Consider the following 72,089-nt stretch of genomic DNA (forward strand, 5'->3'; position numbering starts at 1 on the left):
CCATGGTGGAGGGTATATAAGATTCGGCCCGGCCCGCTTTTACCTGTTTTTTCTATAGTTATTTGTGGCAGAAGAGAGTATGTCACTTTACTGCTTTGCACCTGTGCCACCCGGCCCATGACTGAGAATATCCTCTCAAAACTGCGGTGAATCCATATTTGTGCGTTGTTTTCTACTATGCGCAACCTCTGGACGCCCCCGGTAGCTCTCGGCTGAGCATTCTATGATTAAAACAAGTAAAAGCGTGCTAAGTTCGGCCGGGCCGAATCTTATATACCCTCCACCATGGATCGCATTTGTCGAGTTGTTTTCCCGTCATCTCTTCTTAGGCAAAAAAGGATATAAGAAAAGAGTTGCTCTGCTATTAAAACCATATCAAGATTTGGTCCGGTTCGGACCACAATTAAATTATATGTTGGAGACCTGTGTAAAATTTCAGCCAATTCGTATAAGAATTGCGCCCATTGGGGCTCACGAAGTAAAATAGAGAGAACGATTTATATGGGATCTGTATCGGGCTATAGACCGATTCAGACCATAATAAACACGTTTGTTGATGGTCATGAGAGGATCCGTCGTACAAAATTTCAGGCATATCGGATAATAAATGCTACCTCTAGTGGTCAAGAAGTCAAGATCCAAGATCGGTTTATATGGCAGCTATATCAGGTTATGGACCGATTGGAACCATACTTGGCACAATGGTTGGATATAATAACGAAATACTTCGTTCATTCAAATCGGATAAGAATTGTGCCCTCTAGAGGCTCAAGAAGTCAAGACCCAAGATCGGTTTATATGGCAGCTATATCAGGTTATGGACCGATTTAAACCATACTTGGCACAGTTGTTGGGTATCGTAACAAAACACGTCGTGCAATATTTCATTTCAATCGGATAAGAATTGCGCACTCTAGAGGCTCAAGAAGTCAAGACCCAAGATCGGTTTATATGGCAGCTATATCAGGTTATGGACCGATTTAAACCATACTTGGCACAGTTGTTGGGTATCATAACAAAACACGTCGTGCAATATTTCATTTCAATCGGATAAGAATTGCGCACTCTAGAGGCTCAAGAAGTCAAGACCCAAGATCGGTTTATATGGCAGCTATATCATGTTATGGACAGATTGGAACCATACTTGGCACAATTGTTGGATATAATAACAAAACACGTCGTGCAAAATTTCATTCTGATCGGATAAGAATTGCGCACGCTAGAGGCTCAAGAAGTCAAGACCCAAGATCGGTTTATATGGCAGCTATATCAGGTTATGGACCGATTTGAACCATACTTGGCACAGTTGTTGTATGTCATAAAAAACACGTCGTGCAAATTTTCATTCTGATCGGTTAAGAATTGCGCACGCTAGAGGCTCAAGAAGTCAAGACCCTAGATCGGTTTATATGGCAGCTATATCAAAACATGGACCGATATGGCCCATTTACAATACCAACCGACCTACACTAATAAGAAGTATTTGTGCAAAATTTCAAGCGGTTAGCTTAACTCCTTCGGAAGTTAGCGTGCTTTCGACAGACAGACGGACGGACGGACGGACGGACAGACGGACGGACATGGCTAGATCGACATAAAATGTCACGACGATCAAGAATATATATACTTTATGGGGTCTCAGACGAATATTTCGAGTAGTTACAAACAGAATGACGAAATTAGTATACCCCCCATCTTATGGTGGAGGGTATAAAAAGCAAACGAACACCATATAGTCGGAACTCAATGTTTTAACTCACAGTTATCTCGTACGAGTATTGGCTGGGAAAATGATTTCATCAAAATCGGATGAAAAATTCGTCCTCATATCCACGAGTAGTAAAATCCAAAAATAGATCCATATTTGGGCTATACCGGAAATCCGATAAATGTGGCTAAAACCGCAGACGGATTTTATTACATTCAGGAATAAATGTACCTTAGGCCTGAAGCTTAACAATAACCTGTACAAATCAATTTCAATAAATTCTACAAAAACCATTAAGGAAAGGCAAAAGTGGGGGCGGTGCTGACTTTATAATATTCTACACCTACCCCATAAATACAAAATGGGAGCTATATCTAGCTCGATATTTCGACCGAACTTTTTAGATGTTGTGGTAGTCGTCGAAGAAAGCGTTGTACAAAATGTTGGCAAGTTTGATCAATAAATGCGCATGCAGTGGTTCTATGAAGAAAATCGGGCGATATACATATATGACAGCTATATCTAAATCAAAACCGATTTCTATGAAATCCACCACTAATGTCGAGAGTCAAGAGAAAATCCTTCCTACCAAATTGCAAGAGAATCGGTTTACAAAGGACCATTTTATTGGATTATTACTGCAAATCGGACGAACATATACATGGGAGCTATACTAAGTATTAAAAGTCATAGGAAAATCTTTCCTGCCAAATTTCGAGAGAATCGGTAAACAAATGACCATTTTATTGCAGTATAATTGCAAATCGCAAGAACATATATTTGGGAGCTATATCCAAATCTGTACCGATTTTCGTCTCAAGGACGAAAAACATGCCCGTATCAAATTTGAAGACGATCGGATGATAATTGTGACCTGTAGTTTGTGCACAAATTAACACGGACAGACAGACAGACGGACATAGCTAAATCGAATCAGAAAGTGATTCTGAGTCGATCGGTATTAATGGGTCTATCTCTCTTCCTGTTAAGTGTTACAAACACATGCACTAAGTTATAATATTCTGTACAACAGTAGTGGTGTAGGGTATACATATTCTTAAGCTTCAATGCTAAACTTTGTTAGCATTTGAGCATTTTAGAACAACGACATACAATGACAAAAATAAAAATAAAAAAACACAAATTGAAAACAGTACCAACTCTCACAAGTCTGAGAAATTTTGTTTCGTTTTCATTTCCGTTTTGGAGTATTAACAAGTTTGCCGAGATTAAATTTTCATTGGCATTTAGAATTTCTCCATCATAGCAATTTTTTTCTTCACCCATTCCGAACACCTCCATACTTTGCATAAACTTGTTGCACGTCAAGTAGGCAGTGCCCAAGAAATTCTTCGCACAGAAACATCCTTCAATAGCGGAATAGCGAGAGAGCCAGAGGTTGCAGTCTGGTGATGGTGTAACAAGTACGCAATGCCAGGAACTTCAATTTAATTCAAGTGTACTAAGTAATGCCCAAGTGGTAAAAGAGAAGCTCGACAAGGACTAGGGAAAAGAAAATACTGAATTGAAACGAATTACATTTGAGTTTTTTTTTTCTTCTGACTCAAAAGAAACGAAATAAAAATCGGAAAGTGGCGGCAACGGAAACAAGAAATTTGAATTTTGATAAATTTTTCAAATCAAATAAGTAGAAGACGTAGACAACGAAGAAAATGACTGCGAGGAACATATACAGTGTAGGTCAAAAGTGAATAACACAATATTTTTAATTATAAAATGAAATTTAACGAAGAAGTAAAGTCGGGCGAAGCTGAACTTTTGATACCCTACACTATTTGCCTAAATTTCAAATGTCGAATTTCGACAAAAATTCAGACATGTTGTGGGAGTCATAAATGAAAACATTGTTCAAAATTTTGACAAGATCGGTTGACAAATGGGTTAACAAAGGGCTTAATGACCAAATGGGAGAAATTACCAAATTATAGCTATATTAGTCAAAATCGGACGAAAATATAAATGGGAGCTATATCTGAATTTTAAAAAAATTTTGCCAAAGTAGGCACACGTTATTAAAATTTTTTTGGAAAAAGACATTGTGCAAAATTTAGAGAAAATCTGTAAAAAAACGTTGACAAAGGCTCTAAAAGTGAAAAATCGGTTGATACATATGTATATATGGGAGCTACATCTGAATATGAACCGATGCCTATGAAATCCATCAGCAATGTGGGGAGTAAAAAGGTAATGCCTTGTGCCAAATTTCGTGAGAATCGATTAACAAATCACGATATCATTGCAGTATTGGAAGCTTTATCCAAATTTGAACTGAATTCGACCAAAATACGCACGGTTTTTGGCAGTCGTAGAAGAAAGCGTAGTGCAAAGTTTTGTAAAGATCGGTTGATAAATGTGATAGCAAGGCTCTAGATGTGAAAGTCGGGCGGCAGATATATATAGGAGCTATATCTAAATCTCAACCAATTTCTTCTAAATTCACCAACTAGGTCGAGACCCATAAGAGACCCCATTGTGCCAAATTTCGTGAGAACCGCTTAACAAATGACGATATCATTGCAGTATTAGTCCACATCGGAAGAACATATATATGGGAGCTATATCCAAATTAGAACCGATTGCTTCCAAATTCAATAGGCTTCGTCTCTAGGCCAAAAATAATGCCCGTGCCAAATCTGAAGACTATCCGTTGAAAATTGCGGCCTGTACTTTGTACACAAATTAACATGGACAGGCGGACGGACAGACAGATGGGCATAGCTAAATCGAACCAATGGGTCAATAGATCTAGATCTCGTCGTTCATGGTGTTATAAATAAATGCACTAAGTTATAATACCCTGTACCCCAGTAGTAGTGTAGGGTACAAAAACTTAAACAATAACTGGAGCACTTTTTTATACCCACCACCGAAGGATGGTGTTATATTAATTTTGTCATTCCGTATCGCACTGCGGGACGCCCTTCGGACTCGGCTATAAAAAAAGGTCCGGCCACCGGCACTTTTCACGGAAGAAAGATATCAAATTCGTTCTTTATTCCCAAAAAAAAATTAAGTTCAGTTTAGGGGTTGCTTTAGGGCTTACCCCAAAACACTTGGCTCCGAAATTGAATATAAAATTCGTTTTCTACTCTCAAATACCTTTTATTTGAGACCCATATTGTCATATTGGGTCAAATAACCTATTTGACGTATCTTTAGGAGGAAAAGCGCCACCAAGACTTGAAAGCAAATTTTAATGTCGTATTCGTAATCTACTCCCTAATACCTTTCATTTGAGTCCCATATAGTCATGGTCGGCTGATATGCCCATTTGGGGGTGGGCGGTATTGGCGTATGGGGGAGGGTCCGCCTTCATCCGATTATATAGCCTATGTTGCCTTCCATAATGGTTTTTTTGAGGGGTGGGTTGAATCCCTATACTTCGATCTGATTTTGTGTGCCAGATTCGAATTCTACTCCCGGATACCTTTCATATGAGCCCCATATTGAAACGAACGTTCAATATGTCTGTTTGGGAGAGTTTTCGGGTTGGGGTGGCCCTATTCGTATTCTACTCTCCAATACCTTGCAGTTTATACCTATATTGTCCCGATCGGTCCACTTTTGATTTTTGGGTGCGTTTTTGCCATAAGGGGGAGGGTCCGTTCCCCTTCCGATACCGAAAAATTATATAGCCTATGTTTCCTTCCAGACCAACCTACACAATATGCGAAAATTTCAAGAAAATCGGTTCTGCCGTTTTTCAGTCTATACGGAACAAACAAACCGAGTGCCTTATATCCGTGATTGGCTAATGTGCCAATTTTGGGCATTTTTGTGGGGGTGGGGTGACCCCCTATACTTTAACATGAATTTGTATGCCATATTATCTACTCCCGCATACTTTTCATTTGATATCAAATAAACCTATTTTAAGGGATTTGGGGTTGGGTCGGCCCCCCAGGTACTTGGAATTAACTTTTATTACGAAATTCGTACTCTACTCTTGAATACCTTTCATTTGAATCCCATATTGTCCGATCGGTCCACTTTTATTTCTGGGTAGTACTTTTGTGGTAAGGGGGAGGGTCCGCCCCCCTCCCGATATCAAAAAACTATATAGCCTACGTTTCTTTCCAGACCAACCTACACAATCTGGGAAATTTCAAGGTAATCGGTTCAGCCGTTTTGAGTCTATACGGAACAAACAAACAAACACAAATCAAATTTATTATATAAGTTACGATTCAAATACAGTAAATTTTCCACTGCCAGCCCATTCATTTAGTTTTGTCCACCACTGTTCTTACTCTACAAACTCACAAACATACAATGACAAACAAAAACGCATCGCATCCAGAGAAACGTGCTAACAATTGTATTTGACATTATTAGACGGAATTGAACTGAATTAAATCTGATGGATTTCAGTGGTCTATACTTTACATCTGCGCCACCCACAGAATACGAGTTTGTCTGTGCTCTGCATATTTGGGGGAAAATAACGAGTTTAGGGAAGTTCAACATTAAGTCTTCAAAGCAATTCAATGACATGCACCAATTTTTTTCCATCCAGACGTTTTTTTTTTTCGTATTCATGGCTACAGACATTAATATTGACATTTGTATCATTTTTGTGTGGCAAATTATGAGTATGTTTCATCATTTTATTTTAACATTTTATGATGCCATTTAATTTATAAATTTTCTGGGAATTTCAAACATTTAAAAGTTGTTTATCGAGGAGTCTCCTTCACATCCCAACTTTAAAAAACTTTACATCTCAGACATATTTAAGAAAATTTTGATCCCAACACAAGAGTCCAATATAAGAGTTTAGGGAAGGTCCTAAAACCCCCAAGACGACTGCAAACTTAGACTAACAATAAGGAACTCAAACTAAATGCATTTTGGAGTACGGCACGAATCTGACATCAAAATTTGGGACTAAGAGTTTAAGACACAAGCATAACACAATGGATCAATACATGTAGCAAAGCTAACTATATCCAAATCTAGACCGATCTATACCAAATTGAAAAAGGATGTCGAAGGGCCTAATGCAACTCACTGTTCCAAATTTCGGCGACATCGGACAATAAATGTGTCTTTTATGGGCCCAAAACCTTAAATCGAGAGATCGGTCTATATGACAGCTATATCCAAATCTGGACCGATCTATGCCATATTGCAGTGGTGTGTCGAGGGGCTTAGCTTAACTAACTGTCCCAAACTTAGGCGACATCGGACAATAAATGCTCCTTTTATGGGCCCAAAACCTTAAATTGAGAGATCGGTCCATATGGCAGCTTTATCCAAATCTGGACAGATCTGGGCCGAATTGAAGAAGTATGTTGAAGGGCCTAACACAACTCTCTGTGCCAAATTTCAGCAAAATCGGATAATAAATGTGGCTTTTAAAGGCCTAAGACCCTAAATCGGCGGATCGGTCTATATGGCAGCTATATCCAAATCTGGACCGATCTGGGCCAAATTTAAGAGGAATGTTGATGAGCCTAACGCAACTCCCTGTCCTAAATTTCAGCAAAATCGGTTAATAAATGTGGCTTTTATGGGCCTAAGACCCTAAATCGACGGATCGGTCTATATGACAGCTATATCAAAATCTGGACCGATCTGAGCCAAATTGACGAAGGATGTCGAAGGGCCCAACACAACTCACTGTCCCAAATTTCAGCAAAATCTAAGACCCTAAATCGGCGGATCGGTCCATCTTCGAACTTAACTTACTTATGGACAAAAAAGGAGTCTGTGCAAAGTTCAGCTATGTTCACTCCTTATGATCTTCTTAGCATGTGGTATAGATTTTTTAAGGCCGAAAATGAAGTACAACTCACATGTTGGGTTGGAGCTTCAAAATCATCCCTGGAGCTACTGGATCGTGTACAGATGAAAGCGATGGCGTTGATTGGGGACAATAGGGTATCCAATTCGATTGCCTCCCTTAAACATCGTCGCAATGTGGGTTGTTTGGCCCTGTTCTATCGGTACTTTCGTGACAAGTGTTCATCTAACATAGACAATCCAAGAACTCACACCCGTTTATAACTGATTGGCCAGTGGACCGGACAATGCATTATACAATAGAAAGAATTCTTATTTCGCCCGTTCGTATGTGGAATAGACTTTCGGCTTATGTTTTTCACAACCATTATGACATCCAGAGATTTAAGACAAATGTTAATAACCACTACATACTTCACAAATAGGGCCGAGACCGCCACGGCCAGAGTGGTCCGAAAGAAGACACAGGATAACTATGAGCACCACACAGGCTGGAACTTTGAGATCCGACTAGGGTGGTGTCTGTCCATCGATACCACTGGAAGCTAAGCTGAAGGCTACCGCCTACAGGTTGCGGATAGTGGAAAACTTCGTTTCTATGCGGAGTACCTGCCAATGCGGCCACGGGCAGTCAGCGATTTCGAGAGGAGAGTCTCAGTGGGGGCTCAAGTGGGCCTGGCTCTTAATTAAATACTGAGTGCAAATGATGCTCGAGATGACAAGACGAGTTATTGGTGCCTTCCAATAACCAATGGCCAACATGAGCGTCTGTTCCCAGTTTAGGGGCGGCTGCTGGAGGCGAGCGTCGGATCTTGGAGCAAGCGGCAACAAGGGATACATGTGCGATCCCACAAAACCCATGCGGTTTGGCCTCTGGGCCCTTACCCCAACCACGGAAAACTATAAAAATCACTCTGAGAAACAAGGAAATAGAAAGAACGAACCCCTCTAATGTTAAAGACCCACGCAAACGACAAAAGGATCATATCTTGCTGATCTCCATCTGGAATTCCGCACTCCAAGAAGGTGCAGTATACGAGTTGGCGGATGTATTAGAGAAGTACAAGACAATAAGTGCGATGGACCGCAAATGGCGCCACACGACACCAAACGGTGACGAACTATACCATAGCTGCCATAACACCAGGCATGAATTTGACAGTGGATTTGTGTGTAGTCGGAGACAGAAACACCTTGTCTCCAGCTGAACTCCGGTGGAGAGGCTAGCCACAATCCGCATAAAAGCAAAATTTTTCAACACAAGCCTTATATTGCTCCGACGCACGAAACGAAAAGGACGAGCAGACCAAGGACATTTTCGACGAGCGCCTAGAGAGAGAATATGACGGCTGCCCCGTCCATGATAATAAAATCGTTCTGGGAGATTTTAATGCGAAGATAGGGAAAGAAGACATCTTAGGTCCAACAGTCGGAAAGTTTAGCCTCTATGAGATAACGTCCGATAATGGATAGTTAGAAGCACCCGATTTCAACATAAAAATATTCACAAACCCACATGGCTGTCACCTGCCCCATGGCAGCCGGTTGTACGTACCGGATTGACGCGATGGAGTTCTTCATCGGCAAGGGCTGCCGCCTCAGTGTATAACACATTGCTACAACAACAACAACAATAACGACAAACCAAATTGATCATGTATTGATAGATGAAAGGCATTCATCCAGCGTGTAAGATGTGCGATCCATCCGTGGAACGAATATAGATTCGGATCATTGTCTGATTGCAACAAAGCTCAGACACGGAATGTGGACATTGCAAAACTGCAAACACAATAGATGGCAACGGCATACTGCACTCGACTGACCCAACTGTTACATGAAAGCACTCCTAGTTCCGATGATATAATGGCGCAGTGGCAAACCATTCCCGATTCCATGGAAAATGCCGCGAAATCCTTACTTGGATACCGGAAGTATTCCCAAGGAACCTACGGTACGACCAAAAGAGGCGGGTGCTACTGAAGCCAAGAATGCGGCATACAGAGCAACCCTGCCGTAAGTAGCAACGCGCCAGATGAAGGAGAGATATCTGGAGAAAAGGAGAGCGAAGAAACGCCTATTCCGCAGAAAGAACAAGTAAAAATGCGTAAAGTTCGGCAGGGCCGAACTTTGGATACCCACCGCTTCGGGTATATATACAATATAAACCACCTTTCGTCATAATCTGGTGAAAAATGCCTAATTCATGCCCCTATAGCAGCTTTATCGAAATATGGTCCGATTTGGACCAAATTCGACATGGATATTGAGAGGTCTATTAAGTACAAGTCATTGTTCAATTTTGTAGAACAAAATATTGGCCTCTTTGGTACAAATGCAAAATGCAAATTTGCCCATGAACATTCCATTAAGGAAAAGGGGCAAACATCTCACGTATTAATGAGTGCCGTCCGATCCAAGTATTTTGGCAGCCATATCTAAATATAGTCCGATCTGAACCAGATACGACATGGATGTCGAGAAGCTTAACATAAGTCACTGTGTAAAATTTCAGCGAAATAGAATTATGAATGAGCCTTTAATGGGGCCAAGACTTTAAATCGAAAGATCGGTTTAAATGAAAGCTATATCAAATCTGGACCGATCTGGCCCAAATTGAAGAGGGCGGACGAAGGACCTAACACAACACACTGTCCCAAATTTCGTCGAAATTTGACAATAAATGCGACTGTTATGGGCCCAAGACCTTAAATCAAGAGATCGATCTATACATATTTGAGCCGATCTGGGCCAAATTAAAGAAGGAAGGGCTTAACATAACTCACTGTCGCAAATTTCAACGAAATCGGATAATAAATGTGGCTATTAAGGGCCCTGATCGGCGGATCGGTCTATATGGCAGCTATATCCAAATCGGGACCGATCTGGGCCAAATTGAACAAGAATGTCGAAGGGCCTAACACAACTCAATGTCCCAAATTTCAGCAAAATCGGATAATAAATGTGGCTTTTATGGGCCTAAGACCCTAAAACGGCGGATCGGTCAATATGGGGGCTATATCAAGATATAGTTCGACATAGCCCATCTTCGAACTTAACCTTATAATGGACAAAAAAATAATCTGTGCAAAGTTTCAGCTCAGTATCTCAATTTTTGAAGATTTTAGCGCGAATTCAACAGTCAGGCGGACGGAAATGGCTAGATCGTACTTTATAGGGTCGGAAAAGAATATTTTGATGTGCCTTCGGTGGTGGGTTTGAAAAAGGAAATGGAAAGACGTGAGTGTGAGCGCATTCAGGTGTACAGGACTCAGAATGAATTACGGAAATTCTATCAATTGGTACAGGCACATCCTCCTGCAGAGACAAAGAAGGAAATCTGGAAATTGACACAGATTGTGTGCTGAGGATATGGAAAGAACATTTTACCCAACCGCTAGTGTCCGATGTTGGCGGCGAAGAGGATAACGCAGAACCAATCCCTGATGATGGTATAGAATGTTTACCTCCTAGTCAGAATGAGGTCCAAATAGCAGTGACCCGACTAAAGAACAACAAAGCCGCAGGAGCCGACGGGTTACCCGCTGAACTATTTAAGACCGGAGGCGACACGCTAAAAAGGCGTATGCATCAGCTTATCTACGCAATCTGGCTAGAAGAATGCATACCCGATGATTGGAACCTCAGCATGCTATGTCCCGTACACAAGAAAGGAGACAAGACGGTTTGTGGCAACTACAGAGGAATAAGCCTTCTCCCCATCACATACAAGATACTCTTGAACGTATTGTGTGAAAGATTAAAACCTAAAGTCAATGAGATAATTGGGTCCTTTAAATGCGGCTTTAGACCTGGTAAATCTAATCTAGACCAGATATTTACACTACGCCAAATCCTGGAAAATATCCGAGAAGGACAAATCAACACCTGCTAACTCTTTGTTAACTACAAAGCCGCTTTCGATAGCCCTATACGTTCAAAGGTATTTCAAGCCATGTCTGAATTTGTCATCCCTGCAAAATTAATAAGTTTCTGCAGGATGACACTTGCTGCTCGCTACTCGCCTATGCCGACGACATCGATATCGTAGTTTGGTCACCGAAAGTACTAACTGCTGCCTTTGAGAGAATCGAAAGAGAGTCAGATAAAATGGGTCTGGCAGTAAATAGAGGTAAGACGAAGTGGATGGTTTCAACCCCAAAAAAACCGAGCAGATAAAGAAAATGGAGAAAGTTGGGAACCACAACTTTGAGACAGTCAGTAACTTGATCTACCTCGGCACCGCCGTAACCGAAACAAATGACACCAGTTTTGAGATAAAGCGAAGAATAATACAGTCAAACAGATGCTACTTTGGACTAAGTAGGCAGTTTAGAAACAAGGCCACCTCTCGACAGACGAATATTTCACTATACAAAACACTGATACTACCTGTGTTGTTATATGGTTCTGAGGCATGTGAAAGCAGACGAGCAGTGCTTGGAGTGTTTGAGACAAAGATTCTTCGAAAAATATATGAAACAGTTTGTGTTACTGGAGAATATAGGCGTCGTATGAACCACGAACAGTGTGACGGCAATAGCGTAGTTAAACGTATCAAAATACAACGACAGCGTTGGCTAAGTCATGTTGTCAGAATGGATGAATAAGGTCCAGCAAATAAGTCTTTTGAAGGCAAACACGTTGGTACAGGCAAACCGGGACGATCAAAAATAAGATCAAATGGTAGGAGCCACCTTGAAACTTGGTATCGGAGATTTTAGAATGAGCGCAGAAGATCGAAGTGCTTGGAACGCAATTTGTTCGGATAGGAGACAAATGTTCTGTCATAGCCAATTAATTTACTACCCGGTAGTTCAACGTTAGTAACTGGAAGTCATAATCCATTTTCTGTTTGATTGGTATCACAATTGACTAAATGTAAGTCTAATTGCAGACCGCCTCTATAAACCAACCGTATCTTACCTAAAATAATGTATTTAGCTTTAAAGATCCTTTAACCCGCAGAGACTTAAAAAGGTGAGCTGCATGAGACCCCTAACCGAATCAAACCCTCTTTTAGTATAAAAGCCAAATTAATCGATCTACCGATTGCAATTCTTGAGCTTAGAAAATTCTTGTTTTTTGGTCAAATAATTGATGGATTTGAATACAGTTGAAGTAGAGCTACTTAGCTCGTTTTCATTTATTACCCATTTCTATATTTTTTTAAGATACCATTTATCTGCGTAGAAGAAATTTCCTAATAAACAATCAACAAAATTTCTGTCGCTAAGCCTTGAGGCTGCAAAACTAAATCCAAGTCCTATCTGCCATAGCAGAAAGAGCAACAGAAAAACCCCTTTTGCTAATTGTATTTGAAAGAGCCAATTTGATTGGAAATTTTCACACTTGATAGAATTTTAAGAGAAATTCTTTGTTGGCTTAAGGAGTGAAATTGTTTAAATGTTCGTTTGTGTGTGTAGTGTGTGCTTGTGAAAGGATAACAAGAAGAGTTGCGTTAAAAATTGGCATTACGCTTAAAGTATTTTAAAAATGCCTTAATTCTCGATGTCTGTGGTATGATGTCGCTTTTGCTGTTTTTTTTTTCTTTCTTCTTATTTTGTTTCGGGAAAGATCGTAAATTTTGCCACTGACAAGCATGGGTTATTTACGCTACAGGACTAAGGCAGCCGAGGAATGGGTGGAGGGGCACGCAATGGTTTTGGCATACAAAAAGGTTTGGCAATGCCATAGGGAAACATTTCTTTAAGTTCCTTGCAAGCCAGAGCTGTGTAAGCTCTAGAAAGTAGCAGAAAGAAAGCAGTTTTCTTGTTATGGTGGATAGAGCACTGCTTCCACCCCCCAAACCAAAAGTAATTAGTTGGCATTTTTGTTTTCTTGCCTTCTCTGGGTTGAGTTTTTTTCATTGCTTGTTTCCTTTTGGTTTATTTTGGCGCGGATAAATGAAGTTAGTTACACACCAACAATGCATAAAGTCAAACATTTAACTTAACGTTTACTTACCTTTGCTGTTGTTTTCCATCAGCATTCAGACACCAAGACGCCTCTGTTGCTACAGTAAGTAACGAATGCACTTTTAATAAAGACTGAAAGCCATGGCAGAAGACCACCTCAGCCATCACCATGTGGCAATGGCGCGCAAAGAGCAGTTGTTACCCTGAAATTTATGAAGCCGGTTTAGTTAAATGCATTTTAATTAACTTGAGAATAAAATTTGATGTATTTGAAAGGTGAATAGAGAATAGAGGATTGAAAGATGGAGTGGCTGTGCCACAACCGAAACATAAAAGGTCATCAAATTCTAGTGACAAAAGCAGGAGAGGTAGTTCTCTATAAAGGGCATTAATGTAAGCGAAAGGAGTGGGATATTGAAATTTTATATGACATAAACAACTTTAAAGCAATGGCTAAAACAAAAATTACACAAATAACGATTTTGGCAATCTTATATATAAAAATCTTTTTGTGTTTGTTTGTGTGTTCCTTATAGACTCAGAAACGGCTGAACCGATTTTCTTGCAATTTTCACAGATGGTGCATAATGATCCCGTGGTGAAAATAGGGTACTAAATTTTTTGATATCTGAAGGGGAGGCGGACCCTTCTCCTAACCCTAATTGTCAGAAACTTGAGAATAAAATTTGATGTATTTGAAAGGTGAATAGAGAATAGAGGATTGAAAGATGGAGTGGCTGTGCCACAACCGAAACATAAAAGGTCATCAAATTCTAGTGACAAAAGCAGGAGAGGTAGTTCTCTATAAAGGGCATTAATGTAAGCGAAAGGAGTGGGATATTGAAATTTTATATGACATAAACAACTTTAAAGCAATGGTTAAAACAAAAATTACACAAATAACGATTTTGGCAATCTTATATATAAAAATCTTTTTGTGTTTGTTTGTGTGTTCCTTATAGACTCAGAAACGGCTGAACCGATTTTCTTGCAATTTTCACAGATGGTGCATAATGATCCCGTGGTGAAAATAGGGTACTAAATTTTTTGATATCTGAAGGGGAGGCGGACCCTTCTCCTAACCCTAATTGTCAGAAACGCCAGATCTCGAAGATGGGTGGTTCGATTTAAGCGAAATTTTGTGTGCATTCATATAGCACCCTAAAATAAAAATTTGATATCCAAATTTCGGATGGGGTACCAAGGGGGGCCGCCCCACCCTAAAACATTCCAAACATATACTACGACCAATCACGACAATATGGGACTTAAATGAAAGTTGTTTAGGATAAAAAAAGTTTCTGATATCCAATTGTCGGACCAACCAAGTGTTAGGGTGAACACCCCAACCCCCAAAAAACCCCAACCCTCACCAAACACCCCTAAAATAATTATCGACCAACCCAACCCCCCAAACACCCCTAAAATAATATGGGACTCAAATGAAAGGTATTTGCGAGTAGAATATGAATCTGATATCCAAATGTGGGACCACGTTTCTCGGGGTCCATCCCTTCCCCAAAACACTCCCCAAACAAGACATATTTACTGCCCATGGGAATATGGGGCTTAAATTAAAGGTATTTAAATCTAGAATACGAATCTGATATCCAAATATGGGACCAAGTGTTTGGGGGCTGCCTCTCCCCAAAAACATCCCCACAGGGGACAAATTTACGACCATAGCAATATGGGGCTCAAATGCAAGGTCTTTGGGAGTAAAGCACGAATCTGATATCAATATTCGGGAAAAGTGTCCATGGGGCCATCCCACCCCCACAACACTACCCAAATAGGAAGTATTGCAATATGAGTCTCAAATAATAGGTTTTTGAGCAAAACATGAATCCGATATATTTTTTCAAGGCCAACTCACTGAGTGGCCGCCCATCCCCCAAAATACTCCCCAAGCCAGTCATGTTTGCCGACTATGGAAATATGGGGCTCAAATTAAAGGTATGTGGGAGTAGACCACGTATCTGATATCAACATAAGGAGCCAACTGTCTAGGGGACGTCCCATCCCCATAACATCCCCCAAAATAGGACGTATTTGCCTACCAAGACAATTTGGGTCGTAAAGAGAATGGAACTAAATACAGGGTGGCTGATGAAAGCCGCTACCAAAAAAAAATGTAATAACTTTTTTTCTATTTAATAATAATAATTTAATAATTAATTTAATTAATTAATTAATTAATTTAATTAATAATAATTTAATAATTAATTTAATAATTTAATTTAACATGAATAAAAGAAAAATGTATTCCATACACCGAAAAAAAAATGTAGCAATATTCATCATTGTAGCAATATTCATCAGCCACCCTGTATTTATAGTTTTTAGGGCCAATATCCCAAACCGGACATATTTCCTAATTTTTTCATTAAGGACTTTAAATGACATTTGAAAACGAATTTGATATCCAATTTTGAGGTCAATGGCAATATGGGGTGCAAATAAATGATATATAGATATAAGAGAATGGAGCACGTTGCTGATATATTTTCCGGGCTTAGTGTTTGAGCGACCACCCCAATCCCCAAAACACCTCTAAATCGGGCATATTTACCGACCATGTCAATGTGGAGCTTAAATGAAAGGTATTTAGGAGGCAGAGCTAAAATTGATACCCACTCTCGGGACCAATTTTCTGGGGATCAACCCCTTTCCCAAAATACCTCACAAACAGTAATTTTTTACTGACCATCGCAATATGAGGCTCCAATAAAGGTATTTGAGAGTAGAATACGAATTTGATATCCGAATGTAGGACCATGTATTTAGGACATCACCCCTTCCCCAAAAGGTAAACAGTTTTCGACCATGCCAATATGGGGCTCAAATGATAGGTATTTGAGATTAGAAAACGAATTTGATAACCTATTTTGTGGCCATGTGTTTGGAAACGCCTCATCCTGCAAACTCCTCTTAAGCCAATGGCAATATGGTGTTTAAATAAATGGTATTTGAGAGAAGAGCTCGATGCTGATATATTTTCAGGGCCAAGTATCTGGGGAACTACCTCTCCCCCGAAAACACCACTAAATCAGATATCATGAAAATATCGGGCTGATATAAAGTATTTTAAGAATGGAGTACACCTTACATCTAAACTTAGATTCGATAAAGGTAAAGTATATGTATTCTTGATCAGCGTAAAAAGCTAGGACAATCTATCCATGTCCATCTGCCTGTTAAAATCACGCTACAGTCTTTAAAAATTGAGATATTGAGCTGAAACTCAATATAGACCGATCCGCCGATTTAGGGTCTTATAGCTGTCATATAGACCGACCTATCGATTTAAGACTTTGGCCCATAAAAGGCGCATTTATTTTCCGATGTCGCACGAAATTTGGGACAGTGAGTTGTGTTAGACCTTTGGACATCCTTCCTCAATTTGGCACAGATCGTTTCAGATTTGGATATAGCTGCCATATAGACCGATTTTTCGATATAAGGTTTTTGGCCCATAAAATGCGCATTTATTGTCCGCTTTCGCCGAAATTTGGGACAGTGAGTTGCGTTAGGCTCTTCGACAACTTTCTGCAATTTGGCCCAGAGCGATTTAGATTTGGATATAGCTGCCATATCTCTCGATTTAAGGTCTTGAGGCACATTTATAGTCGGATATCGATGAAATTTGACAGTGACTTATGTTAGGCTTTTCAACATCCGTGTGGTATATGGTTCACATCGGTTTTTATTTGGATATGACTACCACAAGGACCAATATTTTGTACTACAAAATCGATCAATGACTTGTACTTATTAGAGCTCTCAATATCCGTGTCGAATTTGGTCCGAATCGGACCATATTTCGATAAAGCTGATACGGGGGCATAAATAAAGCATTTTTCACCAGATTATGATAAAAGGTGGTTTATATATATACCCGAGGGGGTGGGTAGCCAAAAGCCACCATAGGATGGGGTATACTAATTTCGTCATTCTGTTTGTAATTACTCGAGATATTTGTCTGAGACCCCATAAAGTATATATATTCTTGATCGTGGTGACATTTTATGTCGATCTAGCCATGTCCGTCCGTCTGACCGTTCATCCTTCCGTCCGTCTGTCTGTCGAAAGCACGCTAACTTTCGAAGGAGTAAAGCTAACAGCTTTAAATTTTGCACAAATACTTCTTGTTAGTGTAGGTCAGTTGGGATTGTAAATGGGCCATATCGGTCCATGTTTTGATATAGCTGTCATATAAACCGATCTTGGGTCTTGACTTCTTGAGCCTCTAGAGGGCGCAATTCTTACCCGATTAGAAAGAAATTTTGCACGACGTGTTTTAATATGACTTCCAACAAATGTCCTAAGTTAGGTTCAAATCGGTGTATAACCTGATATAGCTGTCATATAAACCGATCTTGGGTCTTGACTTCTTCAGCTTTTAGAGGGCGCAATTCTTATCCAATTTGAATGAAAATTTGCACAATGTATTTTGTTATGATATCCAACAACTGAGCCAAGTATGGTTTAAATCGGTCCATAACCTGATACAGCTGCCATATAAACCGATCTGGCGACTTGACTTCTTAAGCCTCCAGAGGGCACAATTCCCATCCGATTTGGCTGAAATTTTGCATGAATTATTTTATTATGACTTTCAGTAACTGTGCCAAATGAGGTTCAAATCGGTTTATAACCTTATATAGCTGCCATATAAACCGATCTGGGATCTTGACTTCTTGAGCCTCTATAGGTCGCAATTATTATCCGGCGGATCCTCGTATGACCATGCGTGTTTGTTATAGTCTGAATCGGGCTATAGCGTGATACAGCTCCCATATAAATCGATCTCTCTATTTTACCTATTGAGCCCCCAAAGGGCGCAATTCTTATTCGAATTGGCTGACATTTTACACAGGTCTCCAACATATAATTTAATTGTGGTCCGAACCGGACCATATCTTGATATCGCTCTAACAGCAGAGCAAATCTTTTCTTTTGTCCTTTTCGGCCTAAGAAGAGATGCCGGGAAAGGAACTCGACAAATGCGATCCATGGTTAGCACGCTTTTACTTGTTTATATTTACTTTACTCTCTTCGAGTAGGTTTGTTTGAAATAATTAGGTCACAATTTTATTTAAACATTTTGAGCTTTCTTTAATTTTCATCCCAAAAGTCAAGGTTCTTAAATTAAGTGAACCGTGAAAAATTAAAGAGACACACATACAATGAGAACCGTCATAACTCTAACTTTTGTGCTTATTTGTCAGAAAATATCTTTATAATTAGATTGTGGCATCTTCTTAAGTATATTTGGCTAATTTCAATGGTTGTCTGCATCATCGTCTTTTTTTTTCTTTTGCTCTTCCATCCGACAGTCCTTGTCTCTGTGTGGGTTTGTCTGTGATGCAAAACCCAAGGAAGGCGTTATTAGCCTGCTTAACATTCCACATAGTTGACCCTTTTATGGAATGCCGTTGAAATAAATGAATAGAGGCTTTTTCCCTAATTAATTACACGACTGCTGACAGTTTCTGGGAAGAACAATAGCAGCGAGTTGGGTAAAAAGATGCTGAAGGATGCTTTTTAAGCTGTGAGTGAAATTGATAATTTCTGTGGCCGTATCCATGCTGTTGCCAACGAAGTCAATCGTTTAACTGGAAAATGTTCTGAAAGCGTTTAATTTACACTCAAACATGACTGAATGACTTGTAGACTTCACTTGTTTTAATGAAGTCATCATTTTGATAAATTTCAAAATATCTTAAGTAATTGTCTTTGATGACAATGAATGATTTTGTGGGAAATTTGATTTTTGAGAAGAATGAAGAAAGATGTTCAATGACAGATGTATTTCTTAAATCGTCAGTTATGTCAATATTTGATCTGATAAATAATGAATAATGAACGACGAACCTTCCACTAAGGAACAGGGGCAAATTTCTCACATATCATCGGGTGGTGACCGATTCAAGTTTAGGCTCAATGAAAACGTCCTCCTTTTTATAGCCAAGCCCGAACGGCACAGTTGGAGGAAATCTATAAAAAAATAACAACAAAATAAGCCGTAGAAGAACGGGTGGAAATATCTTGAGCCTTTACAAGCACAAATTGCGACTTATAACGGCTCAAGAAGTCAAATCGGCAGATCGGTTAATATGGGAGCTCTATATAAATCTGAACCGATATGGCCCATTTGCAATTCCCAACCAACTACAATACATAAATATCAGAATCAAGCGCCTAGCTTTCATCGTAAAAAAAATCCAACGTTTTTCAGAAAAGAAGTTTATTTGGCGAAATTTTCTTTTATGTCAAACGAATTATTTTTTTGCGTGGGAATGTAGGTGATGGTTCCATCGTCAGGTCCCTATTCGTCGGACAGTACTGAGTCTCCCGTCCCAGTGCTACCTGAAGTTTTAATATTAGTATCTTTGCTTATCAAAACCTTCCCCAATATTGACAAAGTCGATGATGGTCTCGTCATCGACCCGCGGTTCATTAGGCGGAATTGAGTCTCCTGCCACTACATTGCCTGATATATGAATATGGGGATATTTGCCTATTTTTGTCTTCCCCATTTTGCATAAGAAGTCTTTCTCCCGTAGGACGCCACAGCTTGGTCGTAATCCAAAAATACAAGGCCGCAGCTTAAATTAACAAAAAAAAAAAAAAGTAAACAGGCGCTAAGTTCGGCCGGGCCGATTTTTGGATACCCACCACCTCGGGTATATATGTAAATCCCATTTCGTCACAATCCGGTGAAAATTGCATACCTTATGCCCCATAGCAGTTATATCGAAATATGTTCCGATGTGGAACAAATACTAAAAGTACAAGTCATACTTCAATTGTGTATAACAATATGTTGGACTTTTAAGTACATATGTCTAAAAATAAACCGATCTTAACCATATACAACACGGATGTCGAAGAGCCTAACATAAGTCACTGTGTCAAATTTCAGTGACTTCGGATTATAAATGCGCCTTTTGTGGGGCCAAGACTTTTAATCGAGATATCGGTCAATATGGCAGCTATATACAAAATCTGGACCGATCTGAGTCAAATAGAAGACGAACGTCGAAGGGCCTAACACAACTTACTGTCCTAAATTTTTGCGAAATCGGTCAATAAATGCGCCTTTCATGGGCCCAAGACCTTATATCAGGAGATCGGTCTATATGGCAGCTATATCCAAATCTGGACCAATCTGGGACATATTGCAAAAAATGTCGAAGGGCCTTACATAACTCACTGTCCCAAATTTCGTCAACATCGGACAATAAATGCGTCTTTTATAGGCCCAAAACCTTAAACCGGGAGATGACAGCTATTTCCAAATCTGCACCTATTTGGGCCATATTGCGGAATGATGTAGAGGGGCTTAACACTACTCAATGTCCCAAATTTCGTCGAAATCGGACAATAAATCGAGAGAACGGTCTATATGGCAGCTATATCCATCTCTTGACCGATCTGGGCCAAATTGAAGAACGATGTCGAAGGGCCTAACAAAACTCACTGTCCCATATTTTGGCAAAATCGGACTATAAATGCGCCTTTTTTGGGCCCTAGACCTTAAATCGGGACATCGGATAATAAATTTGGCTTTTATGGGCCTAAGGCGGCGCATCGGTCTATATGGGGGCTATATCAACATATAGTCCGATATAGCCCATCTTCGATCCTAAACTGCTTATGGGCAAACAAGAATCTGTGCAAAGTTTCAGCTCAATATCTCTATTTTCAAAGACTGCAGCGTGATTTCAACAGATAGGCGGACGGACGGATGGACATGGCTTGATCGTCCTAGGTTTTTACGACGATCAAGAAGATACATACTTTATAGGGTCGGAAATGGATATTTCGATGTTGCAAACGGAATGACGCAATGAATACACCCCCACCCTTCGGTGGTGGGTATAAAAAAAAATAATAACAAGTAAAAGCATGCTAAGTTCGGCCGGGCCGAATCTTATATTCCCTCCATCATGGATTGCATTTGTTGAGTTCTTTGCGCGGTACCTCTTTTAAGGCAAACTAAGAAAACTGAATAAGAACTGTTTTGTTAGTGGATCAAGTTAAAGTCTGATTGGGACCAATAATGAACTGAATGCCGAACATTGCAGAAGTCATTGTGTAATATTTCAGTCCATTCGGATAAGAATTGCGCCTTATAGGGGCTCAAGAAGCAAAATCGGGAGATCGGTTTATAAGGGAAGTGTATCAAGCTATAGATCGATTTAGACCATATTAGGCACGTATGTTCAAGGTCATAGGTGAAGCCGTTGTACAAAAATTTCTGCCAAATCAGATGACAATTGCGCCCTCTAGAGGCTCAAGAAGTCAAGATCCCAGATCGGTATATATGTCAGCTATATCAGGTGACGTACCGATTTGAATCACACTTAACACAGTTATTGGAAGTCATAATAAAACACCTCAGCCAAATCGGATGAGAATTGCACCCTCCAGCGGCTCAAGAAGTCATGGTCCAAGTTCGGTTTACATGGCAGCAGTATCAGGTTATGGACCGATTTAGACCATGCTTAGCACAGTCATTGGAAGTCATAACAAAACACCTCATGCAAAATTTCAACCAAATTTGATGATAATTGCGCACTCTATTGGCTCAAGAAGTCAAGATACAAGATCGGTTTATATTACAGCTATACCATATTATCAACCGATTTGAATCATACTTAGCATAGTTGTTGGAAGTGATACCAAAACACTACGTGCAATTTTTCAGTCAAAGTCAAGACCCAAGATTGGTTTATATGGCAGCTATATCAAAACGTGGACCGGTTTGGCCCATTTACAATCCCAACCGACCAACTCTAATAGGAAGTATAATGACATGACGATCAAGAATATATATATATATATATACTTTATGGAGTCTCAAAAGCATATTTCGAGGTGTTACAAACAGAATGACGAAATTAGTACACCGCCATCCTATGGTGGAGGGTATAAAAATACTCTGCGCAGACCATTTCGCTCGTATATAATGCAAATGTACTTTGGCCACCAAAATTTCTTTAAAGAACAGTAGGATTACTTCTCTCATGTCTAGAAGTGCAGTTTGATTTTCTTTGAAAACAGTCGTCCTATGTTTCCATATATACCGAAAATTAAGAAAATTTAGCACTTGAAGTCACATAGAGCGTGTTTTTCAATGGATTACTTTTAAATAAGGAAAATTATTTGCATTCGCCCTTTCTATATCTCTTCCAACCGTGGTCCCCAAGGATCCCGATTTCAATACGCACTTTCCAAGTATTTTCTACACCGGCTCATATTCCGATATAGCCGCCATATACTTGATAAATTTCATAATTTGCTTTTTGTGTTCACGAATTTATGAGCATTCGATTTAATGGTTGCCCAAAAAGTAATTGCGGATTTTTCATATAGTCGGCGTTGACAAATTTTTTCACAGCTTGTGACTCTGTAATTGCATTCTATCTTCTGTCAGTTATCAGCTGTTACTTTTAGCTTGCTTTAGAAAAAAAGTGTAAAAAAGTATATTTGATTAAAGTTCATTCTAAGTTTTATTAAAAATGTACTTATTTTCTTTTAAAAAATCCGCAATTACTTTTTGGGCAACCCAATACATAAAAGGCTCATAGAGGTCCAACCAAACCTCTAATTTTGTGTTCGTACAAGGTTCACAGAAAACCCATCGTCGTAGGTATACAATAGTTTGATTCAGCTAAATTCAATGCCGTTTTTACTTGCTCAAGTGGCTGGCAAGGTGTTTTATAGCTATTTTTGGAGCACTCTCTAGCCAAAATGAGGTGATCATCTTTAGGAGACTGCCAGGAGGCGCCCGGCAGCACTTCATATCGATAACTAATACAAATCAAAAAGATAAATCCACCTTTGACGCTAAACGCCTGGGTTAAAATGTAGGCGACAACATAATAAAAAAATTTCCCCTTCTAGTGCGTGAGGTATTTACCTTAGGTAATCCGCCTGGTAAATTTCTCTACTAAAGTGGTGTTGCTCTACGGCAAGCTGTTCGGATTCGGCAATAAAAAGGAGATCCATTATCATTGAGCTTAAAAACTTGTATCGGACGGCACTCATATATATGAGAGAAGTATCCGCGCTGTGCCTTAATGAAACGTTCATGGTCAAATCTGCAATCTTTACCCATTCTCAAACGGCAGATTTTTAATTAGTTTTCTTTCGATCTCATTTCACTGTGTGTCGGCAAGTAATATTCGCCTTAAGAACCCATCTTAAATAGTTAATAGTGCCTTATTTCAGCTCTTTTAAATTCATGAAAGGTTTTATTTTTATTTATAAGAGCTTCTGGACCTTCAAACCAATCACTGAAGCTAAAAGCTCTTTAAACATTTCTCAATTTTATGATCAACTCAACTTTAATTCTGTAATACGAATATATTAAACAGCTAATTTTAAAGTTTATTTTCCTTACCATGGCATATTATTCTGAAATCCTACCTTTCCAAGCCTCTTTCTCTCTCTCTCTCTCATTCACCTTTCATTCTCCGTGTGTACTTCAAATTTTAAATTCAAATTTTCGCTCAGTTTTTATGCTTTTTAAACGTCATTATTGATTTATGTAGATAAGCCCTATTACAAGACAACAACACGGCAACCTGCAAACAACACTCGCTAAAGGAAAAATATCCTTCCACAATGCCACCCTACTCGCCATACACCCTCACAATAACACCATCAAAAACAAAGAAAAAAAAAACCCATAAACAAAAAGTATTTGCATTCATTCATGCCTTTCACTTCCTTTCTCTGGATGTTGTTGGATTTGTTCTCTTTTTGGGATACCAACACTCGTATATTTTCAGAATATCATTAAATTGTTAAAGGCAAAGGCAATACCGACGTTCAGTTGTTCAACATCGAACATCAAACCATCTACCATCTGCAATCTGAAATCTGAAATGCGGCAAAGGACATCCCGAATTTAGGAAGGTAAGTAAAGATAAATAAATTTGAAGAATTTTTTGCCTTGCCAAAATGAAATTGAAGCTCGTTAAAGAGCCAAAGAGGCTATCCCATACAAACACCTACAACAGACTACTGTTCAAGTGCGTCGGGTGGTGGTGGTGGTGGTGGTGGGTATTGCTGTTACCACCAAAAAAATGAAAAACACATTTGGCCGACTTCGCTGTTGTCATCATCATTATTGGGGCTTGTATTTTTTTGGAATTTTGGTGACTGAGACAAAGGAAGCCTGGTGTAAAGTTTTGTTTTGATTAAAATTTGAATAATAATTGTGCTTCTTAACAACGTTATTATTGTAATGATGCCGATGATGATGACGATAATTATGATGGCAACGATGTGGCGGTGGCTGTTTTCCCCAACAATGATAGGCGTTGCGGCTAAAGGCTCATCAGTAGCCATCGTCTAAGGCCATCGATGAGCCCTAATGGAAAAATTTAATGGAATATTTAAGATTTTGATTGAAATGTAATTTAATTACTGCTGTCGCTGCTGCTACTGCTTTAAAGCAACAAAATCAGCCCAACTTGGTAGAGGAAAAGTGAAATTATTTAAGAGCTACGCCCTACATTCATAATTAAAATATTTAATAGCAGGAAGGACTACTCATTGGGCAGGCAATGGCATTTCCTATTCCACTTTCCAGAAATCTCTATTCTTAAGGTTGAATATATTAAAATATTAATAAGCTTTGTGAAACTTAGTTATTATGGATGTTTAATTACTGGAAAAATTACAAGATCAGAAGATAAAAAAGTTTCTATATTTTCAATGGGGGGTTCTACAGCCAGAAAAAGCAATGCATGAATTTCATTTATGTAAAAAAAGGAGACAAAAATTTCAAATTAAATAAGTAAAACTGTGCTTAGTTGGGCCGGACTGAATCTTTGGAACCCACCACCATGGATTCTGCTAAATTAAGGGAGCAATTACTTTTTGGGCAACCCAATATATCTGGTTATAGATCGATTTGGACTGTACTCGACACAGTTGTTGAGAGTCACTATATGCAAAATTTAAGCCAAAACTAATAAAAATCGCGGTTTGTAAGGACTCAAGAATTCAAATCGGGAGATCGGTTGATATGGGAGCTATATCAGGTAATACACAGATAAACACCCAGGTATTTTGCACATTCAGTAAATAGAACATTTTCTTCTCCAAAGGAGATAAGTACCACTGTGGTTAACTTTTATCTCCTGTTGATATGAACTTCTTTCTTCTTAGACAGATTTATATCTTCAACGCTTTCGATAGCCTACTTCGCCATTGTAGCTAGAACTTCCTAAAGAATATCTCCAATAGTGCTGGGAAACTATCCCCTAACCTTAATATCCACGTCATCAGCATACGCCACCACTTTTACACATTTCTCTTCCAGGGATAAAAATAAAATGTTAATTGCTTTATTTCAAAGTGAAGGAGACAGTACCCTACATGAGGTGTTCCTCTGCTGACCCATCTACAGGTCCCAAGCCTGCCATCAAGCTTTTTTTTTATAAATTTTTGTAACGGTAGCTTTGATTGACGTCGGTTTAACATTATTGAAAGCACCTTTAATGTTCAGAAATTCTACCATTGTGTATTCTTTGACAGCAAGAGTGCCTTCGATGTAGCCGAATACGTCATGAAGCACTGTTTCAGTGGACTTGCCCTTACTTTACTTTCCTTTATTGGCTATGTCAAAACATAGAATACGTAGAATAGCGTTCCAAGTGCCTCGATCTTCTGCGCTCATTTTAAAATCTCTGACATCAAGTTTCGTGATGTCTTCCATCACTTGATCTCTCCAACGGGCTTTTGGTCTTCCCGGTTTGCGTATACCACCGTGTTTGCCCTCAAAAGACTTCTTTGCTGGAGCTTCCTCATCCATGCTGACAACATGACCTAGCCAACGCAGCCGTTGTATTTTCATGCGTATAACTATGCTATCGTCGTCATACAGCTCATACAGCTCGTGGTTCATACGACGCCTATATTCTCCATTAACGCAAACTGGTCTATATATTTTACGAAGAATCTTTCTCTCAAATACTCCAAGCACTGCCCCATCTGCTTTCACAAGTACCCAAGTTTCAGAACCATATAATAGCACGGGTAGTATCAGTGTCTTGTATAGTGTAATCTTCGTCTGTCGAGAGCTGGGCTTGTTTCTGCACCTGCTTACTTAATCCAAAGTAGCATTTGTTTGCCAGTATTATTCTTCGTTTTATTTCAAAACTGGTGTCATTCGTTTCGATTACGGCGGTGCCGAGCTTGATACAGTTGCTGACTATCTCAAAGATGTGATTCCTAACCTTTTTTCATTTTTTTTATCTGATCGGTTGTGCAACGAGTTTTGGGTGTTGAAACCATCCATTTCGTCTTATCTCTATTTACTGTCAGACCCATTTTTACTGATTCTCTTCGATTCTTGCAGTTACATCATCCGGTGACCGACCTTTGATGTCGATGTCGTCAGCATAGGCGAGTAGCATGTATTCTCTTGTGATTAATTTTCCATATCTATTCACATCTGCATATAATCTTCTCCAGCAGGATAAAAAGATCACACCACGATAGGCTGTCTCCTTGTCTGAAACCTCGTTTGGTATTAAACGGTTATGAGTGATTCTTCCTTTTTTTTTTGAGGAATGAGTATCAGAAAGTGTCATCCTGCAGAGTCTTATTAATTTTGCAGGTATACCAAACTTAGACATGGCTTGAAATGCCTTTGAAGGAAAAGTGGTATCGAAAGCGGCTTTGTAGTCAACAAAAAGATGGTAGGTGTTGATTTGTCCTTCTCGGGTCTATACCAGGATTTGGCGCAGTCTGCATATGTGGTCAAGGGTGGATTTACCAGGTCTTAACCCTCATTGATAGGTCCTAATCGTCTCACTGGCTTTAGGTTTTATTCTTTCACACAGTACGCTCGAGAGTATCTATGCGATGGGAAGGCGACTTATTCCTCTGTAGTTGGCACATTCCGTCTTGTCTCCTTTCTTGTGTACGGGACATAGTATGCCAAAGTTCCAATCATCGGGTATGCGTTCTTCTAGCCAGATTGAGCAGACAAGCTGATGCATATGCCTTATCAGTGTGCCGCCTCCGGTCTTAAAAAGTTCAGCCTGTAACCCGTCGGCTCCTGCTGCCTTGCTGTTCTTTAGTCGGGTCACTGCTACTTGGACCTCATTTTGACTAGGAGGTAAACATTCTAGACCGTCATCATTGATTGATTCTGCGGTATCCTCTTCGCTGCCATCGTCAAAGGCCAGCAGTTGGGTAATCCTCAGCATGCTATCCATATCCGTAGCATGCTAAATGTGTCAGTTTCCAGATTTGCTTATTTGTCTCTGAAGGAGTATGTGCCTGCCCCAAAGCCATCGGTTTGATGTTTAGTTCTTTGGCAGATTTTCCGGACTCCATTCTGACTTCGGTACATCTCAAGTCGCTCACTCTCACGAATTTCCATTTCCTTTTTCTTTCTACGGAATAGACGTTTCTCCTCTCTCCTTTTCTTCCGAAACCTCTCCTTCTTCTGGCGCGTTGCTACTGATTGCAGGGTTGCACTTTATGCCGCATTCTTGGTTTCAGTATCATCTCGACTCTCTTGTTCGTACCATGGGTTTCTTGAGGGAGGCTTCCGACACCCAAGTAAGGATCTCGCGGCATTTTCCATAGAGCGGGAGTGAGAAGTGCTAGACCCATTGATAAGTATACCGATCAACTCAGAATCACTTTCTGATTGGATTTAGCCATGTCCGTCTGTCCTCACAGACTGGATTTAGCCACAGATTGGATTTAGCCATGTCCGTTTTGTCCGTCTGTCCTCACAGACGGACATGTATTCTTGTAATCAAAGTGAAAGCTCGTATTTGTTGTCCGATTGTCATGCTTTTTTGGCCCAAGGACAAACGCTATTGATTTTGAAAAAAAATGGAGGCTGCAGAAGCCACAATTTTCGTCCGATCATTGGGTATTTTATTTTTTTCGTCCGGCATTGGGTATTTTATTTGAGGTTTACATATGTGTGCAAAATTTCATAAAAATCGGTCCAGATTTAGATATAGCTCCCATATATATCTTTCATCCGAAATGGACTTTGAAGGCTGTAAAAGCCACAGTTTTAGACGGATCTTTAAAATATTTTGCGTGAGGTGTTTTGTTTGACGTCGAAATATCTGTGAAAAATTTCATGAAAATCGGTCCAGATTTAGATATAGCTCCCATATAAAGGGTGATTTTTTTGAGGTTAGGATTTTCATGCATTAGTATTTGACAGATCACGTGGGATTTCAGACATGGTGTCAAAGAGAAAGATGCTCAGTATGCTTTGACATTTCATCATGAATAGACTTACTAACGAGCAACGCTTGCAAATCATTGAATTTTATTACCAAAATCAGTGTTCGGTTCGAAATGTGTTCAAATTTTGACAAATTTTGTTCAGCGATGAGGCTCATTTCTGGTTGAATGGCTACGTAAATAAGCAAAATTGCCGCATTTGGAGTGAAGAGCAACCAGAAGCCGTTCAAGAACTGCCCATGCATCCCGAAAAATGCACTGTTTGGTGTGGTTTGTACGCTGGTGGAATCATTGGACCGTATTTTTTCAAAGATGCTGTTGGACGCAACGTTACGGTGAATGAACACATTTCGAACCGAACACTGATTTTGGTAATAAAATTCAATGATTTGCAAGCGTTGCTCGTTAGTAAGTCTATTCATGATGAAATGTCAAAGCATACTGAGCATCTTTCTCTTTGACACCATGTCTGAAATCCCACGTGATCTGTCAAATACTAATGCATGAAAATCCTAACCTCAAAAAAATCACCCTTTATATATTTCATCCGATATGTACGTTTAAGGCTGTAGAGGGCACAATTTGTTACCGATCTTTACAAAATTTTGCGTGGGGTGTTTTATTTGACGTCTTCAAATGTATGCAAAGTTTCATAAAAATCGGTCCAGATTTAGATATAGGTCCCATATATATGTATCGCCCGATTTTCACTTAAATGGCCTACAATTTTCAGCCGATCTGCATAAAATTTTGAATGAACTGTTTTGTTACTGATCTTAACATATCTGAAAAATTTCGTCAAAATCGGTTCAGATTTAAATACAGCTCCCATATATATCTTTCTTCCGATTTGAACTATTAAGATTGTAGAAGCCACAATTTTGGTCCGATCTTCACCAAATTTAGCGTAGAGCCGTTTTTGTGAAATCTCAATGTATGTGCAAAATTCAATTAAAATCGGAGCAGATTTTGATATAGATCTCATATATATCTTTCATCCGCCACAGTTTTAGTGCGGTCTTTATTTGACGTCCTAATGTATGTGCAAAACATCATAAAAATCGGTTCAGATTTAAATATAGCTCCCATATATATCTTTCTTCCGATTTAGCCTTTTAAGGCTGCAGAAGCCACAATTTTGATCCGATCTTTACAAAATTTTGCATGAGGTGCTCGACTTGACGTCTTCATATGTGTGCAAAATTTCATAAAAATCGGTTCAGATTAAGATATAGCTCCCTTACATATCTTGCATCCGATATGGCCTTTTAAACCAGTTGAAGCCACAATTTTCGTCCGATCTTTACAAAATTTAGCATGGGGTGTTTTATTTTACATCCTCATATGTGTGCAAAATTTCATAATTATCGGTTTAGATTTAGATATAGCTCCCATATATATCCTTCATCCGATGTGGCCCTTTAAGGCTGTAGAATCCACAATTTTCGTCCGATTTTGCATGAGATGTTTAAATTGAATTTCCAATGCGTGCGCAAAATTTCATTAAAATCGGTCCAAATTTAGTTATAGCTCCAGTGTGTACATTTCATCCGATATGGACTTTTAAGGCAGTTAAATCCACAATTTTGGTCACATTTCTACAATATAGGGCGTGAGATGTTCTACTTCATGTCACAGTATGTGTCAATAAAATTGGCACACGTTTCGATATAACTCCCATATAATATTTTATCCGATATGGCCTTTTAAAGATGTGGAAATCCAAATCTTTTGTCCTATGGTAGGAAAATCTTACAAGGTTCTAAATTGCTACTTCAATTGGTATCCAAATTAAAGTTTGACTATATTTCGAGATAAGTTCTACATATAAAAAGTACTACATACCCTTGGTGGTGTAGGGTATTATATAGTCGGCACCGGCCGACTTTGCATTTCCTTACTGGTTTTATGTTGAAATCTAGTGCTACCAACTACCATATTTTTGGCCGCGGCGAAATCTATCAGCCTCAATATATTACTGGACGTTATCTCATGGAGGCTTAATTTTCCGACTTTTGGAACAAAGATGTCTTTTATTATCATGAGCGGTGTCGTATTCTCTCTCTAGGCGCTCGTAGAAAATATCCTTGGTCTGCTTGTCCTTGTCTTCTGCCTTTTATGCGGATTGTGGCTAGCCTCTTATCCACCGGAGTAAAGATTGAGACAAGGTGTTTCAGTGTCCGATTAATCACAAATCCAAAGCCAAATTCATGCCTCGTGTTAGGGCATCTGCAGTATGGTTCGTCACCGTGGCCATTGGTTATCTCGCCTTGTCATCTCGAGTATCATTGGAACCCAGTATTTATCTCCTTTCGAAAATCGCCGACTGCCCGCAGCTGCATTTGCAGCTACTCCTCATAAAAACGGAGCTTTCCACCTCCCGCAACCTGTGGACGCGCCCGGTAGCTTTCATCTAAACTTCCCGTGATAACGATGGACACCACACAAGTCGAAGCTCCAAGTTCCAGCTCGAGTGGTGCTCAAAGTTATTCCGTGTCGGCTGGGAAATAAATGTTATACTTACTTTAAATAAAAACATAAGCAATGTTCTAGGGATCCTTTGTCATATATAATTAACATATATTTTCAATAAATTAATTCATTAAAACATTAACATATTAACAAAAAAAAATTACTTATAACCACATAATGAGAGCTTTCCAACAACACAAAACAAAAGTGAATGAAAAAAGAAACGAAAACCAACCACAATCTCTTTAGGTTATCTGTGAAATTATGATAGATTTAAATCAATATCAGATGACATAATAAAATCAAGTAAGCCTCAATATAAGTGGGCACATATAAATCGGATTTATTTCACAGACAAAGCACAAGTAAAAACAAAAAAAAAATTGAGAAATATAGCACAAAATAGAAATTGGCATTCGGCATGGGATTCCAGAGAATTCCAGCGGTGCCATACGAAATACCTTCACAAACGAAATTGACGAATGATGCCACTTTGATACAACGTGACATTGACTTTTGTGGGGCATTTCAGGCATTTCCTCAATGTTTTTCTCTTTTTGTTTTTACATGTTCGCGTCTTTCTCTCTCTCTCTCTCTCACTCACTCCCTCTTCCAAAGACGATGATAAAAACAAAAATCGAATTGTTGGTTGGTTATCCTTATTTGGCAACAAGTATTCGTTTCGCATAAAATATGTTTCAATGTATTGTTATACGTTGGCCTGCTGCATTGCTCTGATATCTTTCACAAGTCCTTGCCGCACAAGTATCATTTACTCACACACATTGACATAAATAAACTCAAGCACCCACACACCATACCACACACAACACGTGTGTGCCATCATTACCGGCTTCATTTGTCTTTATGTTGTTGCCTCTTAGGCATTTCATCCGAAATGTATCCGCAACATAAACATAATACAATCACATAGAGAATACCTTTAAGGTACTTGTCCCTTACTACCGTGACGACATCTCCCCCCCCCCCCCCATTCCAGGGTCTGATTGGGGTTATTGTAAGCCAGTTTTATGGGCATGATTATATAGGAATTTAGCTACACTCTCTTTCCTTGGCGTATCGATGGATGAATAAGAAAAATGTTACTCAAGAATAATAACTTAAATCAATGGCAAATCGATAATAATTACAACAAATTTGCAAAGCTGCTGAACTTTAACGGCATGTAGCAGACAGACAGACAGACAAATAATACGCTAGGGTTTGGGGTAGTTAAGCATCCGGATTCGATTTGAATAGTAAGCTGATATTGTCGCTTCTTAGAAAACGGTATGTAGAGGGAAAACGCACAGTGGTCTCAAGGACTTCCTCTCCTTGTCTTGTATATAAAAGTCAAGGTGTTGGTATTTGTCTGTTTACAAACACCGGTGATATTTCCCAATATTTCATAGAATATTGAGTTTTGCCCTCGGGTATTTGAATTATACCTTTAGAAGACAATTTGTTTGCTATTGTAGCCATTGAAGCTTGTCATCTCAGCTGGAAGGGATAGAACTGACGGAAGCTGGAAAATGAATCAGATCTCCCGAAGAGCATAACACTGCTAAAATACTGAAGAAGAAACAGAGCTCATCGCTTTCAAGTACTCTGGGAAAAACAAGCCAGCCATCCCGCAATGGAGACTCCAGACAGTGTCCTGCGAAGGTGGAACAGAAACGAAGTGCACGGCCCCTGAGTCTTCATGGAGGACTGTGACTTCCAAAAGGAGGCCACAGCCATCATGGAAGGGGAAGATGGTCGCTGAGAATGGTAAGGAGCAGCCCTCTTACGCCAGAAAGGCAAGGAAGCACAACAGAGATGAGCTGACGTATGCAGTCGGTAATATTGGCGGTGCATCCGATAGAGTTCCACCAGATCATCGGTCCCAAGTGGAGAATCTGGTTAACGATAGGATTTTTGAACATGTGTGGAACTCTGTAGAGGGTCCACCCATACAAATGATGAGCTGCGAGCTTCCGTCTTTATGCTGCGTTTTGCGTCGGCGGAATGTATTGATACCGTCAAGCAGCTCGTCAGAGGTATTCACGCTCCCTGGGAGGGCGCAAAGCTCGACCTTGTGAGAAAGATGGATATTTCCCAGCTTACAAAGGCTACGGTCTTCATCAAGGGATGGGGCAGAAAATTTGCGACGGAATGCATGTTGGGATTCATGGGCAAGCAAAACGAAGGTTTGGTAGCAGAGAAGAGGGAGGTCTTCCACAGGGAGGAGAAGGAGGAAGGAACTCTCTTTGTGGTTGGCATTGATTAAGTCTCCATGACAAGTTTGGCTAAGACTAAAGGCATGACGCACTACGGGAGCAAAGCTGTCTTTTCAAGTTTGGTAGACAGAAATTTTCGTTCCGCGACATCAGGCCGACTTTATAAAAAGTCGGAAGACTAGACTAGGCAAAGAACTTAAAACGATGACATCAGGCAACGCAGTGACAGGAAAGTCAATGCAGTCTAAAGAACAGGGAGCAGACGATGAGATCATCACCTACTCCAAAGATGCCCATTTAATGGAGGACCAATGATTGCGGTAATCCAGATAAACCTCCACCGGAGCGAGACTGATACACACGCTCTGATGGAGAAAACCAGCAAGGGCAAGAATCCTATTGCCTTAATTCAGGAGCCAAGGACGACCCGGAACAAAGTTTCTCTACAGAACCATATGAACTACCAAATATTAAAAGTATTGGGGATACCATGATAAAGATGATATCCAGCATTTTATTGCCACTCCTATGGGTGATGACCATAAATGATCTATTACGGATGCTGATTGAGGAGGGAATTGAACCCGTCTGCTACGCCGACGATGTTATAATACTTCAAAGAGGTAAGGATCCGAACGAGCTATGCAGAAGGGCCGAAAGGGTCTTGCATATGGCATATGGCTGGGCTAGACCCAGAGGTCTCAATGTTAACCCAGAGAAGACTGAAATATGCCTGTTCACGAGGAAGACGAAGGTGGGCGAATTTAACGCACCACGTTTCATCAATAAGATCCTGTCATTTTGATCTTGGACAGGAAAATGATTTGGAAGTGTCACATTCAGGAGCGTACTGAATGTGACACTTCACAGACGTTGGGCACTATGTAGACGGGCCGTAGGTTCGAAATGGGGCCTGAATCCGAGGAAAGTTCACTGGCTCTACAGGAGCGTGATTAGACCAATACTTACTTACGCAACAGGTTCGGAGAACATGTTGTCTTGGCATAGGTGGAGCGATGAGGACCACGCCCACTAGGGCACTGGAGACTATTCTAGATATCCGACCCATTGACATACAAATTTAGTGCGTGGCAGCCACTGCGGCTATGAGACTTAATGTGATGGGAGAATGGATTGAGGATGGGAGCAGCTCATACCATCGTGGTATAATCGAGACGACGATAGGAAACCTGGAAGAAAGTGGGGAAGGTTTCCGATCGGATACCTGAGACGAATCTTGAAGTTGAGTGCGACGCACTGCTGCCAGAGGCACAGTCTTGGATTGACGGAACCCTAGTATTGCCATCTGGAAGATCACGTTACACGGATGGATCAAAGCTAGAGGACAGAGTGGGCCTGGGGTTTTACATTGAGAACCCAGGGACTGAGATCTGTTTTAGACTGCCTGACCATAATACGGTTCTGCAGGCGGAGATCCAGGTGATCACGGAATGCGTGAAGTGGTGTGGTGCTAACGCGAGGACGTCGAGTGTGAACATCTTTACCGACAGTAAAATTGCCATAAGGGCAATAATAACCAGGACGGTAAGGTCACGAATAGTCTTGCAGTGTAAGGAGATTAACACCTTCTCTAAGGATGGCAAAATCCGCATCGTTTGGGTGCCTGGCCATAACGGATTAAGGGGAAATGGAATGGTAGACGAGTTGGCGGTGAAGGCCAAAGGACTGCCTTGGTTAACCCGAAGCCTTTCGGCTCCACGCTGACCGAGTTAAGGGAGTGGGCGACGAATGCGCATGCAACATTGTGGAACAGCGAAACGGTCGGTAGGACGGCGAAAATTCTATGGGGGGGATCCAGATCGTGAGAAGACGAGGCTATTACTGAAAGGAAGCAAGAAGGAGATCAGCATAGCAATTGGTTTCATAACGGGACACATAGGACTACGAGCTCACTTATGTAAAATCGGTGCTGCAAGTGAAAGCATGTGTAGGGCATGCAGGGAAGACGATGAGACGTTGGAGCATTTCCTTTGTCATTGCCCGGCTTTCGCGTCTAACAGATACCGGTACTTAGGTGGAGACACAATATCAGACATGAACCACCTTAGGGGAGTGGTATTGTAAACAATTAAGGATTTTGTAAGTAGCACGAAGTTCCTAACATAAAATTTTCTTTTTAGAGGTTACTTTATAGTTTTTAGAGCGCACAACAAGCCAATTACTGGCTTAGGTGTATGTCCATAGTGGCATGGGGCGGATTAATATCTGCACCCTCTTTTTAACCTAACCTTAACTAAACTAAGAAAATTTTTTAATTCAAACAGCAAATTTTGTTAAGCTAAAATAGCAGAGTGAAGACAGTTGTCAAATGTTTGCTAAAACAGCAGTCTGATTTGCATTCCCATTTCAACCATTGCAAGCTCTTCTGTTTAATAACTCCCTGGCATTTCACTGCTATGGCTGTTGAACGAATTTGCGAGTCAAACAGTTAATGGAACTACTGTCTCACTTGCTTTTGCAATATCCTAAATAACAATTATTGCGAGTGTTGTTGTTGCTGTTGACGTCTTTGCTAAATCTCTATGAAATTTATTTTCTTTCCGACTGCTTTTGTAGTTGTTGTTGTTATTATTATTGTTGTACTGACTTATGTGGATTTGAATGGGATTTGTTGGGATTCATTGATTTGCGATTGTCTTGAAATGAAGAATGGAGCCGAATTGCTACAGCTAAATGGGATTTGTTTTTTTGATTAATTGCTGACATTTCAATTGTGACTTTTTCATTATTAAATGCCATTTAATATACACACATGAAAACATACAATGACACACATGTGCGCAATATGCCAGTTGTCCAGCCAGCAACCAGTTGGCACCATCATCTAGTTCAGTAGCCAAATTTTAAAGCCAATTTTGTCCCATTTTAGGAAAAATTCTAAGAAATGTACAATAGTTATTTATGCATTTGGCTTTCAATTACTATTTACCGAACTATTAACATGTAGTGCTTGCTGATAGAGGTGGGCTTAATAAGATGATTGTGCTTCTTGCGTGCGAGAAACAATTTGCAACAGCAAAAATTCATATGCCAGACTCGCAAACTCAGGTTCGAGTCCCCCGGCTGGCAAATTTTAATACCCATAACCGAAGGATGGGGGTATATTCATTTTCCTATTCCGTTTGCAACACATCGAAATATCCATTTCCGACCCTATGCAAATGCAAATTTGCCCATGACCATTTCATTAAGGAACAGGGGTTCTCACATATCAATGAATGCTGTCCGATTCAACTTTAAACTCAATGATAAGTGGCCTCCTTTTTATAGCCGAGTCCGAACGGCGTGCCGCAGTGCGACACCTCTTTGGAGAGAAGTTTTTACATGGCTGCCATACCAAATGGTACAGTACCTCCCAAATGTCGCCAGCATTAGGAGGAGATAACCACCGTTGAAAATTTTCATAATGTTCTCGCCAGGATTCTAACCCAGGCGTTCAGCGTCATAGGCGGACATGCTAACCTAAGCGCTACTGTGGTCTTTCCAACCCTATAAAGTATATATATTCTTGATCCTCGTAAAAATCTAATACGATCTAGCCATGTCCGTCCGTCTGTCTGTGGAAATCACTCTATAGTTTTCAACAAGTTAAAAGGCATTAAGTTCGGCCGGGCCAAACCTTGGATACCCACCACCTCGGGCATATATGTAAACCCCCTTTCGTTATAATCCAGTGAGAAATGCATAGTTTATGCCCCATAGCAGCTTTATCGAAATATAGGCCAATTTGAACCAAATTCGACACGGATATTGAGAGGTCTAATAATTACAAGTCTTTGTTAAATTTTGTAGAATAAAATATTGGTCTTTTTTGGTAGCCACATCCAAATACTGACCGATCTGTACCATATTTAGGTCCAATATCGTGAGGTTAAAAAAATGTTTCAAATTTCAGCGAAATCGGGTAATAAATAAAGCTTTTATGGCCTTCAGACCCTTAATCGGGAGATCGGTCTATATGGCCGCCATATCTTAATATAGTCCGTTCTCAACCATATTAAGGTCGGATGTTGGGAGGTCTTAACCTACTCACTGTTTCAAATTTCAGCGAAATCGGGTAATAAATAAAGCTTTTATTGGCTTCTAACCCCTTATCAGGGGATCGGTCTATATGGCAGCTATATCTCAATATAGTCCGATCTGAGCCATATTTAGGTCGGGTATCAAGAGGCTAAAAATAACTCACTGTTTCAAATTTTAGCTATATCGGTTAAAAAATAAAGCTTTTATGGCCGTCAGACCCTTTATCGGGAGATCGGTCTATATGGCAACTGTATCTAAACATAGTCCGAACTGAACCATATTTAGGTCAGATGTTGGGAGGTCTTAACCTACTCACTGTTTCAAATTTCAGCGAAATCGGGTAATAAATAAAGCATTTGTGTTCTTCAGACCCTTAATCGGGAGATCGGTCTATATGGCAGCTGTATCTAAATATAGTCCGATCTGAACCATATTCGGGTCCGTTGTCGGAAAGCCCTAAACTACTCACTGTTTCAAATTTCAACAAAATCGGATGAAAAATAATGTTTTTTATGGGCATTAGACCCCTTTATCGGAAAATCGGTCTATATAGCAGCTATATCCAAATATTGTCCGATTTGGTCCGTTCAAGAACTTAACCAGCGTGCATCGAAAAGACGTATCTGTGCCAAATTTCAGCTCAGTATTTCAATTTTTGAAGGCTCTAGAGTGATTACAACTGACGGACAGACAGAACACGAACATCTTTAAATGGTCCTAGAATTTTACGACGATCCGAAATATATATACTTTGTAGGGTCGGAAATTGATATTTCGATGTGTTGCAAACGGAATGACTAAATGAACATACCCCCTACCCTACTGTGGTGGATACAAAAATAGAGAAATTGAGCTGAAACTTTCTGCAGATTTCTTTTTTGTCCATAGGAAGGTTAAGTTCGAAGATGGGTCAATCGATCGACTGATCTGTCGATTTAAGGTCTTATGCCCATAAAAGCCCAATTTATTATCAGATTTGCCCGAAATTTGGGGCAGTGAGTTGTCTTAGGCTCTTCAACATAATTTTTCAATTTGGTCTAGATCGATCCTGATTTGATTATAGCAGTTATATAGACCGATCTCCCGATTTAAGATCTTGGACCCATAAAAGGGACATATAGTTTTGTTAGGCACGTCGACATATTTCTGCAGTATAGCAAAGATCGGCCCAGATTTGGATATAGCTGCCATATAGACTGATCTCTCGATTTCAGGTTTTGGACCCATAAAAGTCGCATTTTTTGTCCGATGAGGTTAGGCCACTTGACATCTTTCTGCAATTTAGCTCAGATTGGTCCAGATTTGGATATAGCTGCCATATTAACCGATCTCTCTTTATAAGGTTTTGGGCCCATTAAGGCGCATTAATTGTCCGATTTCGACGAAAAATTCGACATTTTTCTTCAATTTGGCCATTTACAATCTCAATCGACCTACACTACAAAGAATTATATGAGCAAAATTGCAAGCGGCTAGCTTTACTGCGTGCTTTGCCAGACAGAAGGACGAACATGGTTAGATCGACTTAAAATGTTATGACGATCAAGAATATTTATAACGACTATTTCGAGGAGTTACAAACAGAATAACGAAATTAGTTTTCCCCCATCCTATGGCGGAGAGTATAAAAATATTTTTTTTTTGGAACATTGACAAATGTCACAAGAAATCAATTACGGAAATAGTTTGTTGGAATTAGCACAAGAACCATTTCCGGGGTCAACTGGTTACTCCAATGATAAACCCCTGTTAAATCCACCAGTTGTTTACCCTGAAAGTAAACAGAAGTGGAACTAGTCCTGATTACTTTGGAACTAGTGAATAAACAGGTTTGGAACTAGTGGCCCGGACTACTGGGATATAACAGCATGTTTGAATGTAGATATTGTCTGCATATTCAATATCAACAAAAGAAGCCCATAAATATTCATATCCTTGACTGTATGATTTTAATTTGCGTTAGAAAAATCACAAAAGTTTGTTGTTACCCTTCAAGAGAAATGTGAAATAAATTAAATGCTAATTTGCATAAAATCTTCAATTTTTAAAATAGGAAAAATCACTTCATTTGTTATTGTAATGTTTTAGAGACTGCAATTAATTCACCAAATTCGTTTAATTGGAATATGTAAAAGCATTCACATTAAAGACAGAGTTTATTTGTTTACAATTAGAGAGAATGTGGAAACTTAAAAAACGCCCTCATAGCTTTGAGTACATTGGTCCATGCATACAAAGAGGGCTTCATTTTGGCACAAGGCCTGACTTATTTTTCACTGTACACAGAGGCTCAAGAAGTCAAATCGGGAGATCGGTTTATAGGGGAGCTATAGCAGTTTATAGACCGATTCCGACCATATTTGGCACGTATGTGTACGGTCATAGCAAAAGTCATTGTACAAAATTTCAGCCAAATCGGATGAGAATAACGCCCTCTTGAAGTGTAAGCTGGAAATCGGAGAAGAATAATCTGTAGATTGGTTTATATGGGAGCTATATCAGGTTTTGGACCGTTTCAGACCATATTTGGCACGCATGTTGAAGATCGTAAAGAACATCACAGTACAAAATTTCGGCAAAATCGAATAAGAAATGCGCTTTCTAGCTGCTCAAGAAAAAAATCGGGAAATCGGTTCATATTGGAGCTATATCAGGATATGCACCGATTCAAACCATATTTAGTACGTGCAAAGGTCATAAAGGAAGTAGGTGTGCACAATTTCAGCTAAATCAGACAAGAACTGCTCCCCCTAGGGCACAAGAAGTTCATTCGAGAGATACGTTCATATGACTCAAGAATGCTTAAGAAATATAATCGGGAGATCTGTTTATATGTGAGCTATATTTAAATATGAACCGATATGGCCCGTTTATAATCCCAGCCGACCTACACTAATAGGAAATATTTGTGTTCAAGCGCTTAGCTTTACTCCTTCGAAAGTTAGCGTGCTTTCTACAGACGGACGGACAGACGGTCAGACAGACGGACATATGTAGATCGACATAAAATGCCTTGATGATTAAGAATATATATGCTTAATCTTTGACTAGGTCTTATACCAACATTTCGAGGTGTTACGTACAAACAGCATGAAGAAATTAGTTTAACCTCCATCCTAGGGTGGATGTTAAATTACTATGAAATCTTAAAAAAGCTAAATTTCAGCTGGACGAACTTGCACCATTTGTATATTTTTGAAAAAATTATTTTTGTGGTCCATTTTTAAATGGAGGGTTCAAAACTCCATTGAAAATAGAATTCTATCATATCAAAACAAGTTTGCCGCAAAAATTCTACCTTACACTCGTGGAAAAAAGTTCTGAAAATAGCAAACACTGTCTGCTGAATACTAGTAGTTAAGTTGCTGCTATCGTAGCAGTAGTTCTGCTATTACAGCAGTAATGATGCAATTTCAAAGTAGCAGACTTATTGCTATTGTTTGCTGAAAACGATTGCTGCTTAATTGTGAAGGGAAAGTTAGAAGAAAAATAGAGCACATTTGTGAATGTGTGTCTCAGTGGATGTTTATAATTACCACTGAATGTCTACTTTCCATAATCTTTTCTTTCCATTTAGATACAAAAGGCCATGCCAGTCATACGCAAATTTTACACAAATACTTTATATTGACGTTGGTCGTTGGGAATTGCAAATAGGCCATATCGGTTCAGATGTGGATATTGCTCCCATATAAACAGATCTCCTGATTTGACTTCATGAGCCTCTTCGTGAGTCCGAATTGGCTTAAATTTTGTATATAGTGTTCTTTTATGACTTCCAACAACTGTGCGAAGTATGGTCGGAATCGGCCTATATCCTGATATAGCTCCCTGGTATCAAATGAAAAGTGTGCGGGAGTAGATAACAAATCTGGGATACAAACTCATGTCGAAATATAGGGAGTCACCCTACCCACACAAAAACGTCCAAAATGGGCACATTTGCCAATCACGGATATATGGGACTCGGTTTGTTTGTTCCGTGTAGACGGCAGAACCGATTTTCTCGAAATTTTCGCATATTGTGTAGGTTGGTCTGGAAGGAAACATAGGTTATATAATTTTTCGATATCGGAAGGGGGGCGGACCATGACAAAAACACAACCCAAAATCTAAAGTAGACTGATCGGGACAATATAGGTGTCAACTGGAAGGTATTGGAGAGTAGAATACGAATATGGTATTAAAATTTGAGTCTAGCACCCATAGGGCAGCGCCAACCCCAAAACTCCCCCAAACAGACATATAGGACGTTAATTTCCATATGGGGCTTAAATGAGTGGTATTCGGGAGTAGATTTCGAATCTGGCATACAAAATCAAATCGGTGTATAGGAGGTTACGCCACCCCTCAAAGACGGCTTTAGACCAATTATGACTATATGATACTTGGCTGAACCGATTTTCTTAAAATTTTCATAGATTGTCTACGTTTGTCTGGAAGGAAACGTAGGCTGTATACTTTTTATACCCTCCACCATAAGATGGGGGGTATACTAATTTCGTTATTCTGATTGTAACTACTCAAAATATTCGTCTTAGACCCCATAAAGTATATATATTCTTGATCGTCGTGAAATTTTATGTCGATCTAGCCATGTCCGTCCGTCTGTCCGTCCGTCCGTCTGTCCGTCCGTCCGTCTGTCTGTCGAAAGCACGCTAACTTCCGAAGGAGTAAAGCTAGCCGCTTGAAATTTTGCACAAATACTTTAGTGTAGGTCGGTTGGTATTGTAAATCGGCCATATCGGTCCATGTTTTGATATAGCTGTCATATAAACCGATCTTGGGTCTTGACTTCTTGAGCCTCTAGAGTGCGCAATTCTTTTCCGATTGGGATGAAATTTTGCACGACGTGTTTTTTTATGATATCCAACAATTGTGCCAAGTATTGTTCAAATCGGTCCATAACCTTATATAGCTGTCATATAAACCGATCTTGGGTCTTGACTTCTTGAGCCTCTAGAGGGCGCAATTCTTATCCAATTTGAATGAATTTTGGCACGTAGTATTTTGTTATGATATTCAACAACTGTGCCGAATATGGTTCAAATCGGTTCATAACCTGATATAGCTGTCATATAAACCGATCTGGGGTCTTTACTTCTTGAGCCTCTAGAGTGCGCAATTCTTATCCGATTGGAATGAAATTTTGCACGACGTGTTTCGTCATTATATCCAACAACTGTGCCAAGTATGGTTCAAATCGGTTCATAACCTGATATAGCTGCCATATAAGCCGATCAGGGATCTTGACTTCTTGAGCCTCCAGAGGTCGCAATTATTATCCGATTTGCCTGAAATTTTGTACGACGGATTCTCTCATGACCATTAACATACGTGTTTATTATGGTCTGAATCGGTCTATAGCCCAATACAGCTCCCATATAAATCGATCTCTCTATTTTACTTCTTGAGCCCACAAAGAGCGCAGTTCTTATTCGAATTGGCTGATATTTTACACAGGTCTCCAACATAAAATTTAATTTAATTGTGGTCCAAACCGGACCATATCTTAATATCGCTCTAATCGCAGAGCAAATCCATGGTGGAGGGTATATAAGATTCGGCCCGGCCGAACTTAGCACGCTTTTACTTGTTAGATATCGGGTGGAGTAATGGGAGCTCGCCGACCCCCAAATGGGCATATTAGCCTACCATGGCTGTACGAGTCTCAAATAAAAGGTATTAGGGAGTAGATTACGAACATGACATTAAAATTTACGTTCAAGTCTGGGTGGGGCTTTTCCTCCTAAAGATACGTCAAATGGGTTATTTGACCCATTATGACAATATGGGACTCAAATGAAACGTTTTTGAGAGTAGAAAACGAATTTGATATCCAATTTTGAAGCCAAGTTTTTTGGGGTACGCCCTATAGCACCACTTAAACTGAACTTCATTTCCGTTGGGAATAAAAAACGAATTTGATACCTGTTGTCAGTGTAAATTGCCGGTGGCTGTCCCAGCCCCAAAACACCCTCCAAACGGTTCATTTTTACCGGCCATGGCAATATGGGGCTCAATTTAAAGGGACTTGGAAGTGCGGCACGAATTTGATATCTATATTTGAGTCGAAATGTCTAAGGTGCCATCCTCCTCCCAATGAGAACATTACCCTATGGAAGAACATTTCCACCAAGAACCGAGAAGGGGCAAATTCTCACACATCAATGAGTGCTTTCCGATTCAAGTTTAAACTCAATGATAAGGGACATTTTTTATAGCCAAGTCCAAACGGCGTCCCGCAGTGCTACACCTCTTTGGGGAAAATTTTGCCATGCATGGCATTGTAGCTCGCACATGTCGCCTACATTAAGAGAGGATAAACACCGCTTTGTCCGATGTTCTCGCCAGAATTCAAACGCGTTCAGCGTCATGGGCTACAATGGCACGAATTCGATATCCGCATTCAGGGCGAAGTGTCCCCACCCTAAAAATATATTAGAGAGTAAAGGATGGCGCAGCGGTTTGAGTCGAAATGTCTGAGTTGCCATCCCTTCCCCAATGAGAACATTACGCTAAGGAAAAATATTACCACCAGGAATCAAAAAGGGGCAAATTCTCACTCATCAATGAGTGCTTTCCGATTCAAGTTTAAACTCAATGATAAGGGACCTTTTTGTATAGCCGAGTCCTAACGGCGTCCCGCAGTGCTACTCCTCTTCGGGGAAAATTTTTCAAATGACCATGCATGGCATTGTACCTCGCAAATATCGCCAACATTAAGAAAGGATAATCACCGCTTTGTCCGATGTTCTCGCCGGAATTCGAACGCGTTCAGCGACATAAGATATAATGGCACGAATTCGATATTCGCACCCTAAAAAGATATTAGAGAGTTAAAGAAGGCGCAGAGGAGCGAGCACGGCTCGGCTAGTTAATAATAAATAATAATAATATCTTATATCCTATGTGGCTGTCGAAAGTCCATTGTGATACCACAGGAATAAAAGAAGGAAGATGCCTTCTATGGGTTGTTCAAAAAGTAATTGCGGATTTTTTAAAAGAAAGTAAATTCATTTTTAATAAAACTTAGAATGAACTTTAATCAAATATACTTTTTTTAATCTTTTTTTTCTAAAGCAAGCTAAAAGTAACAGCTGATAACTCACAGAAGAAAGAATGCAATTACAGAGTCACAAGCTGTGAAAAAATTTGTCAACGCCGACTATATGAAAAATCCGCAATTACTTTTTGGGCAACCCAATAGTTCCTACCGTTGAACCATCCAGATCGCTTCAAAAAGCCCAACAACTTGCGAACGTTCACATCCGCCAAATCAGACAGGTGCTCAAAGAAATGAGAACCTAAAGTGGAACTCCTTCTGACTGCCTTTCTGGTTTCAAACTGTGTCATATGTGTGTATAAACTCTAGGCTTAAGCATAAACACCTCAACTAGCACCATAATTTTCTCAAATATTCGAAATTTTCGCCGTTTTTCCTTCTTTTAAATTATCCTCGAGGTACATAAGATTTACTTTAATCAATAAATCACATAAAGAGGAAACAGTAGACAAATTGATTTACTTGTTTGCCATCAATTGCGATTCAACTCCAGAAATTAAACCTTAAAAAATATTCATTGTCAGAATGATTGACACCCAATTCATTGGTGTAAATGTACGAAAACATAAAACAACATGCATTTGCTATGTTTGTTCTAATTTTATTAAACGAAAATCGAGTAGACACTAATAACATCAGTTGACATGAGTCACGTGGTGGAGAAAGGACATCTAAACAAGACGAAGAAAACCCACCTAAACCCACCCAAACCCACTAACACACACACCCCCCAAGTACTATTACAAGAGAAGTACTAATCTAAGACAATGGCATTGAATAGAATTCGACGGAAATGGAGCTGCTTAGAAATAAAAGAGGGTCGATCGTTCACATGTGTACAACTGTCATTCAATGGAATTCCGAATTCAAAATCAATATGTTTTGGAATTATAGGAAGAGCTTGTGTGTGTGTGGGTGTGGTTGTGAGTGGTTTGATGGTGTGGGCTTGTCATTTTGGCTTACATGTGAATATTTGCACAGCCGTAAGTAAGCATGAAGGAAATGTTCGCTTCACTCTCGCACTGACATATTGAAGATGACAGAGTAGCCTCATTAAGCTCTCTTTTGATTATTTGAACAAATTTGATTGTTATTTTATTGGCAACAAATGAAATCATTAGAAAAGGGAAAGCTGGTAAAAATAATTCTCAATACCAGTCATCATATGGTCATACCAGTAACGCTGCTTAGTCTGTGGTGGGGAGTGTTTTATATTTCGCCAGAAAGGGAAAATAGATTCTTGTAAAATGGAAACCATAAAGTAGAAGTGACTCGCCAAGCACTGCCACGCTGAGTGATATGTACGCAAACTTTTTGACATTAATAACTTCTAAGAAATCCTATTAATACGCTTAAATCTTAACTATACTTTTTGCCGAAGTACATTTTAGGAGGATATAAAATCGTGGGGAATTTCCAAGCATTGTCCTCGCCCATAGAATATGAGAGAACAGTACGATTCTCTGGCGAAACACCACCACATCAAATGAAATTAAGTCCGTAAAAATATGATAAGTAGGTGTCATTTTGAAAATATCAACACAATGTCAGATAGAACAGTCTGTGCTTTAGACTTTTAGGCTGGCAGAAATTGTTAACACAATACGAGGGTGGAATGGAAACCAGAGAATTTTTAAAAAATTTGAAGAAAATATTCTGAAACAAAATTGTCATTAATATTCCTCAATGACTAAGTTAGGTTAGTTTTAAAAGAGTTATCCGCACTATACCACTATGGACAAACAACTTTACCAGTTATCGGCTTATTGTGAGCCCTTAATACTAAAAAGTATCTTCGAAAAAAACTCTCAACAAAATCACTAATTGTCCTTTATTATACGAACCTAGGCTAGGTTAGGTTTAAGTGGCAGTCTGCCATCAGACTTACTTAGACGTTTTCGTCCATTGTGATACCAAAATAACAGGAGAAGGAAGATGTCTTCTAATGGGCTGCCCAAAAAGTAATTGCGGATTTTTCATATAGTCGGCGTTGACAAATTTTTTCACAACTTGTGACTCTGTAATTGCATTCTTTCTTCTGTCAGTTATCAGCTGTTACTTTAAGCTTGCTTTAGAAAAAAAGTGTAAAAAAAAGTATATTTGATTAAAGTTCATTCTAAGTTTTATTAAAAATGCATTTACTTTCTTTTAAAAAATCCGCAATTACATTTTGGGCAACCCAATAGTTCCCACTATAAAAGCACCTAGATCGCTTTTAAAAGCCCAACAACTTGCGAATGTTCACATCCGCAAAATAAGACAAGTTCTCAAAGAAGTGGGAATCTAAAACGGATCTCTTCTGACTGCTAGTGCGGTCAGCCTCTTCTCTACTTCTTCACAGTTTCTGCAAAAGTCATTAATTGCAGCCTGCAGTCCGTCAGGACCAAACACCGACCTGTCATAATGGACACAATAACTCAGACGTCTGTTCTAGCCAGCGACAGCAAAGCGGTAGACCTTTTTAAGTCTATATTAGGCTGCATAATTTTGTAATGTTCACAACCCACCCTTTGTGACCATCTATAATTCGATGCCATTCGGGTCCGATCCTGAAGACTCTGTGGAACACAAAAACACTTCCACTTCCGATGTAGGACACACACAAAGAAAGTGTTCCTCACAGCTTCGGCAAAAGTTGTTCCTGGCAACCTTCAGCCTGTCAGCATGTTTTCAGATCAAACAGTGGCCTGTCATGATGGTCACAATGACTGAGATGTCTGTTCTAATCAACGACAGCAAAGCGGTAGACTTCTTCAAGTCTAGATTAGGTCACATAATTTTGTTTTGTTCACAAACCACCCTTTGTGACCATCTATCATCCGATGATGATAAAACCTAACCTAAAAACTTAGCTTACATGTCGCTAGAGGCATATCCAACGATTCCAATTCTCGGGAAATAGTTTAAGTTAGTTGAATTTTAGAGTGGAAGAGTTTGCTAACTCTGTGATATCTCTGTGAATTCAGAAATACACTCTCCAGGGATGTAATGGCTGCCCTGACTGTCTGAAAAGATAGTTATGCCAGTCGTCGTTATGACATTATATCTAAGCCATTCCACCAATACTCTAAATGCATGAATCGCTGGATACACACTGCAGTGGTCGCGTAACCTTGTCTATATGACCAGTCCAAGATTTTCAGAGTACACCCTAAAGCCTACTTGGTCGTCTAGTTTAGAACCATCCACATGGAAGTATATATAACTTCTATTACCAGGGATATAGTTGTTCCAATGAGCTCTATTAGGGGAGGTTAGGTTAAGTTAGGTTGAAAAGAGGTTGAGAATATTAATCCGCCCCATGCCACTGTGGACATACACCTAAGCCAGTAATCGGCTTGTTGTGCGCTCTAAATGCACTGGGTATATACTGTATTTATAAGCAAAACTTGGAGGTTTAAACCGCATGTCATGCATTGGTTATATACTGCAGTTAGATCTATAAAGCTATACGGTGTGAAGTCTGGTGGACGGCGCCTCAAAAGTCCACCTACTGTTCAATACTCAACCGGATCCAAAGGATGGCTTGTTTGTGCATCACAGCCACACTTAGGACGACACCATCTCATGCCGGAATTAAATGCATCACCTAATGCCTCTGGACATTGTGGCTAGAAAAATTGCTGCGACCTCTGTTGTGGGGCCAAGGGGGCTTTCCCTATGGGCATGCGGTGCCTACGGACACTATGTAATTTTTGATACAATGCCAGGCAGTGTGGATTACATTTAGCTTGGGTCGACCCTACAGAACTTAGCGCGCTTCTACTTGTTTCCCTTACCTAACTGAACTCGTAGTCCTATATGTCCTGTTATGATACAGAAGGCTATGCTGATCTCCTCCCTACTTCCTTTCAGTACTAGCCTCGTCTTCTCACGATCTGGGTGTAACCATAGGATTTTTGCCGTCCTACCAATCGTTTCGCTGCTCCAAAAGGTTACATGCGCATTCGTCGCCCGCGCCCTTAAATAGGACTGCGTTCAACCGAAACGCTACGGGTTAACCAAGTTTATTGACGGCAGTTCTCTGGCCTTCACTGCCAAATCGTTTGCTGTCTTATTTCCAGATACTCCGCTATGGCCCGGCACACAAACGATGCGTATCGTGCCATCCTCAGAGATGGCGTTAATTTCCTTCTTAAATTCCAAGACTATGCATGACCTCACCGTCTTGGTTGTTATGGACCTTGTGGCCAGTTTTTGTCCAGAAAGGTGTTCACACTCGACGTCCTAGCGACAACACCACACTACCTCACGTATTCCGTGATCGCCTGTATCTCCACCTGCAAGACCATATTATGGTCAGGCCGTCGGAAACGGATTTCTGTCCCCGGGTCCCTAATGTAAACCCCAGGCCCGCTCTGTTTTCCACCATTGATCCATCCGAAAAGCATAATTTTCTGGATGGCATTACTAGTGTAATGCGTTCCAAATCCGTGCCGCTGCCACTAGTGTCTTTAATCGAAGACTTTAAATCTTGATATCGGGATATGGACCGATCTGGGCCAAATTGAAGAAGGATGTCGAAGGGCCTAACGCAACACACTGTCCCAAATTTCGGCGACATCGGATAATAAACGCCCATTTTATTGACCTAAAACCTTAAATCGAAAGATCGGTCTATATGGCAGCTATATCCAAATCTGGTCCGATCTGGTCCAAATTCTAAAAGCATGTCGAAGGGCCAAGCAAAACTCACTGTCCCAAATTTCGGCGACATCGGATAATAAACACCCATTTTATTGACCTAAAACCTTAAATCGAAAGATCGGTCTATATGGCAGCTATATCCAAATCTGGACCGATCTGGTCGAAATTGAAAAAGGCTGTCGAAGGGCTAACACAACTCACTGTCCCCAATTATGGCAAAATCGGATATTAAATGTGGCTTTTATGGGAATAAGACCCTAAATCGGCGGATCGGTCTATATGACAGCTATATCCAATTCTGAACCGATCTAGGCCATATTGAAGAGGGATGTCGAAGGGCCTAACACAACTCACTGTCCTAAATTAAAGCAAAATCGGATAATAAATGTGGCTTTTATGGGCCTAAGACCCTATATCGGCGGATCGGTCTATATAAAGAAGGATGTCGAAGAGCCTAACGAAACTCACTGTCCCAAATTTCGGCGACATCCGATAATAAACGCCCCTTTTATTGACCTAAAACCTTAAATTGAGAGATCGGTCTATATGGTAGCTATATCCAAATCTGGACCGATCAGGTCGAAATTGAAAAAGGATGTCGAAGGGCCTAACACAACTCACTGTCCCAAATTTTGACAAACTCGGATAATAAATCTGGGTTTTATGGGCCTAAGACCCTAAATCGGCGGATCAATCTATATGGCAGCTATATCAATATATAGTCCTATATAGCCCATCTTCGAACTTAACCTGCTTATGGACAAAAAAAGAATCTGTGCAAAGTTACAGCTCAATATCTCTATTTTTAAAGACTGTAGCGTGATTTCAACAGACAGACGGACGGACATGTCTAGATCGTCTTAGATTTTTACGCTGATCAAGAATATATATACTTTACAGAGTCGGAAATGGATATTTCGATGTGTTGCAAACGGAAACGGAAACCCACCTCGGTGGTGGGTATAAAAATTTTTAAAATTCTCGAAATTTGAAGGAAAATTTTTGTTCCAAACCAATGTTAATGCAATTTTCTCTAAATAGAAAATGTTTATTACTCATTATCATACCAACCCTCCCGAATGGAATCAAAGACCATCACAAACAGCAACATATCAAAAGCATAACAAGGGATGACATCTTAACTGAAAAACACTTGATAATCATGTCACCCAACAATCGCCAAACAAAACCGTCATTCCAACTCTACAAAAATCATCATCATAAACCACACCATGGCCAAAGTAGTCGTCGCCGCCGCCGTCAAAGCTCAACCAAAAAGGGATGGTGTCGACAGTTGGCCAAAATCTCTTAGCGATAAAGTTTGCGGTAAAGACCATGGCGTAAACAGCCTGCAGTCATTGTTTGTCATCCGCCTTTGGCAAAAGTTGACCGTACTTTGGCCGCTAAGCTGATTTCAATTCAATTCTCTGATTTATTCACTGACAACAATAACCAGAAAGAACAAAACTACGAAAATAGCTTCCAATGGTGGAAAGGAAAACAATTTTTGTAAGAAAATCCTATTTCTGGTATTTGTGTTTGTCAAACATCGTCAATGTCAGCAGGCATTTGAAAGTAAAATTTGTTAAAATCAAGTACAAATGAACTGTGGGGATTTGTATAAAATTTAAGGTTTTGCTGGAATTCTGAAAAAAAAAACAATCTTTTATGAAACTTCAAACATTATAAGGAGATTTGGTGGAAACACTTATTTGAAGGCATGACAACAATTTTCCAGTAAAATGGATGATATAACAAGTAAAAACGACTTTGGTTCCACCAAGAATACATTTTTGCATCACAAAAAAGTTATTTAATAAAAATATGCCGGTTCCTAATATTTTTTATTAGTGTTTTTACCCATCACCATAGGAAGGGGGTTATACTAATCTAGCCATTCCGTTTGAAACGCCTCAAAATTTTGATCTGCGACGCCATAAAGAATATATGTTATCGATTATCTAAGTCAATCTCGCCTTGTCCGTCCACCTGTCGGAATCACGATAGTGACCGAACGAGTAAAGCTTGACTAGACATTTTGCACAGATATTTCTTATTAATGTAGGTTATTGACGATTGTGAGTGGCCCATATAGGCTCAGATTTATATGTAGCTCCCATAAAATTAATCCCGCAATTATTATCCGATTTGGCTGAAATTTTGCATGCAGTGTTCTGTTATGACTTTGTGTCTAGAATGGTCTACAAGAGTGTATATTAGGGCTGTTCCATGTTTTTTTTTTTTCTTTCTAATCGTATAGCAAAAACGTAAACTGCATACAATTCTAAGAAACTTCTCCGATGAAACCATGTATTAAAAAAAAATCCTAATCCGCGCCTCTGGACCTGAAAATGCATATGCCCGCTGGAAATAATAGACATTCAAAGTTGAGGGGTGTGGATTATGATTTTATTTTAGATCCATGCTTTCTTCGGAGAATTTTCTAAAAACTTTATGTAGATTACGTTTTTATACCCACCACCGAAGGATAGGGATATATTGATTTTGTCATTCCGTTTGCAACACATCGAAATATCCGTTTCCGACGCTGTAAAGAATATGTATTTTTGATCAGCGTAAAAATCTAAGACGATATAGCCATGTCCGTCCGTCTGTCTGTTGAAATCACGCTAGAGTATTTAACATGTAAAAGCGTGCTAAGTTCGGCCGGGCCGAATCTTATATACCCTCCATCATTGATCGCATTTGTCGAGTTCTTTCACGGTATCTCTTTTTAGACAAACAAAGGATAAAAGAAAAGATTTGCTCTTCTATTAGAGCGATATCAAGATATGGTCCAGTTCTGACCACAATTATATAATATGTTGGAGACCTGTGTAAAATGTCAGCCAATTCGAATAAGAATTGCGCCCTTTATGGGCTCAAGAAGTAAAATAGAGAGATCGATTTATATGGGAGCTGTATCAGGCTAAAGACCGATTCAGACCATAATATCAGGTTCTGAACCGATTTGAACCTTATTTGACACAGTTGTTGAAAGTCGTAATAAAATACGTCATGCAAAATTTCAGCCAAATCGGATAGGAATTGCACCCTCTATAAGCTCAAGAAGTCAAATCCCAATATCGGTTTATATGACAACTATATCAGGATAATGACCGATTTGAACCATACTGTTAGATATCACAACAAAATACTTCGTGCAAAATTTCATTCCAATCGGATAAGAATTGCGCCCTCTAGAGGCTCAAGAAGTCAAGACACAAGATCGGTTTATGTGGCAGCTATATCAGGATATTGACCGATTTGAACCATACTTAGCACAGTCGTTGGAAGTCACCGCGAAACACGTCATGCAAAATTTCATTCTAATCAAATAAGAATTGCACCCCCTAGAGGATCAAGAAATCAAGACCCAAGATCGGTTTATATGGCAGCTATAACAAAATTTCTAGCTTAACTCCTTCGAAAGTTAGCGTGCTTTTGACAGACAGACGGACGGACATGGCTAGATAGACATAAAATGTCACGACGATCAAGAATATATATATTGGGTTGCTGGGATTTCAGGCGAATATTTCGAGTAGTTACACAGAATGACGAAATTAGTATACCCACATCCTATGATGGAGGGTATAAAAATAGAGATATTGAGCTGAAACTTTGCACAGATTTTTTCTTTGTTCATAAGCAGGCTAAGTTCGAACATGGGCTATATCGGACTATATCTTGATATAGCCCCCATATGGACCGAACCGCCGATTTAGGGTCTAAGGCCCATAAAAGCCACATTTATATCCGATTTTGCTGAAATTTGGGACAGTCAGTTGGGTTAGGCCACTCGACATCCATCTTCAATTTGGCCCAGGTCGGTACAGATTTGGATGTGGCTGTCATATAGACCAATCTCTCGATTTAAGGTCTTGGGCTCATAAAAGGCGCATTTATTGTCCGATTTCGCCGCAATTTGGGACAGTGAGTTGTGTTGAGGCCTTCAACATTATTCTTCAATTTGGCTCAGATCGGTCTAGATTTGGATATAGCTGCCATATAGACCGATCTCACGATATAAAGTTTTGGGCCTATAAAAGGCGCATTTTTTGTCTGATTTCACCGCGACTTGGGACAGTGAGTTGTGTTAGGCTCTTCGACAACTTTCTGCATTTGGGACCAGATAGGTCCAGATTTGGATATAGCTGCCATATAGACCGATCTCTAGATTTAAGGGCTTGGGCCCATAAAAGTCGCATTTATTATCCAATTTCGCCGCAATTTGAAACAGTGAGTTGTGTTAAGCTCTTTGACAACTTTCTGCATTTGGGACCAGATCGGTCCAGATTTGGATATGGCTGCCATATAGACCGATCTTTCGATATAAGGTATTGGTGGTGGGAGGTTGTGAGGTTAATGGAGCTTTCTCTTTGGTCATGCGGCGCCTATGGATGCTATGTTTTCCTTGATGCAATTAATTACATTAACCGAGCCGCTATTTGATAGAAAGTGCTGTACCACTATTCATGATAGAAGCCATTGCATCTACAATATCCCTTGTAATAAAAGTTACATAGACTTATATACGGATGGTTCCGAACCAGACAACCAGGTGAGTTTTGGACTGTTCATATCGAGAAGGTTACCCGACCACTGCAGTGTGTATCAAGCAGAGATCCTTTCAATTAAGGAAGTGGTGGAATGGCTAAGATGTAATCGACGATTGGCATAAATATCTTCTCATACAGCCAGGTAGCCATTAAATCCCTGGAGAATGAATTTCTGAATCCAAAATAAGGCCTTTGACTGTCGCTTATTTCTCAACGAGATGGCTGAACAGTTCAAATTCACCTGTACTGGGTGCCTGGCAATAGAGATATTCCAGGGAATTGTAGAGCGGACGAACTTGCGAGACTAGAAACAATCTTTCACATTCCGGGGGAACTGGAATCTGTGGCTCTTCAAGAACAAGTCGGAGGGAAAAATAGTTGTGTATGGTTGCAAAGTGGGGGCTGTGAACACTCCAAAATTATATGGCCCAATCTACACTTGAAGAGGTATACCGCTTTGCTGTCGCTGGCTATAACAGACGTCTCAGTCATTGTGTCTATCATCACAGGTTGCTGTTCGGTCCTGACAAACTGCAGGTGTAAATTAACGACTTATGCAGAAGCTGAAGGTAATTTTGAAATATCTCAAATGGTTTGCATTTTATTTAAAAAAAGCAGTTGTCAAGTTCTTTTTGAAAACCCAGATACAATGACTGCATTGGCTAGTCATATTGTCAGAATTAATGAAGTAGGTAAGATTGGGTTTAGGTGGCAATCTGCAATTCAACTTAGAAGTTTTCGTCCGTTGTGATAACACAGGAACAGGTGAAGGATGATGCCTTCTAGTTGCTACTGTTCAACTATTTTTGAAAAGCCCAGTGTCTTGTGAATGTTCACATCCTCTAAATCAGACAAGTTCTCAAAAAAATGAGAACTTAAAGAGTAACTTTTCTGGCTGCTAGTGCGGGACACACATACAGCAGAAGTTCTATAGTCTCTTCTTCCTCGACTTTCTGCAGAGGTTCTGCACAAGTTATTAATTGTAACCTACAGTATGTCAGGAATAAACAATGATCTGCCACGATGGACACAATGACTGAGAGGTTTGTTCTGGCCAGTGACAGCAAAGCGAGAGACTTCTTCAAGTATAGATTAGTCCACATAATTTGGGAGTGTTAACAACCCCCATTTTGTAACCATATCTCATTTTTTGCTCCACGGACCTGATCCTTAAAACCCAGAGATTCCAGTTTCCCTGGAATGTGTCAAATAGTTTCTAGTCTCGCAAACTCGTCTGCTCTACAATTCTATGGGATATCTCAATGGCCCGGCACCTAGAACAGGTGAATTTTGATCTTTTCAGCCATCTCGTTGAGAGATCAGCGACAGTCAAGGGCGGTCTTTAAATTTGAATGAAAAAAGTAGTTCCAGCGAGGAAGTTCTTTGATGATAAACATTGTGTTTCGCTTAAAAGGGAAAAACCAAAACTCCGTTTGAAAGACCAAGTGAAGAAAGACATCTCGGAACTAGGTGTCAGAAATTGGAGAAGGAGGGCAAAATATCGAAGTGCTTGAAAATCTATTGTGAATTCGTCTAGTGGAACAAATGTTCTGTCATAGCCAATTTAAGTAAAAGTAAAGTACTAACAAATATTCTACATCGGTAATAATTATGAAGGATCTTCATGTATGTAACCTATGTCATTATGATTGATTGCACAATCAAATCTTCAAAATTCTTTCATAGCTACATAACATTGATTGCATGGCATTCTTAAGGTTCCCATTTAAACTGGCTCATGTTCATGCATGGTGTCTCACTTGTTCCTCAACTACAGCAGACGCAATAAATATAAAATAATGCAGAATGTATAAAAAAATTACATTAGAAATGCATTAAATTTCATCATCATGTACTCCTTGTTCGTTTTTTTATATAATTTTTCCTATAATAAACACGTTCTGGGTTATAATTTGAAAAGTGCAAGAACGCATAGAAGAGCCAAGAGATGTCCTATTCCCTATCACTCCTTCATAGGCATGAAGAGTCAGTCCTTGGGACAGAATGCATCTATCATCTCTCAATATATTTGGCATGGTTTTGTGTTCTTCTTTTTTTCTGGCATTGACTGTGCATATAAATTTGGTGAATTTCTGTTTTTCTTTTTCAAGCTATTTGGAATTTATTGGCATATGGGTGGTTAAGAGATGACACAAAACAATGAGAACGTCATGTTACATTGAAGTAAGAGGTTTAGTTTGGTATCAAAAAAAGAATAGTTTTTCAAAATTTCATTCGTATGCAATTTGACTGTCTAACGTGATAAGGCAGACCTGGATCGGTTTGACTCCGAAATTCTTCCAGACTGGGAACAATGAGAAATCTCCCCTAACCTCACAGCAGTGGTCGCTGCAATTTGTCTAGCCATAATGTTCAGAGGCATAAGATGTATTGGGTTGCCCAAAAAGTAATTGCGGATTTTTCATATAGTCGGGGTTGACAAATTTTTTCACAGCTTGTGACTCTGTAATTGCATTCTTTCTTCTGTCAGTTATCAGCTGTTACTTGTAGTTTGCTTTAGAAAAAAAGTGTAAAAAAGTATATTTGATTAAAGTTCATTCTAAGTTTTATTAAAAATGCATTTACTTTTTTTTAAAAAATCCGCAATTACTTTTTGGGCAACCCAATAGCATCAAATTCAGTGCATCAGATGGTGTCGTCCTTAGTGCGGGTATGATGCACAAACAAGCCATCCTTTGGATCCGGTTAAGTATTGAGCAGTAGGTGGACTTTTAAAGCGCCGTCCACCACACCACAACACCATATAGCATTATAGGTCTGACAACTGCAGTATATACCCAATCCATGACACGCGGACTGAATCCACAACTTTTGCCAATGGAACTCTTGCAGAAGTATAGGTAAGAGTTGCTTTTTGCCCTCTCCAAAATGTTGGATTTGAAGTTCAATTTCCTGTCCAGCAAAAACCCAGGTATTTTGCGCTTCCTGTAAATGAAACATTCTCTCATCCCAAGGTGACAGGTGCCTCTGTAGGCAACGTGGATCTCCTGCTGAAAAGAACTACTTCTGTCTTGCACGGATTTACACCTAGACCACTTTCGGTAGCCCACTTCGCTGTTGCACGCAGAGCTTCCTGAAGTATATCTCTTCGAGTGCTGGGAAACTTTCCTCAAACCGTAATTGCCACGTCATCAGTATACGCGAACACTTTTACACCTTTTTCTTCCAGAGACAATAATACATTGTAAATGGCTATATTTTAAAGTAGAGGAGACAGTACACTTCTTTGAGGTGTTCTACTGCTGACCCATCTTTGTAGATCCACAGATCCCAAGCCTGCCGTAATGCATCTTTTAGCAAGTAAGTTATTAATAAACTTTCTTACGGCGGTGTTGATGACTATAAACACCAGGCCCTTCATGATTGACATCGGTTTTTGAAAGTACCTTCAATGTCAAAAAATTCTACGAATGTATATTCCTTGACAGCTAGAGAACCCTCTATGTAGCTGACTAGGTCGTGAAGAGCCGTTTCAGTGGATTTGCCTTTACAATATGCATGCTGCGACAGCCGATTTCCACAGATCTTTGCCCTAAGATATGTTTTTATCAATCTCTTAAGAGTCTTCAACCTCTCGAGAGTCTTCAACTTCTTAAGATAAAATCCTTCACCTTCGTGAGTTAAGATTATCCTGCAATCGGAATGAAAGTGACCTTCGTTTCCCTAGATCCCACAGGTATATATGACATGCTGATACAAGCGGAGTATATCTCCCTAAGCCAAGGAACCAGCCTATCAGACACAGCTTGTAATTCAACCGGTAATACATCGTCAGGGTCTAGGGACTTAAAGGAGTCGAAATTTCTTATCGCCCAAAGAATTTTTGGCTCTGACACAATTTCTCTAATAACCCCGACGAATGCATACCAGTGACAACCTCTTCTGGCGCCACGTTTTCCGTTGGACAATTTCCCGAGAAATGTGTATCAACGAGTAGTTCTAGTGTTTCCTCACTAGACATTGTATAGACATTCTCTGACTTCTGAATATACCCCACCGTAATAGGTCTCGAGGACAGAATCTTTCTTAACCTATAGGCCTCAGATATGTCCTCCACGTAGCTGCAGAATTCTACCCTGAATTTGTTCTGAGCCTTTCTCAGCTCGCCCTTATATTTTCTTAGCTCAGACACAGCTTGTAATTCAACCGGTGATACATCTTCAGGGTCTAGGGACTTAAAGGAGTCGAAATTTCTTATCGCACAAAGGATTTTCGGCTCAGACACAATTTCCCTAACAGCCTCCGACGAATGCATACCAGTGACAACCTCTTCTGGCGCCACGTTGTCCGTTCGAGGATTTCCCGGGAAATGTGTATCAACGAGTAGTTCCAGATTCCTCACTAGACATTGTCCATACATTCTCCGACTCCGTAATAGGTCTCAAGGACAGAATCTTCCTTACCCCATAGGCCTCAGATGTATCCTCCACGGAGCTGGAGAGTTCTTCCCAGGATTTGTTCTGAGCCGTTCTCAGCTCGCCCTTATATTTTCTTAGCTCAGCCTTATAGATGTCCCAATGACGTGGTGGTCTTGTGGCTTTCACCCTGTGGTAGAGTTTTCTGCAGCTCTTCCCTAGACCAACCAGTTCTGGGGTCCACCATAGAGGTCGCTGTTTGTCCCTTGGCTTGGCACTAGGAAATGCGGACACAAGCGAGTCATTCAGTGCCTTCGTGATACGCTTGGCCATTATGTCTATATCCTCCCCACTTCCTTTTCTGGTCTAGAAGGGATAGATGTGCAGAATTTGTGCCGAAATTTATCCAAATCGGTGGCGGTGGCCGAGTTGGTAGCGTGCAGCATTACCAGTGCAGAGGTCGTGGGTTTAATTCCCGCCAGAAGCATTGGTCTGTCGTTACTGTGGTATCACAATGGACTTAAAATTGTCTAAGTGAGTCCGTAAAGGACTACCGCTCTTACCTAACCTATCCAAATCGGCCTTTCTTCTGTTTAGACGGGGGACCACTGAAACTAATGTAACGATGATCAGAGAAGCTGTGGTCATCCAATACATCCCATTCGCATATTCTTGCGCTTGTATCTCCCGATACAAAGGTAATATCTAATACCTCCTGCCTATTCCTGGAACTGTCTTGGGTTAGGTAAGGTTTAAGTGGCAGTCTGCCATCAGACTCACTTAGACGAAGAAGAAAGATGCCTTCTAGTTCCTACCGTTGAACCATTCAGATCGCTTTAAAAAGCTCAATGACTTGCGAATGTTCACATCCGCTAAATCAGACAGGTTCTCAAAGAAATGAGAACCTAAAGTGGAACTCCTTCTGACTGCTAGTACGGGACACACACACAGAAGGTGTTCTATACCCTCTTCTTCTTCGATGTCCCTACAGCTTCTGCAAAAGACGTTGCTGGCAACCTTCAGTCTGTCAGGATATTTTCACATTAGACAGTGATCTGTCATGACGGACACCATGACTGAGACGTTTGTTCTAGCCAAAGACAGCAAAGCAGTAGACCTCTTCAATTCTAGATTAGGCCACATACTTTTGGAATGCTCACAGACCCCTCTTTGTGACCATCTATCATTCGCTGTCCTTCAGGACTGGTCCTGAAAACTTGGCTTACACGTCGCTAGAGGCATACCCACAGTTCCTAGTCTCGCAATCTCGTCCGTTTTACAATTCCCTGAGATATCTCTGTGGCCCGGCATGCAGAACAGGTGAATTCTGAACTGTTCAGTCGAGGTAGGTTTTTGTGCTCACAGCCCCCTCTTTGTGACCATCTATCATTCGTTGTCCTTCGGGCCTGGTCCTGAAAACTTAGCTTTCATGTCGCTAGAGGCATACCCACAGTTCCTAGTCTCGCAATGTCGTCCGTTTTACAATTCCCTGGTATATCTCTGTGGCCCGGCATGCAGAACAGGTGAATTTTGAACTGTTCAGTCGAGGTTGGTTTTTGTGTTCAAAAATACGTTCTCCAGGGATTTAATGGCTGCCTGGCTGTCTGAGAAGATATTTATGCCAATCGTCCTAATAACATTAAATCTTAGCCATTCCACCACTTTCTTAATTGTAAGGATCTCCCCTTGATACACACTGCAGTGGTCGGGTAACCTTTTCGATATGACCAGTTCTAGATCTTTAGAGAACACTCCAAAGCCCACCTGGTCGTTTAGTTTGGAACCATCCGTATAGAAGTCTATGTTACTTCTGTTACCAAGGTTATCGATTCTATCAGGAATAGTGGTTTAGTACTTTTTATCAAAACTGTCTTAGTCTCTATAAATTCACTGGGTTTTCAAACCTCAAAAATGCCTTGCAAATACCAGTGTAACGCTTTACCACGGCATCTGTCACTTTGTCGGCGATTCCCCCGCACTCACTCCATTATTTTCCCATTTTAAGCTGGCAATTGGCAAACATGATAAACGCGAACGCAATGGCGCAAAACAGAAAAGAAATGTCGAATCGAGAAAACATGGAATTGCAAAGGGCGAGGGAAGCGAAAAAGGATATAGGAGGAACATAAAGACATGCCTGTTTATTTATGATTAATCGATTTTACGATGATGCCGTCATATCACATTTAAAGCCATAAAAAATGCAGCCAAAGAATCTTCAGACGAATTCTAACCACTGCGAGTCTCAAAAAAAAGTGAGACTAGCATATGGTTGATGAGAAATATGAGTCATTCCATGTGGAGTTCAAATGTAAGACATTTTAGGAGTAAGTGAATAAGAATGTGGAACATTGCTGGAATTTAACTCATAGAGGAAGTTTTTTAGATGTGTGGTCTACAATCTCTTCACACTTTTTCGTAGTTGGTCTTTTTGACAGCTGTCACGGGATTTGTAATCATTACATAGCATGTTTGAATTCTCTAATCTCTAATCATAACAAAATGGCCCATACTCTTTGGCTGCAACGCCTCCACAATATCCTTCGACTTTACCGCAAACAAAAAGGACATTAAAGTCAGTCAGAAGCGACAAAAAATATAAATTTTAAGCTCAAGCAATATGTGCGTCACTGTGTCTTTTAATAAAAGAAATGTATTTGAATGTATGATTTCGATAATGTGTGTGTGTGGGTTTTATAGATGGTTGGGTGCTTGGCATTTAGGCCAAAGTGCAAAGGGTATGACTCTTTCGGGGTTCATCCAGACACAAATAACAATCATAATAATTGTAATCATATGTGAAATAATAACAATAAAGCCATTCATTATTATTACTGTTATATAACACTTTTGTGCCTTGCCTTTCCTCTTGAATCCCTTGCAATGGGCCATGGATGATGATGGTGATGATGCTGATGCCTTACATGACGGTACCTCCTCATCTTCATCCTTTTCCTTTTTCGCTTTTGCGGAAAAAAACATTTTGTGTGGCCTTTTTTCGGTTGCAAATATTTAACAAAAGAAGGTTTAACTTTATAAAGCTACTTACGTGCGATTTCTGCTTTTAGCTTCAGATAACAAAAATATCACAATAACAAAAACGTATGTGCGATTGATGGTTGGGAAAGGTAGACGACTAAATGTCATGTAAAGCCTAATAGTGTTAAGCCCAATTGTAAATGGGCCGAATAGGTTCATGCCTATTGTATTTAAGAACATATATATAAGACTTCCACCGTAAGAGGCCACCGTAGCGCAGAGGTTAGCATGTCCGCCTATGACGCTGAACGCCTGGGTTCGAATCCTGGCGAGACCATCAGAAAAAATTTTCAGCGGTGGTTTTCCCCTCCTAATGCTGGCAACATTTGTGAGGTCGCACTGCGGCACGCCGTTCGGACTCGGCTATAAAATCATCATTGAGCTTAAACTTAATGCGGACTGCACTCATTGGTATGTGAGAAGTTTGCCCCTGTTCCTTAGTAGAATGTTCATGGGCAAAATTTGTTGTTTGTTGTTATATAAGACTTCCGAATTTTGGATCTTGAGCCTATGAAATATTAATTGTTCATCCAATTGTGGCAAAATATGTACGATCATGTATAGAAATGTGTTTCTACCAGGTAAATACTCAATACATGGGTATTTATTGGGTAAATACAAATATGGTCCGATCTGGACGTTATTCAAACAAGTAAAAAGGCGTTAAGTTCGGCCCGGCCGAACTTTGGATACCCACCACCTCGGGTATATATGTAAACCACCTTTCATCAAAATTCGGTGAAAATTTCATACCTTATACTCATATACCTCATGCCGATCTGAACCATATACGACACGGATGTCGAAAAGCCGAACATAAGTCACTGTGTCAAATTTCAGTGAAATCGGATTATAAATGCGCCTTTTATGGGGCCAAAACCTAAAACCTAGATATCGGTCTACATGGCAGCTATATCCAAATCTGGACCGATCTGTGCGATATTGCAGAAGTATGTCAAGGGGCTTAACTTAACTCACTGTTCCAAATTTCGGGGACATCGGGCAATAAATGAGCATTTTATGGGCCCAAAACCATAAATCAAGAAATTGGTCTATATGGCAGCTATATCCAAATTTGAACCGATGTGGACCAAATTGAAGAAATATGTCAAAGGGCCTAAGACATCTCACTGTCCCAAATTTCAGCAAAATCGGATAATAAATGTGGCTATTATGGGCCTTACACCATAAATCGGAGGATCGATCTATATGGCAGCTATATCCAAATCTGGACCGATCTGAGCCAAATTAACGAAGAATGTCGATGGGCCTTACACAATTTACTCCCCCGAATTTCATCAAAATCGGATAATAAATGTGGCTTTTGTGGGCCTAAGACCCTAAACAGGAGGATCGGTCTATATGGCAGCTATATCCAAATCTGAACCGATCTGGACCAAATTAAAGAAACATGTCAAAGGGCCTAAGACAACTCACTGTCCCAAATTTCAGCGAAATCGGACTATAAATGTGGCTTTTATGGGCCTTAGACCCTAAATCGGAGGATCGGTCTATATGGCAGCTATATCCAAATCTGGACCGATCTGAGCCAAATTGACAAAGGATGTCGAAGGGTCTAACACAACTCACTGTCCCAAATTTCAACAAAATCGGAAAATAAATGTGGCTTTTATGGGCCTAAGACCCTAAATCGGCGGATCGGTCTATATGGGGGCTATATCAAGATATAGTCCGATATAGCCCATCTTCGAACTTAACCTGCTTATGGACAAAAAAAGAATCTGTGCAAAATTTCAGCTCAATATCTCTATTTTTAAAGACTGTAGCGTGATTTCAACAGACAGACGGACGGACATGGCTAGATCGTCTTAGATTTTTACGCTGATCAAGAATATATATACTTTATAGGGTCGGAAATGGATATTTCGATGTGTTGCAAACGGAATGACAAAATGAATATACCCCCATCCTTCGGTGGTGGGTATAAAAAAAAAACATATAGAAGTGTAGCAAAACTCACTGTTTAAAATTTCATCCAAATTGGACGAAAAATACTCCTTTTATTGTCTCAATACTCTACATCGAGGAATCGGTCTATATGACAGCTATATCCAAAAATGGTCCGATCTGGACCATATTTTACAAGAATGCGTGTGGAAATTTTCATCGAAATCGGGTAATAAATGGCTCTTCTATAGCCTAAATACCCTATATCGGGAGATCGGGTGGCCGGTCTATAGGGCAGCCATATCCAAATATGGCCCGATCTGGACCACACTTCACTGCAATGGGTAGGGGTATACCAGAACTCATTGTGCCATTTTTTACCTAAAATCGGATGGAAAGTGGCCAATGTATTGGTATTCAACAGAAATGTGTAGAAGTGAAACAAAGCTTAGTGTTTCAAATTTCACCAACATCGGATGAAAAATGCTTATTTTATAGGCTCAATACTCTATATCGGGAAATCGGTCTACATGACAGCTATATCCAAATATGATCCGATCTGGACCATATTTTACAAGAATGCGTGTGGAAATTTGAATCGAAATCGGGTAATAAATGGATCTTCTATAGCCTTAATACCCTATATCGGGAGATCGAGTGGCCGGTCTATAGGGCAGCCATATCCAAATATGGTCCAATCTAGACCACACTTCACTGTGGTCTAGATTGGGGTCTACCAGAACTCATTGTGCCATTTTTTACCCAAAATCGGATGGAAAGTGACCAATGTATTGCCTCAAGACTTTAAGTCTGGAGATCGGTCTACATAGCGGCTATATAAACCAAAATTACGATTTTATGGGATCAAAAGGTCAGGTTAGTATACAATGAATAAAAAATCATCAAAAATTGTTTGAAAAATGTTTCTATACCCAAGATATGTGCAAAATTATATATACCCCGCATTTGCCGGGTAATTCCCTTTTGGGTATTTACCCATTGTCTATCTCTAATCATGTACGATCACGCTTTGAGGGGAAAGAGAGACATTGGCAAAAGTTGGGGTTTAAACCGGGCACCATGCATTTGTTGTTAGACCCATAAAGCTATATGGTGTTGTGGTCTGGTGGACGCCGCTTCACAAATCCATCTACTGTTCAATACACAACCGGATCCAAGGGATGGATTGTTTGTGCATCGCAGCTGCAATGAGGACAACACCGTCCGATGCACTAAATTTAATGCTACATCTAATGTCTCCTGGTATTGTGGCTAGAAAAATTGCTGCGACCACTTACGTGAGGCTAAGGGGGCTTTCTCTTTGGTCATGTGGCTGCTACGAATACTGTGTTATCCTTGATACAATGTTCGAGGCAGCGTGGATTACACCCTACCTGAGCCGCTTTTTCATACCAAGTTTTGAACCACTATTCCTGATAGAACCGATTGGAACTATATACGGGTGGTTTCAAACTAAACGACCAGATGGAACTTAGGGTGTACTCTAAAGACCTAGAACTGGTCATATCGAAAAGTTTACCCGACCACTGCAGTGTGTATCAAGCAGAGATCCTTGCAATTAAAGGAGTGGTGGAATGGCTAAGATATAATGTCATAACGACGATTGACATAAATATCCTCACAGACAGCCAAGCAGTCATTAAATCCGTGAAGAACGTATTTCTGAACACAAAACCGCCTTCAACTGTCGCAGATCTCTCAACGAGATGGCTAAACAGTTCAACATTCACCCGCTTTGGTGCCAGGCCACAGAGATATCCCAGGGACTTATAAAACGGACGAGCTTGCCTCTTTGTTGTTGGCTAGAACAGACGTCTGAGTCATTGTGTCCGTCATGACGGGTCAAAGTTTAATCGGAAAACATGCTGAAAGACTGAATGCAATGAAAGGCAGTGAAGGTCAGAGGACTGTAAATAAATTTTGGTTAACCCGAAGCCTTTCGGGTCGACGCAGTCCGAGTGAAATAGTGAAACGGTCGATAGGACGGTGAAAATCCTATGCAGAGATCCAGATCGTGAGAATACGAGGCTATTACTGAGAGGAATTAAGAAGGAGGTCAGTATAGCTCTCGGTGTCATAACGAGACACAAAGGACTACCAACTTAGGGGCGTGGCATGGTATACAATTAAGGATTTTGTAAGTAGCACGGAATTCCTAACTTAGATTCGAGCATACAACAAGCCGATTACTGGTTTAGGTGTACATCCATAGTGGCTATTTTCGACCTAACCTAAACTAACCTGGTGTCTGAGGCGCCTCTCTGGGTATCAATTTCGTGCTCTACTCCCCACTACTTTTCATTTGAGCCCCACATAGACATGGTCGATAATAATATGCCCGATTTGTTTTGGGGAAGTGGGTTGGTCCCTCAAAAACTAAGCCCCGAAAATATATCAGAATCGTGCTCAATTCTCATGTATCTATATATCATTTATTTGAACCTCCTATTGACATTAGCCTCAAAATTGGATATCAAATGCGTTTTCTAATTTCAAATACCTGTCACTTTAACCTCTTATTGCAAAAGTCAGCAAATATGTCCAGTTTGGGATATGGGCCCTAAAAACTACCAATATTGAGCTCCACTGTCTGTAAGACAAAAATTGTCTTGGTGAGTCTTGAAATACGTCCTATTTGGGGGTTGTTATGGTGGTGGGACGTCCCCTAAACTGTTGGTCCCAAATGTTGATATCAGATACGTGGTCTACTCCCAAATACCTTTCATTTGAGCACTATATTTCCATAGTCGACAAAACATGACCAGTTTGGAGGTGTTTTGGAGGATGGGGCGGCCATTCAGTGACTTGGCTTTGAAAATATATTTCAGATTCGTGTCCTACTCAGATTCGTGTCCTACTCAGATTCGTGTCCTACTCAGATTCGTGTCCTACTCTTATTTGAGCCCAATATTGCAATGGCCAGCAAATTCTTCCTATAAGGGTGTTGTAATGGGGGTGGGGTGGCCCCATGGACACTTTTTACCGAATACTGATATCAGATTCATGCTTCACTTTCAAAGACCTTTCATTTGAGCCCCATATTGCTCGCAAGTTTGCCCTCTTCGGTGGATGTTTTTGGGGAGGGGCGGCCACCCCAAACTCTTGGTCCCACAATTGGAAATCAGATTCGTATTCGACACTCAAATAATTTTTATTGAACCCCCATATTGCCATGATTAGTAAATAAGTCCTGTTTGGGGGGTGACCCAAAAAACTTGGTCCCACATTTGGATATCAGATTAGTATTCTACTAGTAAATAACATTCATTTAAGTCCCATAGTGTCATGGTCGGTAAATATGTCCGATTTAGGGGTGATTTGATTTGGTTGGGGTGGTCCCCCAAACACTTGGTCCGACAATTGGATATCAGATACGGTTTCTTATCCTAAATACCTTTCATTTGAGTCCCATATTGTCGTGATTGATCTAAATATGTGTTTGGTAGGTTTTAGGACGGGGCGGCCCCCTTAGGTCCACCATCCAAAATTTGGATACCAAATTTTTATTTTTAGGGTACTATATGAGAGCACACAAAATTTCGCTTAAATCGCTCAACCCATCTCCGAGATCTGGCGTTTCTGAAAATTAGGGTCAGGGGGAGGGTCCGCCCCCCTTTTAGATATCAAAAAATGTAGTACCCTATTTTCACCACGGGATCATAATGCACCATCTGTGAAAATTTCAAAAAAATCGCTTCTGCCGTTTCTGAGTCTACACGAAAAAAACAATCAAACAAATCTACAAACAAAAACAAATTGATTTTTATGCATGTATATAGATTTTTCAAAATGTGATTATGGTAGAAAATTTCTTTACAATTTTCGTATACAATTTTTACCAAAATAACGAAATATTCCATAAAATTTATTTTTGTAGAAAATTTCGCCTGAACTTATGTTACACATATGTCACAAGTGTTGTACAGTCTATTCACAATTTTATATCCGGTTTCTGGTTTGGTTTGGCTTTATGTTTTTATTGCCTCGTCTCAGTGATTTACCCTCACGATAACTTATTTTTAAACGCACATATGCCTGTTTTGCAACTGCAAAAGCAAAACAGTCTGTCATGGCCACATCCTTCATCATAAAAATGACTTTTCTGGTTGTTCTCACTTTCGACTGCGTTTTCGTCATCGGTATGGCCATAGTCGCGGAAGCGTTTTATGAGCATTTTACACTGCATTTAATTTAATGAGTCCTTCGAAGTTTTCATATCGCTGGATTTTTTTCCTTTGGCAGGGTGAAAACGGATTTGGGTACGATTTTTTTTTATTATCAAACTGCCACGTCATAAAACATCGTTAAAATACTGAGTTTGTACATATATTGGATATACATTTTTATGTACATATACTTGTCTGTCTCTAGCCCACACTCTTCACGCTGGTTAAAGTCCTTACATTCTTTTGTTTACGATGCTCCAGTATCGCTTCAGAAACGTATCCAAAGTGTATTTCTGTGAAATTTATGATTGCACGGATAATGTGGCCGAGAAGTTGAGATAATGAACACATTTTACCGACGCGACGCTTACTTTCTATGCTAATTAAGTGTTTAACGGTGATTGTGATTGGGGGGTTTCTCTTTGCCTCCATCACTTACCAAAGGAACGTGACCATATTGCCAAACTAAGCAGAATGGGAAGGCGGGTTTGATTTTTATGTGTATTTTATAGTAGCAGAGGTTTTTAGTGGCCAACAATTATTGAAATTGCAGGTAATCAAAATTTTACTTTACAGTTATTACTTTGATTTTACTATAAGAGGGTGGTCTTCCAGCCTGCAATAGCGTGGTGTTTTTGAAATTAAATTCAAAGAAATTTTGAGTTGCGAAATTTGAAGCTTAAAGCGTATAAGATTACGCTAGGGCTCACATCGGCATTGGAAAAGGTAGAATACTTCTCCAAGTTGCTGAATTCCCATGTTGCTAGAGGCTTACAATTCTCACACGGTAGATAGAATTTGAGCCCTCCAGACGATCTAAATTAATTAACTACTAAACTAAGTTTCCCATGAACATTCCATTAAGGAACAAGGAGATAAGTATTCCCTGTTCCTCCAGACGATCAAAAAGTCAAATACGGGATCAGTTTTAATCAGGATGTAGACCGGTTTAGGACATAGCTATCGTAGGAAAGGGTATAGCGAAAGTCTTCAAAAGGAACTAAAAGAAGGAAAATACATCCTACACTGAAAGAAAAATTGATATCATATGGTACCAATGTTATTGATAGCAAAGCAACGCCTTGAACCCACCACCATGGATTCTGCTAAAAATTTATCTTATACAAAACCAGTAAGGAAAGGCAAAAGTCGGGCGGTGCCGATTATATATTAGCCTACACCACCTAGTGCATGTAGTACTTTTTATATGTAGAACTTATCTCGAAATCTAGCCAGACTTTAATTTGGATACCAATTGAAATAGCAATTTAGAACCATGTAAGATTTTCCTACCATAGGACAAAAGATTTGGATTTCCACATCTTTAAAAGGCCATATCGGATAAAAGATTATATGGTAGTTTTATCGAAACCTTTGCCAATTTTAATGACACATACTGGGACATGAAGACGTTAAATAAAGCACCTCATGCAAAATTTTGTAAAGATCGGACCAAAATAGTGGCTTCTACAGCCTTAGTAGTTCAAATCGGATGAACGATATATATGGGAGCTATATCTAAATCTGAACCGATTTTGATGAAATTTTCCAGATATGTTAAGATCAGTAACAGAACAGTCCATGCCAAAGTTTGTACAGATCGGTTGAAAATTGTAGCTACTACGGCCATTTAAGAGCAAATCGGGCGAAACATATATATAAGAGCTATATCTAAATCTGAACCGATTTTTATGAAATTTTACACACATATGAAAACGTCAAATAAAACACCCCATGCCAAATTTTGTAAAGATCAGTAAAAAATTGTGGCTTCTATAGCCTTAAGCGGCCATATCGGATGAAAGATATATATGGGAGCTATATCTAAATCTAGACCGATTTTCATGAAATTTTCCACACATATTAGGACGTCAAATAAAACATGTCCCGCAAAATATTTTAAAGATCGGACTAAAACTGTGGCTTCTACAGCCTTAAAAGTCCATATCGGATGAAAGATATATATGGGAACTATATCTAAATCTGAACCGATTTTTATGAAATTTTGCACACATATGTAGACCTCAAATAAAATATCCAATGCCAAATTTTGTAAAGATTGGAAGAAAATTGTGGCTTCTACAGCCTTAAAAAGCCATATCGTATGAAAATATATATGGGAGCTATATATAAATCTGAACCGTTTTTTTTCAAAATCAATTGCGTTTGTCCTTGGGCCAAAGAAGTGACATGTGCTAAATTTCGTGAAATTTTTAAATTTTCACTGATGGTGCATAATGATACCGTGGTGAAAATAGGCTACTACATTTTTTGGTATCTGAAGGGGGAGCGGACCCTCCCCTTTTCCCTAACTTTCAGAAACTCCAGATTTCGGAGATGGGTGGTGCGATTTAAGCGAAATTTTGTGTGCTCTCATTAGTAACCTACAAACAAAAATTTTGTTTCCAAATTTCGGATGGGGTACCTAGGGTGGGTGCTCCACCCCAAAACCTCCCAAATATATATATATACACCAATAAGGACAATATGGGACTCAACTGAAATGGATTTCAGATTAGAAACCGTATCTGATATCCAATTGTCGGACCAAGTGTTTGGGGGACCACCCCTCTCCCCAAAACACCTCTAAATCGGGCATATTTGCAGACCATGTCAATGTGGGGCTCATATGAAATTGATACCCACTTTCGGGACCAATTTCTGGGGGTCTACCCCTTTCCCAAAATAGACCACAAACAGCAATTATTTATTCACCATCGCAATATAGAGCTCAAATAAAGGTATTTGGGAGTTGAATACGAAAATCCAACTGTGGGACCATGTATTTTGGTCACCGCTCTTTCCCCAAAAACCCCCCAAAGGGTAAAAACTTGCCGACAATGCCATTATGTTGGTCAAATGAAAGGTATTTGACATTGGAAAACTATTGGGTTTCCCAAAAAGTAATTACGGATTTTTCAGGTCGGCCAAATGAGGTTGATGATGACTAAATCAAACCATTAATCGAATTGGATCGTCATGTAACTGAGCGTGAGATAGGAGAGAAGTTAAATATACCAAAATCAATCGTTCATTATCACATAAAAAGTCTTGAACTGGTGAAAAAGCTTGATATTTGGGTACCACATGTATTGAAAGAAATTCATTTAACAAACCGAATCAACGCTTGTGATATGCACCTTAAACGCAATGAATTCGACGTTTTTAAAACGAATCATAACTGGAGATGAAATATGGATTGTTTACCACAACATTAGTCGAAAACGATCATGGTCCAAGCATGGTGAACCAGCTCAAACCACTTCAAAGGCTGATATCCACCAAAAGAAGGTTATGCTGTCTGTTTGGTGGGATTGGAAGGGTGTGATATATTTTGAGCTGCTTCCAAGGAACCAAACGATTAATTCGGATGTTTACTGTCAACAATTGGACAAATTGAATACAGCCATCAAGGAAAAGCGACCAGAATTGGTCAATCTTAAAGGTGTCATATTCCACCAGGACAACGCTAGACCGCACACATCTTTGGTCACTCGCCAAAAACTGAGTGAGCTTGGCTGGGAACTTTTGATGCATCCACCATATAGCCCTGACCTTGCACCATCAGACTACCATTTATTTCGATCTTTGCAGAACTCCTTAAATGGTAAAACTTTCGGCAATTAAGAGGCTATAAAATCGCACTTGGTTCAGTTTTTTGCAGGTAAAGGCCAGAAGTTCTATGAGCGTGGAATACTAAATTTGCCAGGAAGATGGCAAAAGGTTATCGAACAAAATGACAATTATATATTTGATTAAAGTTCATTCTAAGTTTTATTAAAAATGCATTTACTTTCTTTTAAAAAATCCGCAATTACTTTTTGGGCAACCCAATAATTTGATAACCAATTTTTGAGCCAATTAGAAGTATCTGTGCAAAATTTCAAGCGGCTGGCTTATTGGACCGCTATCGTGATTTCGACAGAGGACCGAACGGACGGAAGTTGCTAGATCGAATCAGAATGTCGAGACGATCCAGAATATATATATATTTTTTTTTGGGTTTCAGATCACTATTCCGGGGTGTTACACACGGAATGACTAGATAAGTACACCCCCATCCTATGGTGGTGTGTATAACAATAGCATATAGTATCTATAACGCTTTACATCCATCCTGTTCCCTCAGCAAACCTCAGGATCACGCAGATCACAGAAAAAACGGCTCGCCAGAACGGAGCGCCTATGGCTCTGCAAACACGGACGGGAATACATCAAGTGCCTAAAAGTCTCCTTTTCATCCTCATCGAGGCAACTCCTACAGAAGCCATTGTGCGGTATCCCCACGCGCGCCACCATGCGGCCTACGGCACAGTGTGCGGTCACGACCCCTGTCAAGGTACTCATCGATCTCTTATCGAACGCCACCAACTCCCTCGTCCTCCTCTAATCGATGACTAGCCATAGCGTCTTCACAGTTCGAAATACAACCAACGAGTCTCACCACGCCTCCGACGCCACCCTGGCCATCCAATCTACTGTGTACAGTAGCCCAACAAATGGTCCGCTCAGCGCAAACGAACCCCTCCAGGCGCACTCGTCCTTCCTCTCATTCCTTGGAATCATCACATATCCAGGAACCCATTTCAGCGTCACATCGTGGGCCCGGAGCCCATACAGGGATTGAAAAACAATCCGCCACGCATCTCAACCCTAAGGCCTTGAGTGCCGCCATACTATCCATATAAATTTTGAGTTTCGAGAGCGGTAAGTCCCTTACCAGAATTGGTGGGTACCCAAAGTTCGGTTCGGCTCGGCCGAACTTTATGGATTTTTACTTGTTTTGGTATTAATTCATTATCAAGACCGTTGGTATTAATTTTGAGTTCGTTGTAATTCTTAACTGTGAACCAGTCAGAATATTGCAAACGAGTCATATAACTTACAAACTGTATCATTGTTAGCACAGTGTCCATAGCAGCAGTTGT

The sequence above is a fragment of the Stomoxys calcitrans genome, chromosome 4 (assembly GCF_963082655.1).
Source record: "Stomoxys calcitrans chromosome 4, idStoCalc2.1, whole genome shotgun sequence".
Taxonomy (NCBI): domain Eukaryota; kingdom Metazoa; phylum Arthropoda; class Insecta; order Diptera; family Muscidae; genus Stomoxys; species Stomoxys calcitrans.